This window comes from Mytilus trossulus, unplaced genomic scaffold (genome assembly GCF_036588685.1).
Source record: "Mytilus trossulus isolate FHL-02 unplaced genomic scaffold, PNRI_Mtr1.1.1.hap1 h1tg000158l__unscaffolded, whole genome shotgun sequence".
Taxonomy (NCBI): Eukaryota; Metazoa; Mollusca; class Bivalvia; order Mytilida; family Mytilidae; genus Mytilus; species Mytilus trossulus.
In genome coordinates this window covers 952,961-1,025,049 of record NW_026963304.1, presented here as the reverse complement: position 1 = coordinate 1,025,049, position 72,089 = coordinate 952,961, and the positions used below count along the sequence as shown (strand labels likewise).

Here is a 72,089-nt window from a genome sequence, read left to right as displayed (position 1 = left end):
TTAAACGTCTCATGATATTTGGACTTAGGTGGATCAAATGCCTTCGTTTGCAATTTTGTAAATGGGTTATATTTTATTCCGTTTTGAAATGCATTTACATGATTTTATATCCATAAATGGCAGTTAACATTTTATGAACCAAGAACAAAATTTGGACAACTAGTTTTCTATCTCCATGCTCTCGTACAAGTAATGTATCATGATCACTTGCCTAGCTAAAAGGCAAGTTGTTAAAAATGTCAATTTCGAACTTTCTCATGGTCTATCAACTTTGAACATTAACTTAGTATAAATCTTAAAATTTAGATGATTAGATCAATTTAAGGCGGACCAACAATGTTTGATATGCAGGTGTATTAGAATAAGCACATCTCATATTCATGGAGATCATTTAATTGGCCTTTGTTCCCACAGTCATGGTCTGTTAACTTTGAAAAATATGCGTATATTTTACATGTTAAACTTTGTGATTAGGTCAGTTTAAGATGAACCACAAATAAGTCAAAGATATTTGCAGTTATCTATACTATTAAACGAGAAGACCTCATTTTTGGCGTCGCTTCTCTTCCTTCCACAATAAATCAATCATCATGCCTCTGTATCCTATAGGTAACATGCATAGTCGCATTTGTCATCTATTCTTATGATTATTCAGACCGAGTTATTTTGGGAGAAAAACGACAAAAAAGAAGTCCGGATATGATTCCGTCATCAGACTGACTTTTAGTCATAGATAAGACTTTCTGTTTGAAACATGCACAAATACAACCAGTCGTATGATAGATAACACAAATGAAAAATATATAAGCCAATCAGGGCGTTCTCCATATCATGGTGTTTAGATCGCAAGAACCACAACTGCTATACCTCCTTAGAGAGGACAACTATTTTTCGCGTTTACCTACATGTACATTTTAAACTACGATTTTACCACTTTAATAAATAGAAACTCTCTGTATTCGGTCTACTGTTTTTTTTTTTTAAATATTTACTATTTAAGGGGTCATACCAATTGCATTTATATTAAAAAAAGTAAAACATGTGACACAAGTACAACCAATCGTAGAGCGTTCTCCATATCATGGTGTTTAGATCGCAAAAATTCTTTCTTAGAGAGGACAAATATTTTTCGCGTTTATCTGCATGTAAACTACGATTATATACTACTTTAATAAATACATATATATAGAGACTCTCTGTATTCTGTCAGGGAATTTATATGTTAGTATAGTCATCATATGTAGGGAGAATAGTTCCATTCTTGCTAGAGTACCATCAATTGAGGATCTTCAAATATGTGATGACAAAGGCATTTCCTCGCTAGACCATTTTGCAGTTCTTTGTGAACTTAATATCACGAAACCTCCAAAGCAAAGAAAGTCCGTGAATTTTCGGAAGTTCAAAGAAATAAACATTGAAAACATCGAAATGGATATAAACAATTCTCATCTCCTAAATGAGCAAAATACTTCGGTTGAACAGGTTGTTGCGTCATACGATTCGGTGCTTCGAACTGTCCTCGACAAGCATGCTCCAGAACAATCGAAAGTTATCACTCAGCGACCAAACACCGAGTGGTACACTGATGAGTTGCGATTTGCTAAGCGCGAACGCCGCAAAGCTGAGCGGCAAATGCGGAAAACAAAACTCGAAGTACATAAACAAATTTACAAAGAACATTGTTCCAGGACAATCAAACTGCTCTACAAATGCAAGACGGAATATTACTCAAATAAAATTTCTGAAGTTGGACATGATCAAAAGAAACTGCATAGGCTCACAAACGGTCTAATGGGAAACACAAACGATGTGGTTTTGCCATCGCATCAGAGTGAATTTGAATTATCAAATAGATTCGGAAATTTTTTCCTTGGAAAAATCGAAACAATAAGGACCAACCTTTACTTAGTGAATGAATCGTCTGCATATGAGAATGAAGAATTCAAATACGATTTAAAATTTGAAGGTCAACCACTCACCTTCTTTACACCTGCATCTGTACAGGAAGTACGTAAAATTATTTTGAAAGCTCCAACAAAATCATGCGAATTAGATCCACTTCCGACAAAGATATTAAAACCGTGTTTGAACAGTTTGGCTGCCGTCATCACCAAGATAGTGAACTTGTCACTCGAACAGTGTTGTGTACCACCATCTTTCAAGGAGGCAGTTGTTCGACCTCTCTTGAAAAAGGCCGGTCTAGACAAAGAGGTATTGAAGAATTATCGACCCGTCTCGAATCTTCCGTTTGTATCCAAGGTAGTTGAAAAGGTTGTTGAGACCCGCCTTGAAAACCATCATACGACAAACTCTCTTCACGACAATGTGCAATCAGCCTACCGTGCGTGTCATTCGACCGAGACAGCATTACTTCGTGTACATCATGACATCACCGTTGCACTTGATAACGACTGTTGTGCCGTTTTACTAATGCTAGACCTATCGGCCGCTTTCGATGTTATAGATCATCCTATTCTGATAAAGCGGATGGAATACTCATGTGGGATTACCGGTACAGCACTTAGTTGGTTGAAGTCGTATCTCAAAACTCGGACTCAACGAATCGCTATTGGTTCTGTTCTTTCAGATGAGATTCGTCTCCTTTTTGGTGTTCCTCAAGGATCGGTCTTGGGACCAAAACTTTATTGCATTTTTTCAAGACCAATTGGCGAAATATGTAAACGCCATAACATGAGTTATCACTGTTATGCAGACGACACACAAGTTTATCTCGTATTCAAGCCACTCGATAACTGGACGAACATATCAAAGCGACTTGAGGCTTGCGTAGCTGATATCAGCAAGTGGATGTGCTCGAACATGTTAAAATTAAACGAGGATAAAACGGAACTGATAGTATTTGCTCCAAAAAACCGAGTGAAGGAGCTTTCAAACATGAATCTCAACCTTGGTGGAAACATTGTTAGTGATGCTGAGTGCGTAAAAAACCTAGGCGTTTATTTTGAGAAAACTTTGACAATGGACAAACAAATTAGTGCTATTTCTAAATCATGTTTCAATCAGATCAGAAACATTGGACGAATTCGACCTTTTATTACCGAAGAAGCATGCAAAACCTTAGTATGCTCTCTTGTAACCTCCCGTTTAGATTATGGTAACGCATTACTGTATGGACTCCCAGCAACATCTATCCAAAGGTTACAACGAGTCCAAAACACAGCAGCTAGGGTCATTACAAGGAAGAGGAAGTACGACCACATAACACCAATCCTCAAGTCTCTCCATTGGCTGCCCGTAACATACCGATGCCAGTATAAACTTCTATTGTATGTGTTTAAGGCTTTGCACGAGGAGGCACCGGTCTACCTACAAGAACTCGTTCAAATATACAAACCAATGCGAGCACTTAGATCTAATAATTCCATGATTTTAACAACGCCACGTGTAAGAACTAAAACATATGGGGAAAGGAGATTCGACAAAGCAGCAGCCGTTCTGTGGAATGATTTACCAAGTGATCTACGAAACATTGATTGTGTGAACGTTTTTAAGAAAAAATTGAAAACTCATTTATTCAGTCATGCTTTTAATAGTTCTTAAAATATTTCTACATCATTGTAATTTTGAATTTTTAAGATATTACTTTATTTGAATTTTTAAGATATTACTTTATTTGAATTTTTAATTTAGTATACTTTTATTGGTTATTTTAGATTTGTTTTTTTTAAGCAAATATTTTGAAGTTTTAACTTACTTGTATTGGTACCGTTTCAATATCTCCTTAATTTTATCATGCCCATTTTATATAAATTTTATTGTTTTATCAATGCTATATTTTTCAAATCTTTTTGTTTTTAAAAGTTTTAAACATGGGCTTTTATATTTTATTGTTAATACTTATATATGTATATGGAAATATATTGTAAAGCGCTTAGGGTAATTTTAATATTATATAATGCGCTGTTATAAATACTGTATAATAATAATAAATAAATAATAGAAAGTCCCTGATTCTGTTTACTGTTTTCTTTGAAATGTTTACTATTTAAGGGGTCATGCCGCTTGCATACATATATTAAAAAAAATGACTTCATCTAAAACTACCTCGACCAAAAACTTTTACCTGAAGTGGGACAGACAGACGAGACGGACGGACGGACGACCGAACAAACGAAAACGAACGCACGGATGCACAGACTAGAAAACATAATGCCCATAATTGGGGCATAACAATTTATTGTTAAAAGGGAAAATAGTGATTTGGCAAAAATGAAAGTAAGGTAGATTTTAGAGGGAGGCAGGACCTTTTTCTGGGCGTCGGGATCAGGTGTTTTAAGCTCGGGATTTGGGGATTTATCATTACGAGATCTGGCATTTTTTTTTTCGATTTCAGGATATTCATTTCTTTAAATTCTGCATCTCAGGATTTCATGGTTTTAAGCCCGGGATTTCGGGATCAGGACCCCTCCGATCGACAACCCCTCAATTTAGCCTTAGTCGGTATTAGTCATTTATACATGATCAAATCCTACCATTGGCATGTTAATAAGGCTCTCCAAAAAAAGTACTGATGGATTGTCATTGAAGCATATTTTTTTAGACTAATAAGGGTATATATTTTACTTTTACCAAAAGAAGCATTGTTGCAAAGGAGGAGAATTGTGGTCGTAGACCAGAAACAACAATATAATTGAATTTAACAGAAAGGAAACAAATATCGGACTTTGGAAAAAGGGAAATACCTTTTATATGTAATTCTCCATACATAGTATCTTTTACAAAAAATCATCCTACAACAATTCACAAGCTGTATATGCCCGCGATTTCGCGGGTGTGTTCTAGTACATGTTATAATAGATATTTAGTTCTGTGGCGAAGTCAATAAGTTAATAAGTTAACGATACTTGTCAATTAGAATTTATTGCTTAATTTACAAGTTTCAAAGAGCGATTTAAATAATTCAAATAAATGTTTTTCACTAAGACACTGGCCGAGATATGACGAATTCTGGTGTGTTCGAATTGTGTCCGTGTCGTCCATTGAGAGATCTTATATAGTCCAGTGGTTCATACAAACGGTTCATAGCTGTAGGCCGGTTACGTAGTCATCTGGTTTTGATACGACCGCAAATTTTGAAAAAAAATTTCGTCGTATATTGCTATCACGTTGGCGTCGTCGTCTGCGTCGTCGTCGTTGTCGTCGTCGTCGTCGTCCGAAAACTTTTAGTTTTCACACTCTAACTTTAGTAAAAGTGAATAGAAATCTATGAAATTTTAACACAAGGTATATGACCATAAAAGGAAGGTTGGTATTGATTTTGGGAGTTTTGGTCCCAACATTTTAGGAAATAGGGGCCAAAAAGGGCCCAAATAAGCATTTTCTTGGTTTTCGCACTATAACTTTAGTTTAAGTTAATAGAAATGTATGAAATTTTGACACAAGGTTTATGACCACAAAAGAAAGGTTGGGATTGATTTTGGGAGTTTTGGTTTCAACAGTTTAGGAATTAGGGGCCAAAAAAGGGCTCAAATAAGCATTATTCTTGGTTTTCGCACAATAACTTTAGTTTAAGTAAATTGAAATCAATGAAATTTAAACACAATGTTTATGACCACAAAAGGAAGATTGGTATTGATTTTGGGAGTTAAGGTCCCAATAGTTTAGAAATTAGGGGCCAAAAGGGGACCCAAATAAGCATTTTTCTTGGTTTTCGCAACATAACTTTAGTTTAAGTAAATAGAAATCTATGAAATTTAAACACAAGGTTTATGACCATAAAAGGAAGGTTGGTATTGATTTTGGGAGTTTTGGTCCCAACAGTTTAGGAAAAAGGGGCCCAAAGGGTCCAAAATTAAACTTTGTTTGATTTCATCAAAATTGAATAATTGGGGTTCTTTGATATGCCGAATCTAACTGTGTATGTAGATTCTTAACTTTTGGTCATGTTTTCAAATTGGACTACATTAAGGTCCAAAGGGTCCAAAATTAAACTTAGTTTGATTTTGACAAAAAATGAATCGGTTGGGTTCTTTGATATGTTGAATCTAAAAATGTACTTAGATTCTTGATTATTGGCCCAGTTTTCAAGTTGGTCCAAATCTGGGTCCAAAATTAAACTTTATTTGATTTCATCATAAATTGAATAAATGGGGTTCTTTGATATGCCAAATCTAACTGTGTATGTAGATTCTTCATTTTTGGTCCCGTTTTCAAATTGGCCTACATTAAGGTCTAAAGGGTCCATAATTAAACTAAGTTTGATTTTAACAAAAATTAAATTCTTGGGCCTCTTTGATATGCTGAATCTAAACATGTCCTTAGATTTTTGATTATGGGCCCAGTTTTCAAGTTGGTCCAAATCAGGATCTAAAATTATTATATTAAGTATTGTGCAATAACAAGTCTTTTCAATTGCACAGTATTGTGCAATGGCAAGAAATATCTAATTTCACAATATTGTGGAATAGCAATTTTTTTTTGAATTAGAGTTATCTTTCTTTGTCCAGAATAGTAAGCAAGAAATATCTTATTGCAAGATTTTTTTTTAATTGGAGTTATCTTTCTTTGTCCAGAATCAACTTAAATCTTTGTTATATACAATATACAATGTATATTCACTTTTTACTACCAACTGATAAATTTAAATAATCTTTACCATTCAGTGATAACAAGCAGTTTTTTTACATCTTAATATTTTATGATGTGTTTAAATGAGTAGTTATTGTTGCAAACTCCATTAGAAAATTTTAATTGAGATTAGTTTTGGAATAAGGGAAAGGGGGATGTGATTAAAAAATTGGGTTCAATTTTTCTCATTTGAAATTTCATAAATAAAAAGAAAATTTCTTCAAACATTTTTTTCAGAGGATTAATATTCAACAGCATAGTGAATTGCTCTAAGAGAAAACAAAAATTTTAAGTTCATTAGAACACATTTATTCTGTGTCAGAAACCTATGCTGTGTCAACTATTTAATCACAATCCAAATTTAGAGCTGAATCCAGCTTGAATGTTGTGTCCATACTTGCCCCAACTGTTCAGGGTTCAACCTCTGCGGTCGTATAAAGCTATGCCCTGCGGAGCATTTGGTTGAGTAATATTAATCTGTGGTTAATTGTCAAACTATGCAATTAACCCCTGACGGATACATGTTATTTCACAGTAACCTTGGTCATTTATTGGCTTCAGGCTATATATATGTCTATAATATGCACACGGATTGTTATTAATGTCTAAAGGTTATATATTCGTTTCGGATTTGTCGTATAATAACTTCCTGATGATTAATGAATGGTACACAAAACAGATCGTTATTAAATGTCCAAAGCGTACATGATTGTCATTGAATTGTTTAATTCCTTTTTAATAAATTTCCTAATTAATACTCCTTGATAATTAATGAATGTTACCAATTGTGTAACATAATGTCTCCAATTCTTAGAGAACGAAAGTTCAATAAAATACGGAATTTTTCTTCCGGTAGGTTATTCTAATAGTTTATTGTAAGGTTTTCGGTAACCATCACCACATATCTAATTTATAAAGTTCTATAAGTCCAATATCATGATATAATAAGTTCATCACATTCTTCTAGTCCAATATCTGGATATATTTACACATAGTTCATGTTTTATTTCCAACACCCTCATAATAAGTTGTTCCTCAATACTGATTAGGAACGCAAATGTTTATACAAATTCTATTTACAAAGTTCAAAGAGTCATTTTGAAAATTATTTACACGGTTCGTCTTCCGCTAGTTGATTCGGTCGTCTACGTTGTAACAACAACAACAACAACAACAACAACAACAACAACAACAACAATACTTTATTTTAAGAGGGTTACACAGTTAGCTATATAACTAATCTTCCCTGAGGCCCTCGTAATGAAAAATCAAACAAAACACAAACATATACTAGTACATTGCATACATACATTAGCATAAAAAGTCAAGTGTGATAATAATGTTCAATACAACTTGATAAAATGTGATGAAAAAATAAACATGATGACATGATCAGTTTTTTATATTATTTATACAGCTAGGTTGATTTCAATAAATGATCTGTTATTTTGTATTTGAAAGAATTAATATTTGTAATATTTCTTAACGGTATTGGCAAATTATTCCACAAGAATGGTCCAGAATACATAAAAGATTTTTTGAATAATTCTGTTTTTGGTTTAGGGAGTATGAGGTTTACTTGAACAGCATTTCTCAAGGGGTACGGATTTCTGTCTGAAACATAATGAAACTTGTTAGTAAGATATGATGGGGCATCATTATTAATACACTTAAATGTCATCACTAACTTATGATATTTTATTCTCTGTTCAACTGTCATCCAGTTTAAGTGTTTGAATAAGGGTGCAGAAGGAGCGAATGGGTCTGTTTCTAGTATTAATCTAGCAGCCCTCTTTTGTAATTTTAATATCCTTTTTAAACCCTCACTGCTACAACTACTCCACACTATACAACAATAATCAATAAGTGGCAAGATATAACCATTATAGAATAATTTTCTGCAGTCTAGATTTAGAAATTTTGTAATCTTTAATAGTAGATATAGTCTAGATGATATTTTGAGCAGATCAAGTCAATTTGGGTTGTCCATGTGAGGGAAGGGTCAATTTTAATGCCTAAAAGACTTTCGCATGTGGAAGATTGTATCACTTGATTGTTAATAGTTAAACAACTCTCATTGTAATGTGGCATTGCTCTTTGCTTCGTTCCAATAATCATATATTTTGTTTTATTTTTATTGATGAACATATTGTTATCATTGCACCATGCCTCTACACCATGTAAATCTTCTTGTACCTTTGACTGAAGAGTTTGATAACAATTACCAGAAAGATGAAAGGTTGAATCATCGGCATATAAATCAGTGCAACAATTTTTCATATAAATAGGAAGGTCGTTGATGTATAATATAAACAGAAGGGGGCCTAATATGGAGTCTTGGGGAACACCATATGGTTTACAATCCAGTCCTTTTACGAAGTAGTCGACGTATCTAGCTCTGGGTACATCTTTCTCAAAAGACTGGTCGCATCGGTCTTCGGTCTTGTATCGTCTTTGAGTAATGGTGCAGAGGGAAGCTTCTCTCTGGAATCAGGTACTTCTGTCACAACCATTTGCGTTGTCACCATTTGGTACCCATCGTTCGTGGCATTAGAACCCGAACTCACACATTTCTTTTTGGCTAACCAAGATTTTTTTCTAAAAAACTTACAGTACAAAAATATAGCTATTCCAATAAATATCCCTACTAAAAATAATCAGTGGAATTCCACTGAAATCCCACATAAATCTCACTTGGGAATTCCACTGGTTCCCACTGGAATTCCACTGGACAATTTTGTCGGGATTTTTAGAAGATTCCAGTGGAATCTCAGTGATATTTTTAAAATCCCACTTGGATTCCAGTGGAATCTCAGTGATATATTTTCAAAAATCCCACTTGGATTCCAGTGGAATCTCAGTGATATTTTTAAAATCCCAGTGTGATTCTGGGCAATTTCCACTGAAATTTCAATGGGATCCCAATGAAATTTCAATAATTCCAGTGGGATTTTAATGCAAACCCAGAGAAATTTAAATGGATTCTTCAACACTATGTGTAGTGAAATTATTTTAAATTCCAGTGAAAACAGCAGATCAATCACGTTATTTTTTCATGTCTTAAATAGTTTATTGTCTTTTTTTTTGGAAATGCAAGTGAAGTGTATAGGTTATTCTTAACTTTGATTTGTATTGGTCTTTTATTTTACTCTAACATCATAGGCCCATATTTACATGTATGTCTTGCCATTTTTAAAATCTCAAATTTGATCCACAATCATGATAATTGAGTACATATGTACTAATTAAGTTTTAAAAGATAAAATTTTTTGCTTTTTTGGAAAAGATGTCTCTATATATATTAAATTATTACAATCATACTACAGATCTCCAATTTTGCGAAAACTAGCAACTATTGAATAATATTTTATTGAAGAGATTGTCTTAAAGATATATTAGTCATGTGTCATACTGTGACAATCCAATAGTAATTATGTATATGCAAAAAATGCATGGTCTTATAGTTATTTTCTTGATCCTACATGGTCACAATTTATTTGAAGGAAATGATAGTTTCATAATTTTCAAAAAGGTTGAAATACTTATTCATAATTTGTACTTACCAGAAGATTTAATCCAAAAAATAGGAAAACATCAATCTTCACAAATCCAATAGTCATGTCATCAAAAAAATACATCTTCACTTTTTAATATCAATAGAATATAACTTTGGCTCTTTTAAATTTTAGTCCACAACTCTACATCCATGGTAAAATTCATATTTTGGTCAAGATAAATAAGACATCTTTTCTTGTAATGGCTGCAAGTTCAAATTTTGAATCTGACCAGTGTTGGGGTTGTATCTATAGGGAGTTGTTTGATTCCTTGCAATGTTTTCCTAATCATAATATTAAATTACCTAAATCTTAAATATTTGATATATATAATAATAAATAAATGATATTTACCAACTTTTATCTATTATTTTTATATTTTGAACTGTAGAAATTTAAGAGAAATATACAAAGACATGTGGTCTCCTTCATTGGGCCCCATTGAGTGTGTACATATCATTTCCTGTCCATTTCACAGAGGCAAATTGAAAACAGATTGGCACATAACATTTCTATTACTAATTGATAAGAAAGAGACTGCTTGGAAATAATATTTGTGTATAATCATGATATAATACTTAACTAAATATAGAGATAGACTTAATATATAATTGTACTTGAAAATAAATAAATTTTAATTACCTGCAACTCCTTTGTTGAAAAATTCAAAATTAAATTGTCTTAAATACTGTTAGTGAAATAAGTATATATATTTTAGTCACTTTATACATGTTTAAATGTACATATATAAATAGCAACACATAACATTTTTCAGGTCCATCATCATTTAATTATCAGCTAAATTCATTGAAATTTTTTATAATGAAAATTCTACAAGTCCAACATCCCACTGGAATTATATATTTATAAAAGACACATGTCCAAATTCCAGTGGGATAATTAGGAATGACAAAGTACAAATTTCCAGTGGAAAATATAGAAATAATCCAGTGGAAATGCCACTGAGATACCATCGGGATAAACTTCCCATTGGGATTCCACTGACACTCCAAAACATTCCAGTGGGATTCCACTGGATTTTTTCCCCCACTGGGATTCAAGTGAATCCCAATGGTATCCCACTGGAATCCCAAGTACATTTTCAGTAGGGATCGCACCCAAACCCATGGATAACCCTACTCCCCAATTTGGAAATTCGAAATCATCTTCAATTTCCCTTAAATTTCTAAGTTTTTCAATCAAAGCGTTCATAGGAATTTGTTTAATCGCCTTTAGTTCTCTTGGTAGTTCAAGCTTTGTAAAATTTGGTAAAGCAGCATGAAAGGGTTCCCATAAACTTGTATTCAGTACTTGAAAGGTATTTAAGAACCTATCGAACGTTTTTTTCTGTTAAAAATGTACTTTCCATTTGATAAGTAGGTAATAAGGTCAAATGATCACTCGTAGCGGAACAAGTTCGCTTTAAGTTAATTATAGTGGTAGGAGGGTTAATTATCTGATCCGTCAACATGTTTGTATTGTCATCACATCTAATAGTGATTCTAAATTCATTAATGGTAGTAACTGCCCATATACTATCGGTCAAATAAGTTTTGTGTTTGGTCGTACCTTCACTGTACATCTCGTTTTCCAATTTTCTTTATTGGCAAATAAGGCTATGATACATAATTTACTTAAATTAACTGGATAAACTGGACTTTTAATTTCACAAAAATTAATTAAAGGATTGGAACACTTGTCAATTTCATTGTCATTTAGCAGCATATATTTAGTTTTTTCTTGGTTTGAGGCAATAACTTCTGCTTCTAATTCATACTGAGCAACCATATTATTTGAGTCAGATTGTTTATCAGTTATCTTAGTAGGAACAGGTAAGTTGTGAATCTTGTAAATGTCATAAGTTTCTCTTATATCTAGTAATGGTAACGTAATGATAATGATTATTTTGTTTTCGTCCAAAACTGTACTACAGGTTAAAAATTTGTAAAAATTCCAAATATCTTTTACCTCGTCACCAGGTATTTTTAATGTCACCGGTAATCGTCGTTTTATGTCAGTCAATAATACTCGTAAATTACCGGGTGAGATAAGACTGGGTGACATGTGTCCTAAGGACAACATGTTAAGTTGTAATTGCAGATGGTTTAAATAATCCCCTGCTATATTCAGGAGGTCCTTTATTTCACATATTATCATGTCCATATGCAAATAAGCTTGTAAATAACTCCCCATAACTTCAATTTGTTTTTCTATATCTGTGGCAAAAGTTTGTAGCCTACTTCCCAGTTCTTCAACACTTTCAATCAACTCATTACCCTTGTGTCTATTTTCAGAAACATGTGTTTGTGTAGTGTTCAAAATAGTTAACCCATCTTGAACAATATGACGAATTGCATCTTAATTTTGTGCCAAAGTTTTGATATTTCTTCTGATTTTTGACAGGTCGCTGTCTGAAACAGTACCAAAATAGAAAACTTAATGCCTTGCCTATAATAGGAAATAAGCTACGTTAAGTTCTAAACTTTGCCGTTTCGTCATAATATAAAGATTTGTAATCATTGAATTGGGAATGGAGATAATCTTTAGTCCGATTTAATCCTTCAACCTCCCTTTGTAAACTTAAGATAGTAGCCAAAATGTGTTTTTTTTTCTGGGGTGTAAAACTGGAAGTTGTGTGAACTTTTTGTATAGCTAAAAATGCTTTACCCAAATCTTGTTCTATTTTATTAAGAAATAATTCAAAAGGATCCAAGTCTATGACAAAAGTAATGAGCCAATTTGACCTTGTAGTTGCTATTTCCTTGATTTTCTGGAACATGATATTTTCCTTGACAATGAATTGGCTGGTTAAGCCAAAAAGAACAAGTGAGAACCACCACCACTTCATCACTGGTTTTCCCTAAAAATAATGATACACATATAAATTATCATAATATTTATTTATTTTTTTATTTTTATTGATTTGGCCTTTATTAATTCTGAAACTCATAAGACAGTCCTGAATAAAATGTTTTTTTGTTTTCTTTTATTGTCTCGAATTTGATTATTAAGTCGAAAATTCTTATCCTGTGCATTTTTCTTGCATTGTTCAAGATTGATTCTTGGTGGTAAACTCCAAAGCGATTGGATCGTTTTAACCATCCAATGGCTTTGAAATTCTCCACCGTCCATTTCTCCAGATGTTCCTGGTATGATAAGTTATGGATTTCTGCAAATTGTTTCCGGCGTCCAATTATTTCCACGAATTTTGTGGGTAAACCACAATAACTGTCGATAATAATCAGATCCGCCTGGTTTATAAGCTTCTGTATTGCGAAAAATTCTTTAAATAGAGGTTCCCTTCTCTCCTTTCTCTTTCGTACTAATATTTCTCTCCAATAATTGGTTTTAAAATATTTATATATTTCCCACGATACTGGAAACGGTAACCACGGTAATAATTCCCACATAGAAAAGGGTTCTAGCTGGGCATTATTTTCTTCATTGCACATAGAAAGGGGTTCTAGCTGGGCATAATTTTCTTCATTGTCTGCCATTCTGTAAAATGAGAATAAATACTTGTTTTATTACATATTTTATAAGTTTAGCAATTCTTAAATGATTTGCATCCTTCATACTACCTATAAAGCCAATTGATACCTACATAATACCAATTAAAGCCCTCACTAAGTTTTGTACATGTTCCTTAGATACTAATTCATTGTTTCATTAGCCCCAATATCAGTAGGTTTCTGATTATTTTTTATTTTAACACTATTCACAGACATGTTATCTTCAATGTCATAATTTTCAGATGTTACCGACGAAGAATGAGTGCTAGACATGTTATCATCAATGTCAGAGACTTCATAATCCGAAGGCGAATTTTCTACTTTTTCTTTAATGACTTGATCATCATTATCATCATTTTCTATTTGACTATCTTGTTCTGAAAAAAATGTCTTCCCCCTTAATTTTTTAGATAATTCCATTAATGGTATATCATCTTCTTCATCAGAATTTTCCCTTTCTTTTTTATATCTTTTTGCAATTTGATTTAACGGAATGTCTGAATCTATGCTTTCATCATCAGAGGAGTCTTCCGATTGTGACTCCATGGGAACTACATACGCAGCTTTACGTAATGTCCTACCTTGATTGTTGTTAGGAATTTCCCAATCTAACTTAGCCAAACGAATTTGTTCAGCATGAGCCTTTGTGGTTGTCCCATCTAACTGATTTTTTTAAATAAAACTAACAGGTGAAGTTTGTTCTATAATCCTATAGTACGGAGTCCATTTTTTTGAAAGTTTGCTTGCCCTTCTATGATTTTTATAAAAAACTGGGTTTCCTACCGCAAACTTTATATCTTTGCTATGTTTGTTTGCGTACTTAGCTTGTTTCTGCTTAGATTTTTTCATAGTTTTATGAACCAGCATAAATGATTTATGTTGTTGTTGTAAGGCAATTTTATGATATTCCTCCCCATTGTATTTTCTCCTAGGCTGTAAAATGTTATCTAAGGGTAAAACTGGATCCCTGTTATATAATGCATAAAAAGGTGAAAGTTGGGTGGACTCATTGATTTTGAATCTAATTGCTGCTAAAGCTTGGTTCAAGTATAAATCCCAAGTTGTGGAATGATCGTCTATTAATTTTGACAAAACATCATGTAATGTTCTATGAAATCTTTCTATTTTAGCATTACCCTGAGGGTGATAGAATGAAGTTTTAATATGCTTTATATTAAGTTCTTTACAAACTTCCTCCATAGCCTTAGAACAGTTTTCCCCTCCGTTATCACTTGTTAGAATTTGAATCCCAGAATGCCTTGAAGTAATTTCTTCAATCAAAAGATGTGCGACATTGTCAGTGCTTTTTGTTGCGACACTAAAAGCTTCTGGCCACCCTGAGTATAAATCGATAAATCCTATGTATTGGCTGCAGGGTATACATGTCTATAATATGCACACGGATTGTTATTAATGTCTAAAGGTTATATATTCGTTTCGGATTTGTCGTATAATAACTTCCTGATGATTAATGAATGGTACACAAAACAGATCGTTATTAAATGTCCAAAGCGTACATGATTGTCATCGAATTGTTTAATTCCTTTTTAATAAATTTCTAATTAATACTCCTTGATAATTAATGAATGTTACCAATTGTGTAACAGTTCCTGATACAGATTGCGGTATTGGTATGGCTCAGAACATTCAGAACCTTCAGTTCTTCATTCTAATACATGATCAAACATGATAGTTCCATGTAATAGCAATCACACGGAATAGCTGACTTATATAAACCCTGAAACCAAATTTCAGAAATCCATGTTATGTAATTCCTAAGAAAAAAGCGACGAAAATATAAATGGGACGGTCTGACGGACTGAAGATGACCCATGTGTAAAATGTGAACTTATATGTAGATCTTATTTTGCTGTTTACAGTTTATCCCCATCTATTATGATATTCAAGATACTAACCAAAACTTTAAAATTTCCATTACATTACCAATTCTAAGGTAGCAACCCAACAAAAGGTTGTCTGATGCGTCTTAAAATTTCAGTTCAGAATATCTTTACCTGATATACATTTGTATACATGTCAGATTTGCTCTCAATGCTTTAGTTTCAGAGATATAAGAGATAACACTGCATTTTACCCCAATGTTCTATCTTAGCCATGGCCGCCATCTTGCTAGATGCACAGGGTAATCGGATATTTTTTTTTACTACACACCTTGAGGATGATTGAGGCCAAGTTTGATTTCATTTGGCCTAGTAGTTTCAGAGGAGACATTTTTTTTGTAAAAGAAACAGTAGCTCACAGGCTGAGTACCGGTAAATGGAAACAGTTTTACAATGTCAAATTTAGGTAAAGGATAAACTTGATAAACAGCAAAATAAGATCTACAAATAAGTTCACATGACCAAAATGGTCAATTGAACCCTGAGACAATTTCAACCAACCTTGGCCAATATCATCATCAAGGCATCTAGTTAAAAATGTGTCAGATAAGCCTGCCTACCAACCAAAATGGCTGTCATTGCTAAAAATTGAACATAGGAATAAAAAGTTTTGTTTATTATTTTAACCGTTATAAATAGTGAAAATTTGAAAGGAAACATATGTTCAGAATAATGAGCTCTACCAATTGTCCATATAAATGTCTAATTATCTGTTAGACAAACTCTTATAGAAGTTATTGCCCATCAATGGCAAATGTTACGATTTTTTCCCCCATTTTTATACGCCTGTTTACGGGACTTTTTATGGTATACCGTTGTCCGTCTGTCCGTCCATCCGTCTTCAACATGTCGGATATAAACTCGAAAACACTTTAACCAATTTGCATAAAACTTTGATGAATTGTTCATATCCATTGACGTGAGCTCCCTTTAGTTTGTTTTTTTTTCATTAAAAAAAGATGGATTTTTCCAGTTTTCAGACAATAACTCAAGAATGCTCTCACCAACTTGCAAGAAATGTTGGTGAATTATTTATATCTATTGACATGAGCTCCCATTCAAGTTTTAGACATTTTAGATTTGATGTTTTCGAGTTACAGGGTTTTATTCATAAAATAGGGGGGATGTTCCAGTTTTGGACAATTACTCAAAAATGCTTTCAGCAGTTCTCATAAAAATTTGCTAAATTGTTTAAATCTATTTATGTAAGCTTCCTTTACAATTTTATAAATTTGAATTTTTATGTTTTCAAGTTTTGGGGTTTTATTCTTATCAAAGGGGTGATTTCCCAGTATTTGGACAATAACTCTAAAATGCTTTCAGTAATTCTCATTAAACTTTGATGTATATTTATATCTATTTCTAATATCTAATTTCTAATATGACATTGAGAAGTAATTGTACTTTATTCTCTGAAAATGCGACGGGCACATTATGTGCTAATAGCACACCTGTTTATTGCCTTTTATCATGAAAAACATGATATTTAGAGAGAGACCTTTTTCTGTAATGCCTCATTATGAAAGACAAATAAACTGTAAATCACAAAAATGATCAGCAAGGCAAGATCTACCCAAATAAACACTCTAAATCACAAAAATGATCAGCAAGGCAAGATCTAGACAAATAAACAATCTAAATCACAAAAATGATCAAGGCAAGAGATCTAGACAAATAAACACTATAAATCACAAAAATGATCAGCAAGGCAAGATCTAGACAAATAAACACTCTAAATCACAAAAAATGATCAGCAAGGCCAGATCTAGACAAATAAACACTCTTAATCACAAAAATGATCAGCAAGGCAAGATCTAGACAAATAAACACTCTAAATCACAAAAAATGATCAGCGAGGCAAGATTTAGACAAATAAACACTCTAAATCACAAAAATGATCAGCAAGGCAAGATCTAGACAAATAAACACTCTAAATCACAAAAATGATCAGCAAGGCAAGATCTATACAAAGAAACACTCTTAATCACATAAATGATCAGCAAGGCAAGATTTAGACAAATAAACACTCTAAATCACAAAAATGATCAGCAAGGCAAGATCTAGACAAATAAACACTCTAAATCACAAAAATGATCAGCAAGGTAAGATCTATACAAAGAAACACTCTTAATCACATAAATGATCAGCAAGGCAAGATCTAGACAAATAAACACTCTAAATCACAAAAAAGATCAGGAAGGCAAGATCTAGACAAATAAACACTCTAAATCACAAAAATGATCAGCAAGGCAAGTTCTAGACAAATAAACACTCTTAATCACAAAAATGATCAGCAAGGCAAGATCTAGACAAATAAACACTCTAAATCACAAAAATGATCAGCAAGGCAAGTTCTAGACAAATAAACACTCTTAATCACAAAAATGATCAGCAAGGCAAGATCTAGACAAACAAACACTCTAAATCACAAAAATGATCAGCAAGGCAAGTTCTAGACAAATAAACACTCTAAATCACAAAAATGATCAGCAAGGCAAGTTCTAGACAAATAAACACTCTAAATCACAAAAATGATCAGCAAGGCAAGTTCTAGACAAATAAACACTCTAAATCACAAAAATGATCAGCAAGGCAAGTTCTAGACAAATAAACACTCTAAATCACAAAAATGATCAGCAAGGCAAGATCTATTAATAAGTCCAATAACCTAACAGTCTAAAAGATCAGAAATACAAGATCAGAAATACAAGATCAACAAAATAGAGATTTTTGGTCTATTCTTGTCTTCAATGTTGGAGAGTGTCCTTTGTTTAATATGCGCATAGACCACGGTGAGCGACACAGTCTCTTGAGAGCATCTAGTTTAGTTATCCTCTTCTCTAGTTCAAACTCCTGGACACCATTTTATTATCTTTCATTATTTGGGTATCTATCTAGTAAAGATATATGTCTGATGACCCAGCTTGCCAACCAAGTTGCGCCTGACATGGCTACAAAAGAACATTATTTGGAAAACTGCTTTTAAAATAGAAAATCGACTTTGGCTCAAATGTTCAGAATATTATGCCTTCCACTGTTTTCTGCTTTTTGGTCGGATTGTAATCTCTATGACACATTACCAATTTGAATTTTCAATTGTATCTATCTATTGTTTATAACTGTCGACTGCTTATATAAGTTATTACCCTTAAAATATAAATTTGACCATTTTTTACCAGTTTTGCCAGTTTACATGATTAACTTAAAACTATAGGTTGCACTTTGTAAATACAGCTGTTTCTCAAAACACACCTCTTTTCAATGGGGAGATCTTGAATATTCATAACAAATTAATTTGTTTACATACTGGTTCCCAGTTATGATATCTGTGTTCCATCTCACACAGACATAACTTGGGAATGTAACCAGTAAATAAACACGTGCTTATTGTTTACATTGAAATCTGTGGTAATAGAATTAACGGTACAAATTTTCTTGCATTTCGACAATACATGTCTCTTCAGTGATGCTCGTGGCCAAAATAACCTTTCATTCGAGGTAGGGGTAGTTAAGAAAATTAGTGTTAGTTTAAACTCTGAAAAGTTCAGGGCATATAAACGTTGAAAATATGCCGCACAGCCCTATATTTTGACCTTTGGAAAAATTTGTGGTGCATATGAACTTTCAAAACATCATAGTAAACGTGGTACAGTTTTAGCCGTAGAAGGAGTTCCTATGGGACACTGCATTGTCAATATTTACAGAAATGCAACCTATATCACTGTATATAGGGTGGAAAAGGGGAACATTCAGAACTAAACAGAATTTGCTTTATTTCACAGATTTTAAAGAATTAACTCAAATATGAAGTTTTATAAATATTTAATGAAGATTGATAGAATCCTGGGCCTTACATATGATGACTCAGCATAAATTCACCGTTTACAGTATGCACAGTTTACGTAAAGTCCTCGAAACAAACTTAATTCATAATATTTAAATATTTGTTAGTTAAATTGTTAAGAAATGCTTATATTTACTCTTCGCAGTCATTTTAACTAATAGATCCTTACTGAATATTATTTATGTGTCCTTTTGAGAAACCAAAAGTAAGCCACAACACCTAAATCTGCTTTTTTCGTCACCACGGCATGATAAATACAAGCTAGAAAAACAAAAATATCTCAAGAAAACTTACAATAGTGTGTTCTATCTTGAAGATGTACTAAATATTCCAAATTGCTAGAAACAGCAGAATGATTTAGGAAATTTGAGGCTCCAGGGGCAAAAAACATAGAAAATTGCCTACCCCCATGGGTCATAAAACAAATAATTTAACTTGTAAAAGCTATGATTTTATGATTTTAAAGTTCTTGATATAGAAAACAATAACTATGCTTGGAAGTTATGCAAAAAATTAGATGTTAGCAGTCATCTGTACAACATTTTAAGTGGAATTATATCTCAGACTGGTATCTGTATACATACAACTGTTGCAAATATGGCTTTGTTTGAACACTTCTAGTATATATTTTAGGTAAATTGTGTCGTATATATAGTTACAGATGATACTGTTGTGACAAGAATTCTAAATTGACCATTTGAGGCAGAAAATGTGATCTTTAATTGACAAATAGGTATACAGTAAGATGTGGACTGGAGAAAGAGGCTGGATTGGATACTTTATATAATCTTGAATGTTGTAATGATTGACTGCTAAACATTACATTTATAGTATTCTGATATACTTTCAGTATGTTATCAAAACAGTTTTAAACAGGTTCTAGGCATTTTTATCAGAAAATATGCAAATAGGGTAAGCTGGCAATAATTAAAGTCTTGTTTTCAAATTCTTTAAAAAATATTGAAACAGGGGAGGGATATAAAATGTATAGTTAAGTTTTTGAGTATACGCAGTGATTTCTTTAAGACTATAATTCTGATAAATGAGTATTAATGTGAGAAAAACTGATTTTAGAGAGTTTTCTATTTAAATAAATGTCTGTATAGGTTGCACTTTGTAAATACAGCTGTTTCTCAAAACATGCCTCTTTTGGAGAGACCTTCAATATTCAAAGAACATTGATTTTGTTTACATACTGGTTCCCAGTTATGATATCTGTGTTCCATCTCACAGAGACATAACTTGTGAATGTTACCAGTAAATAAAAACGTGCATATTGTTTACATTGAAATCTGTGGTAACCTTTCATTCGAGGTAGGGGTAGTTCAGAAAATGACTGTTAGTTTATACTCTGAGAAGTTCAGGGCATATTAATGTTGAAAATATGCCGCACAGACCTAGATTTTGACCTTTGGAAAAAATTGTGGTGCATATGAACTTTCAATTCTAGGATGAGATTTTTTCAAAACTTCATTGTAAAAGTGTTACAGTTTTAGCCGTAAAAGGAGTTCCTATGGGACACTGCATTGTCAATATTTACAGAAATGCAACCTATAATAGATAGAAAGAAACCTAAAACAGCAACATGATCAGTAATACTAAAACAGCAACATGATCAGTAATACTAAAACAGCAACATGATCAGTAATACTAAAACAGCAACATGATCAGTAATACTAAAACATTAACATGATCAGTAATACTAAAACAGCAACATGATCAGTAATACTAAAACAGCAACATGATCAGTAATACTAAAACAGCAACATGATCAGTAATACTAAAACAGCAACATGATCAGTAATACTAAAACAGCAACATGATCAGTAATACAAGTTATACAAATAATTGAACAGTGTTGATATCTTAGTGAACTCCTTATTAGAGTCAGCGTAATTAAGTGTAATGACCATTTTTAGCATTTTCAGGTTTTGCTTAGCATATCCTAAAATATAAAATACAAAATTCCTAGCAAGACAAGATCTACAAATATGTCAACATGACCAAAATTGTTTACGACTATTTATTGAAGTAATTGCCCTTTAATGATGAATTGTTTGCACATTATTTGGTCTGTTTTTCTGAAAACTGTAAAAATAAAAACATACACTTTCGACCAGCAAGTACAAATCCACAAATAAGCTAGAATGGTCTTTCTGTCGACTATTTTCCTTTAACATACATATGTAATGATATCATTAACACAGTTTTGTCCATTATCTTAAAAATTCTAACATGTTAATATAAATAGAAATTAAAAAAAAAAAGTTCAGCAGGATATAATCCACACATTTGTCAAAATGATTTAAATTATCATCTAATTATTCATAGAGATATTCATCATTAATGACTATGTTTAATAAACAATGGCCATTGTTGAAGACCATGCCAGGTGGGGGAATCTAGTAAGGCATTTGGCATGACAATATGTATGATCCTTATCAAAAATTGCAAAAAACACAGCAGCTTGTACAAGTTGTTTCCATAAATGATCAAATGTGTTTCCCGCATTTTTAGCAGTTGTTTGCTGCTATTGTGAAATTAAATGAGATAGATATAAAATCTATTAGCCGGTTTCGAAGTAGATGCCCATAAATGAACTAATAGATACCAGGACTAATTAATACAAAAGACTCATCAGTGACGCTCAAATCAAAAATATTTGATATCCAAATAACACACGAAGTTGAAGAAGATTGAGGACCAAATATTCCTAAACGTTTTGCCAAATACAGCTAAGGTAATCTATTCCTGATGTAGATAAGCCTTAGTATTTAAAAAATTCTAAGTGTTGTTAACAGTTAAAATATCCGGGCATCCCAATGTATACAAGTTCACTATAGCGTGGTGAAAAAAAATAGCTTTTTGAAAATGCTAGATTTACTGGAGTTTTTTTCTTCTCACACACACAGATAAATAGATAATGTGTTGAACTTTTATTCCATCTTTCTATCAGAGGAAAAAGTTCATAGAAGATCAATAGGTAAAATATTGACGAAGAGCATTCATTGTGAAATATATACCATGATATTTTTTGTCCCGTATGTGGCATGCTGTTGTATGTTTTGATTTAAAAAGAAGAGGACCTTATGATAAATTTTAAAGACTATGAAGTTATTAAATGTTTTCAAAGAATTCAACTTTCATAGATCTTATTGTGCGAAAAGGGATTCTTTACTACAAGGATCCGCATCACAAGGTTTTTTTTTGGGTTTGGTAATTTACGGGAAAATTAATCTCACTTCGTACCTCGAAAATTTAACCACACACGTGAAAATGTCTCGGCTTCAAAACAAGCCATCATACATATCCAAGTTTACGATATAGATTGAGCCTCAGAAGAAAAAGTTACTATTACAGCATATGGAAAATCTATTGCGCATATTGACCAATTTGATGTCTTCATTATTCTGTTTTATGATTTCACCAATTTCGATATGAATACTGTAAACCGGGAAATTTTCGCACCGTCTTTATTTCGCGATTTACTAACACAATCCAAATTCATGCCATTTTGAATTCGCGATTTCCCAGTGGCCCATATAAATATTGTCATAAATGATTTGAAAAGTGATCAGCTTTACATATATCTTAAATCAAGAGATAAAATCAATCAGAAATCTTTTGTTTTCGGTTCATTAATGTTAAAGTAGATTATAAGTTTGTCATGTTTGCTTGTAGAAATACAGAAAAGTAGACCTTAATTAAGATTGAATCAAAATAAAATGCTCTCAGGATTAATGCTAATTAATCGATCTTTTGATCTGATTAATCTGTGTAGTAGATTCAACGAGATGATAATTTTATTACTGATTGACATGTATCATTAACATAATTGCAATGAGTATTGTTTACATAACAAAATCCGTTATGATTGCTTTCGTGTTTATGGTGAACTGTTTGCATTAAATTCATAACTTCTAACTTTGCTTTTTATTAAGAGATATAGTTATGATTTCAGTTATATATGTGTCGTCTATAAAATCAGTGTTATACAGTAGTCCTATATATATATATTCTATTCATATGTGTAGATATATGAAGATGTGGTATGAGTGTCAAAGAGGTAACTCTCCATCCAAGTCACAACTTGTAAAAGTAAATGTAATAAAAAGAGTTCCCTTGTTATTTTCGTGGTCGTTTTATTGTTTCTATTCTTACCGCGAAAATAGCTAAAATAAAACTACCGCGAAAATTTCCCTGTTTACAGTATGAAGGGCAAATCTTACCCTACTAGTATAGCTGTTTATTTTGTTATGTCGTGTGTGTCGTAATCCCCAAAAAACATTTCAAATTTAAATACAGTAAATGCAGGCACACCAAAGAATTGTTATATGAGTATACTTAATTGAATGGAGTAAAGTTGTGATATTCTTCTTAATAAAAAAAACTCTTCATGAACAAAAATCATTGCAGGCGATATTGTTCCAACTGAGATCAAATTAATGGCCGACAAAAGATCAATTGATTTGTACCTCAAACTACTTCAGTCAGGCTATGAATTTAAGAGAGATATACGTTTAGTAGTTGTTGGGAAAAAAGGTGCTGGAAAGACAACATTGATAAGAAGATTATTTGGTGAAGACATTACAGATGTTACCAGTACAAATGGAATAGAAATTCATAAAATTAAATGCAAAGCAATGTCTGATGATGGCATATGGAATAAACAAGAAGGTATGGTGTTGATACTTAAAAAAACATGGTGTGTCCTTATCTGGTACACTTATCATAATGGTCTGATGGTATAGTCTTTCATATATCTGTTGGTATCAAGTTCTGTAAAGTTTTCCTCACACATTTCCTCAGAAAGAATGTTCTTATATTTAACCAATATGAAGATTTTACTATGGTTTTTCTAAAAGATAATTAAAAGTATTTGCCACCGGGGCACTAAAGGCTCTATGTGAGCTGATGTCATCACTTAAAGTCCGTCTGTCATCTGTAGTCGTCATCTGTCGTTGTAAACTATTTGAAACATCTTCTCCTCTGAAACTACTGGACCAAAAAGCATCAAACTTAAACTGTATTTTCTTTAGGGTATCTAGTTTATAAAGTGTATCCCAAATGAACATGCATGCTTAAATGTTTAAAGGGAAAATATGACAAGGTACAAAACATTTAAATGGCATTTTTGAACCACTCACTACTATATATTCAAAATCAAAAATAATCATTGAACACAACCAAAAAATAACAGGTGAGCAATTCAGGCTCTGGATTTTCTTGTATTATGAAAAGAGTCGCTAAATGTTTCCAAAGTTTGCTGATATTGTTTATGAACAAAAAATTGTCGATAAAACAAAATCTATGTCGTGTTTTATCTACAGTTGCTTTCCTTCGGCTGTTGTCGTTTTGTTTTTTTACGAAACTGGTATCTTTCGCCATGTATAATGTGTTTTTGATACTTTTATCTTAAGAATTTTCTCATTTCTTTTTAGTATTTTACACAACATATTAGACAAAAACTAATATTTTTCTTTTCTAATCATAGAAAACTATGAGGATACTCAAACTCAAGCAAGACTTTTAAAACAGTACGTAGGAAAAATTCAGGACAAAAAACCAATTCAAAAACCGGTAGAGTCCCACATAGCCATTAAGGACAACACACCTGTCACATCTGTTGATGAATTAAAGAAATCAGAGACAGCATCCAAGCTAATAATAAAACCTCCAGAAGCAGCTGAACCTCAGTCAGAACCTCAAATAACTCCCCAACAGCCATCTGAACAAGCAGCAAAGGATTTCGAAACTATGCTATCCGCTAAGTCTAAAGTTGATGTAAATGACAAAGAGGAATATGCCACATTTTTGTTGTGGGATTTTGCAGGAGATGAGGAATTTTACCACACACATCAAACCTTTCTGTCCCAAGATGCAATGTATCTTGTTGTTACAAAACTCAATGAAGCTGATGATCATAATGCACAAGGTAAAATTTCATTAATAAACCAGTATGCTTAACAATGATACTTATTTCATTGATGTTAAAGTTTGTTCTCAAACAGACTGAATACATAATCCTTTCACTTATAACTTTATATTTTGTTGATTGTTCTAACATCTGCAAAATTGATTTTATGTATTTAAAGCTTTTATAATGTTTTCGAATTGGTTGATTGTAGTACATATATACAGTCCGCCAAAAGTTAAGCACCACCTACATATGAATTTTTAACTTCATGTATCGCAAAAAAACATTTATATTTGGTGTTAAGAATTGTTTATAACATACACTAAGAAAATGCATTACAACAAAGAAAATAAAACTCCGATAAACATGCCAAGCAACTTTTTATTAAAGGTCATCTGCCAGTTTTCGAATACATTGTTTCGCTGCCTTTAAATCTTCTTCCTACTGTCTCGCGTAAAGGTGAAATTTGACATTCATCAAGTCACTGTGACATATGGCAAGGCGTACATTATCTGTTGTTGAACATTGACAAACAATTGACATGTCAAATGGCAATAGGAGCACTGGAAGCATAGGTAACCATTTCGATGATATTCACACCATCATTGTCAGATTTTTACAACATCTTTTGACACAGGAACTGTATATGTTAAACCAAGGTCTGGAAGATTCCAACTAGCTACAGATCGTGATGTCAGACTGCTTATTGGACGTGCTTAAGCCAACTAATTTACTCCTGCCCCAAAGCTTAGATACCACTGGACTCAAGGTGGTTTCGTTAGAATATCGGTTTGTCGACTTCATAAAGGCTACCTACATATAAGAGTACGTCATGTTGTCGAGAGACCTGAACTAACTAACAGCCAGGCACCGTATACTTAGGTTTCATAAACGCTGGAACATGAGAAGCTAACCAAAAGACTGCAGAATACGAGTTAAATGGCTGGGAAAAAACTTCGTAGGACCAAAACATCATTTACCTGACAACTGCATGTCCATACGTTGCCAGTTATGTTACAGTATTAGGTTTCTTCTCATACTGTTGTTACGTGGGTCTGCATATTTTGAAGAGTAGCATGAACGGACAGACAAACAGGGATTTTGGTGCTTGAAAACATAGCAGTCCCCCGTTTTGATAATCCTCCACTTTCGTCAAGACCCTTGTACATATACGACAATACTAGACCACACAGGGCAAGGATTGCAACCAAGTACACAGAGCCAGAAACAGGTGATACTAAAAAGTATCTTTTGTCCTTCCATGTCTCCATATATAAACCCTCTCAAACATGTCTGGGAAGCTATTGGCAGAAATCTCGATTGCAGAGATCCATCTTTGCAAAATCTTAGCGATGTAAGAGGAGCAATTGTTGCTGAATTTATTTAATTTGCTCAACTTAAGTCCAGAAGGCTTGTACAGAGTGTGAGACGCCGAGTTATGGTTCTATACCGGAAGAAAGATGATTACACATCATATGGACTCAAATATTGACATAAAATTTCCCGAATATACCAAAGATTCTTTGTAGAGACTTTTATTGATATTGGATGACAAATACTGCTACATGAATATTTTCTATTTTTTTTTTAGGATAATGTGATTTTTTTAAGTAAAAAAAATCCATGCAATAGAAATAGGTGGTGTTTAACTTTTGGCAGACTGTATATTTTAAAAGAGAAAAATGTATGTTTGTCCTCCGTTTGAGACTTTTCTTCTATTTTAAAATGGACCTTTATTTTTCAAATGTAAAATACTGGATACTGTTTCAATCTTTGTTACAAGATGATATTTATTGTTTTAAAATGAAGGTGACGTGAGAAAATATTGTACACATTGTATTGTGCAAGTTTCTATGAAACAATATCTTGTCAAAAGGATGTCATATGAAACATTGGACCCTAGGAAAGTTGAACCCGGTGAAATTTTCATCATTGAAAATTTAACCCTGGGTCTAATCCTAGATTGAAAATTAAAAAGGATCAGTTTTCCAAAGCAGGAAATTGACCCCCTCCTTGGATATTTAAACCCCTGTATCATTTCCCCTGTATTATTAAAATGAATGTCAAATGTACATTGCGTTAAGCTTTTATACAATAGTGTTTACTGTATAGATCTGATAATTTGAAAATCTAAAGAGGGGTATAATTCTCTATATTAAAAGTGGGATAAATCTGACAGCTTGAATGAAAAAAAAAAGGTTTCTTTCACTGAAAACCCTAAAACTATCGTACAGTTATCAATCATTAACTTAGCATGAAATAAATTCAACTGCAATTCAAAATAAGAGTACAGAAAAGATCAATGGGGACTGTGTCAAAGAGACAACAACCCGACCATAGAAATTAGACAACAGCAGAAGTTCACCAATAGGTCTTCAATGCAGTGAGCGATTCTCGCACCCGGAGGCGTCCTTCAGATGGCCCCTAAATTAATACACATCGTACGTTTTTTCTGTTTTTCAAATATAAATTGAATACGTTCAAACAAATGTGATAATATCATTTAGTTTTAATATTGATCATATTAATATGTTTGTCTTAACCCTGGTTAACAACTTTGATTATAAACAACAGTATGCATTCCGAATTGAGTATCACATATCTGAAAGATCAGCGAATCAAGAATTGGATTTCCATTACTCTATTGTAGGTTGCATTTCTGTAAATATTGACAATACAATTTCCCATTGGATCTCCTTTTACGGCAAAAACTGTACCACTTTTACTATAAAGTTTTGGAAACAATCATATCCTAGAAGTGAAAATGTATATGCATCACATTTTTTTCAAAGGTCAAAATATAGGGATGTGCCGCATACTTTCAAAAAGAAACAAAAGATACCAAAGGGACAGTAAAACTCATAAATCTAAAATAAACTGACAATGCCATGGCTCAAAATGAAAAAGACAAACAGACAAACAATAGTACACTTTACACAACATAGAAAACTAAAGAATAAACAACACGAACCCCACCAAAAACTAGGGGTGATCTCAGGTGCTCCGGAAGGAATGTGTTCATGCCCTGAACTTCTCAGAATTTAAACTAACACTAATTGTCACTAACTATATCTACCGCGACTGTAAGGTTATCACAGATTTCAATATCAACAATATACACATTTTTATTTTCTGGTAACAGTCCTAAGTTATGTCTCTGTGATATGCAACACAGAGAGCAAAACTGGGAACAAGTATGTAAACAAAATTAATTTTCTATGAATATTCTAGATCTCCTTATAAGAGGGCTGGGGTGATTTGAGAAACAGCTGTGTTTACAAAGTGCAACCTATATGTAACAATCTATTCAAAAATACATGCATTTTAAATTCAAAATTTAACTTTAATAAATGGTGATCATTTATATTACTAGTAGTGAATAATGCATGTCTAACAGGGATCATATTATTGATTTCAAGATTTCCACTATCAGATAATGTCTAAACTTACTAAGAGTTTTGGTTAAGTTGTGTAATGGAATTATTGGAATTTCTTAATGTAAGGGACCGTATGAAAATTGTTTAACATGTTGAAATCCCAAATAAACATGCAAGATTGTCGTTAACATATAAAACTGTATTTCACTACATCCACAAAGTAAAACAATTGTGTCAAACAGATATAAAATAGTGCAAAATAAAGAATTAGTAAATTAAGTTGGTAAACAAAAGTTAAACTGCCTGATTCAGGTGTTAATATTTAGTTTTAGAAACTACCACTATTAAAGCATGAAAGCGTTTTATAATTTTTAAAGTATTCTGGTTGAAGTTTACAACTCAATGCCTTTAAAAAGATCATAATAGCAGAGCAGTATTCAAACAATACACAAATAAAATGTTTCATTAAATACCAATATACTTAAGGAGGCTCGCGGGTATAAGATTTTTAGAAAAAAAATAAACTTTTATTTTTCGTTTCAAATTTTACTAATTACATTTAGTAGTTGTTACTTTATCATAGGGTACAAAAATCATTCCAAAAAATCTTTTCGTGTTGGCCACAGATGACTTTTAAAATGTAGATATCATTGGAAAAGCTCCAAATTATCTCCCTTTGGAGCAAAAATGCCATTTTTTGGCATTAAAATTGAAATATCTTTTTTAAATCATCGGTGACCTATATTTTTTATTGTGGTTTTCGAATAAGCTTTACATAAAGTAAATTATTGTAAAATTTAAGCGATTTCTGTAAGTTCTTTTTTTATTTCGATATTACCGATTTTTCTCCTATTAGTTCAACAGAAAAAAAGAACATTAACAAAAATGTATGCTTCTTTCAAATGCAGATTGTGAGCGTAAATGAACGGTGACCCCATTTTTTTATTTCATTTTTCTATTAAGTATAAGATAAAGTTCATTTATAGAAAAATAAGGCGAAATCCTATATTAAATAAAAAATTTGATTTAGACCCGCGAGCCCCCTTAAGTACCGTCTGTTAACATCCTTGTATTGTGGTCTCATTTCCATTCCTAACATACATTATCTCAATTCACCAACATTCCAACTGACTCCATTTTCAGAAAACGAAATCTGTAACAAACATAAACTTTTAGCCACCGCTTTACAAGCAGAGCCAAATACAATGAAAGTTCCAACTATGTATTGGCTTCCGAAGCTACACAAAACCCCTTACAAATATAGATTTATTTCGTCTTCAAGCCATTGTTCAACTACTAAATTGTCTATTATTCTTACCAGCACACTTGGTACAATTAAAAACCTTATAATAAATTGTTCAAATAAGGCCTTCGAAAATAGTGGAATAAATTACTTTTGGAGTGTCAAGAACTCGTTGGAAGTACTTGATAAATTGCATGCTTATATTGGTGATTTTGAATCTGTTCAAAGTTTTGATTTTTCTACCCTGTATACCACATTGCCTCACATTCTCATTAAGAAAAAATTCACACATCTAATTAAATGGGCATTCAAAAAATCAGAATGTGAATATATATGTTCAAACTCTTTTAGGTCATTTTTTAGTAGCAATAAACAAAAAAACTATGTTAATTGGACATGCTTTGATACTATATATGCCCTTGAATTTTTACTAGATAACATTTTTGTTCGCTTTGGGGATTCCGTATATCGTCAGATTATCGGAATTCCAATGGGGACTAACTGTGCACCACTTATTGCGGACCTCTTTTTGTATTGTTACGAGTTACAATTTATGACAAAAATAAGCAAAGACCCATCAAAACAACATCTGATAAACAAATTTAATAATACTTTTAGATATTTGGATGATATTTTGGCTCTCAATAATGACGACTTCAGTATGTATATTAATGAAATTTATCCTGGTGAACTCACTTTAAATAAAGCTAATACTAACAATGACCACTGCCCTTTCCTCGATCTTGATATCTATATCACTAACGGAAAGCTGAATACTAAAATTTATGATAAAAGGGATGATTTTTCATTTCCTATCGTTAATTATCCGTTTTTAGATGGTGACGTTCCCTTGTCACCATCTTACGGTGTTTATATATCTCAACTTGTACGATTCGCTCGTGTATGTAACAATGTTTTAGATTTTAACGAGAGAAATTTATGTATTACTGAAAAATTATTACACCAGGGTTTTCGATATCACAAACTAGTCAAAACATTTACTAAATTTTATCATCGGTATAAAGACATCATTCGTAAATATAGCTCAACATGCAGACTTTTTATACGTTCAGGTATTTCACATCCAATTTTTTATGGAAATATTCTTTATAAAGCACAAAGGTGTCAGTATTCACCTCATAAACTTACAAAACCTTTGAATAGACTTATTAAGAAGGGTTATAATTACGATACTGTTGTCAAGTCATTAAAGATTGCATATTTTGGCGTTAATATTGAGTCACTGATAAGGTCTTTGCGTCGGAACTAAACACATTTATTCTAAAAACAGTTGTTGGCATGACACGGGTTATGTTCTTCTCATATATGTTATGATGGTATGATACTAAACCCCTTACGGGAAGGATTGTGCCTGATGTTCATATGATGAAATCATAATCTTTCAGTCAGTTTAATTGAAGTCTGGAGCTGGCATGTCAGTTAACTGCTAGTAGTCTGTTGTTATTTATGTATTATTGTCATTTTGTTTATTTTCTTTGGTTACATCTTCTGACATCAGACTCGGACTTTTCTTGAACTGAATTTTAATGTGCGTATTGTTATGCTTTTACTTTTCTACACTGGTTAGAGGTATAGGGGGAGGGTTGAGATCTCACAAACATGTTTAACCCCGCCGCTTTTTTGCGCCTGTCCCAAGTCAGGAGCCTCTGGCCTTTGTTAGTCTTGTATTATTTAAATTTTAGTTTCTTGTGTACAATTTGGAAATTAGTATGGCGTTCATTATCACTGAACTAGTATATATTTGTTTAGGGGCCAGCTGAAGGACGCCTCCGGGTGCGGGAATTTCTCGCTACATTGAAGACCTGTTGGTGACCTTCTGCTGTTGTGTTTTTTTTATTTTGGTCGGGTTGTTGTCTCTTTGACACATTCCCCATTTCCATTCTCAATTTTATCTTGTTATGTGAGCAATCCAGCTGCAAATATTAAATTAAAATAATTATATAAGTCAGGAATCTGATGTACAGTAGTTTTCGCTTGTTACATGTAATTTATACGTGTTTCTTGTTTCTCGTTTTTTTTTATATAGATTAGACCGTTGGTTTTCCCATTTGAATGGTTTTACACTTGTAATGTGGGGCCCTTTTTAGCGTGTTGTTCGGTGTGAGCCAAGGCTCCGTGTTGAAAGCCGTACATTGACTTACAATGGTTTACTTTATAAATTGTGATTTGTATTTTCTGAATCGATTTACAATTTGTATACAATTGATATCCTAAAACTTCCGTTGTCATAACTAGTAGGGACTTTTAATACATTATTATAAAAAACAGTTGTTCTTTGACTTTGTAGCCTTATTCAGACTATGGATTGACTCAATACATTGCTACAGTAGACTTGAAGAGAGAAAAAATACATCTGACAAGAAACCGTTGGGTGATAATGATCCACCAGTAGTTATTGTTGGCACATGGAAAGATGCTGTGACCTCGGAAACAGACACGGTATATCATGTTTACACATTGTAAAATATTTAAACACTGCTATTGTTTGTTCTTGTCTTCAAGGGATTACTTTATTATGTTCGAGTGGAATTACGTATATACCTATACAAGTTCTTTTTGTATTTTCTTACGGGTACAATAATACCTTTTGTATAAAGTGTGGAATTAATTTATTTAATGATTCGGTCCGACAACCAAGATGACTTACAGAATTGAAGGAAGAACAAAAAGGTGAAATGCAAGTTTTGCCTATAATTTTGAAAACCTATTTTAAAAAAATCTTACAGTGGTAAAATGTTCACAATGTAAAGCTTATCTGGGGCCGGTCGTTTAAATATGCTAACACTTCGTTAAAATTTAAAACATGGTTAATCCTGTTGTTCATCTCTACGTTAGATTTAACACAACGTTAAACTGTCGATAACTTATGTAAAATCTAACGCTGCTATTGACCAACGTTAAAAACTTAACGGAGCCTTTTAATTGATTAAATGGCTGCTCTGTTAATGGTACCTAGGCAAAGAAAAGAGAAAATCTTCAGAGGAATGGTTTCACATCTAAACAGTTTGACTGACAATGAAATGAGGATAAGATATAGGTTTGGAAGAGACTCTATAGCCTATATATGCAATATTGTGGGTGATAAATTAAGATCTACAGCAAAGGAAACTGCTCTAACAGTGGAGCAACACGTATGCATAGCCTTGAGGTTTTATGCCTCTGGGTCATTTTTACAAGTAATTGGAGATACAATGGGCTACGACAAAGCAACTGTATCTAGAGCAGTGAATGATGTTACCAATGCTTTACTTGATGTGAAAGACAACTTCATCCAGTGGCCAAAAGACATCAATTCTAAAAACAGGATGAAGTGTGGTTTCCACAGACAAATGGAAATGAACTTCCCAAATGTTTTGGAGTGCATTGATTGCACACACATCAACATACAAGGGCCATCAGAGGACGAGGCAGCTTTTGTTAACAGAAAGAGGTTCCATAGTGTGAACGTGCAGGCTGTGTGTGATTAAGAAGGTACTTATTTAATTTGTTTATATCCTCTTCGTCTGTTTAATTGTTTACCTTTATTATCTCCCTTAAACTTTCTCATCAGTAACTCTACAATTCGGCCCTCGATCTTATACGACCCAAATATTAAAAGTGATCGATCGACGATCGGGTCATTGTGTGCTATCTTTTCCAATAAGACCGCGCACCTGTCACTCCAAACAGTGTGGTTATTTGTGCCACTTATTTATATGTGCTATATCTAATCTGTACAATGTTGGCGAAGGAAGGCATAATATTACTGTTGTATTTTTTTCTGTACGGGATCGGGTGTACGTTATATTAAGCTCGAGATTTCAGGAATGACACCCTTTCGGGATTTTGGGAATGACCCTTTCTGGATCCGGGAATTCTTTTTTGAATTTCTGGATCTCGGGATTTGGGTTTTTAAGCACCTGTTGTAGGATTTCTGGATCCGGACCCCCCTCCCCATACTGAAGGAAACATATATATATTTTTCACTGAAACTGACGATTTTTAACATTCATAAATTATAAAATTATTAAATATACTAATAGTTTCAATCATCTGTATGCATTTTTTTAGGGTTTCAATGAGCCTCAATGAAAATTAGACTAGTTCTAGTTGAGTTACACTTTTTAATTTAAAAAAAAATATAGATTTACTGGAGTCCCGATACAGTTCCTATACCCCCTCTAATCAATCACAAGTAGCAATAGACTGAGTGACCTTTATTCAACCTGCAGTTAACTGTAACATTAATCAGTACTCTGCATAGAATTAAATTAGTTTAATATTTTTTCAGGGAAATTTACCAATATATCTGCTAACTGGCCAGGGTCAACCCATGATTCCCACATCTTCAACACATCAAACCTATGCCACTACCTGGAGACAAACAACAGAGGACTTGCAGACGGTTTGATACTAGGAGACAGCGGGTATGCATGTCGCCCTTTTCTCATGACACCATATCTAAATCCCAGAGAAAGACACCAGCAAAGATTTAATTTAGCACACTCCAGTACAAGATCCATTATTGAAAGGGCTTTTGGAATCTTAAAGAGAAGATTTCATGTTTTACACTCTGAGGTAAAAATAATTATAGAATACTTTAAAATATGATAACAAAAAAGTGATTTGATTGTCAATGACCAGAGACCAAATCACTTGGAAGTTAACACCGATAGGTAACTGTACAGCCTTCAACAATGAGATAATCCTATATAGTGATGCATAGCTAAAATGATTAATTTACCTCAGCAGTTTCATACAAAAAATGCCCAAAAAAACTTCAGCCATGAAGAAAAAAATATATTGAGTAAAAAGGGACACAAAAAAGAAACTAATTATAAAAAGGATACTAATTAGGGAGCTACGATTTATTGGTTGAGGGGGATGGCTAGTATGAAAAATGCCTTTTTATTTTCACACTTTCATAAATAAATTGTCATCCTGCCTCTTTTTTTAACTCGAAACTCTTGTCTTGACTTTTTTAAATTCATACAAGCCACACTATCCCCATCAAAATTAAATGTAGCTCTGTAAAACTAGAGACAATTGTTACAGATCGAGCCGCAGTTAATAGGGATTATATTCACCGTGTAGAACGCCACATGCGGGGTGTCAACTATGTTTGACACGGGGTGGCAATTTCGAAGCGAAGAAAAACTGTCAAAGTAAGTTCAAGTATCAAAATTTCTTTATTTACAATTTTTAGTACCATATAATGTACTGCACGGAAGGAACTGAAACACAATCTATTTCCTGCAAGCAAAGTCAGTCGTTTCTGAAACAGTTTTTTTTTTAATTGAAAGATAGCTTCCTGCCCATAATTATGAAATTATAAATTTCAGGTCAGAATGAAACCAGAAAAAGTCTGTCGAGTGTTTGGTGCTTGTGCTGTTCTACATAACATAGCTTCAACAAGGAATGAACCTTTGGAAGACTTTTGTGGTGTACATGTTCAGCAAGACCAACCAGTGCAAGTTCCGAATTTTGAAGGAGAACAGGATGGTAGACACATTAGAGAGCATATCGCAAGAGTTTTCTTAAACTGAAATACATGTTTAATACACAAGAGTCTTTATTTTTTCATCCAATATAAAATTGTGATAAATAATACAAGTTATGTTTTCTCAAAATACATGCATTCGAGATGTTTTCTACCTCAGGCATAGATTACCTTAGCTGTATTTGGCAAAACTTTTAGGAATTTTGGTCCTCAATGCTTTTCAACTTCGTACTTTATTTGGTCTTTTTACCTTTTTTGAATTCGAGCGTCACTGATGAGTCTTTAGTAGACGAAACGCGAGTCTGGCGTTTACTAAATTTGGTCCTGGTATCTATGATGAGCTTATTGGCACTACGAAGTGTCGGTCGTCACACTTTTTTAACACCATCTCATTGTCAACTGTAAACTGAATGACATTTTACCCCAAGGCTTAATTAAGGTATACATTTAAGGTCATTCTTTAGATTTTTTTCACTTTGTCGCAAAGTGGGTCTTCCATAGACTGTTGGGTGTGTAAATACGCCAGTTGGAAAGGGGATGCATAATCTGATTGCGTTGTATGGATATATAGTGTAACGCCATGCATATTACAAAATCCTGTGAGGGGTCTGATTATAGTTATTGTACTCTTTGTAAATTTGTTCTCATCATGAACATGCATGAAATATTTCCCACTGGATGTAAAGCAAACGATAAGAATGAATATAAACATACCAAATAAATGCATAGCCAGAATTAAAACAAGAGTACACACGCAGAAATATTAAGCCTTCTTTACTAATCATTGATATTGATCATTGATATTGTGTGGATAGTCCTTAATATCGAATAGAATAGAATAGAATATTTTTATTTCCCAAATTATAGGGCCCTTAAAGGGCATAAAATCAGACACAATTGATTTACATAATAAAGCTATATTACAACTGTCACATAAACTTAACATTACCCAAGAAAACTAAACATCGACGAATGAACCATGAAAACGAAGACAAAGTAAAATGACACCTGCCAGTCGTACATGTAAACCTTACAGTCCTTCCATACACCCAATGTACTAGAACTATTGCTGATAGTATCTGAGATATGGACTTGACCACCAAAACTTAACCTTGTTCACTGATTCATAAAATGAGTTCGAGGTCAAGTGAAAACTGTGTGGCAAACAATTGTTAATTGATAAGAAAAATAAATATTTTAATTCATTAAAAGTTGAGAAAATGTTAATGGTGTATTCTCCTTGTCTTGTTTCATTAATTCCAGCAACTCTATCTGGAGGTCTAGTTTCCTCATTTCTTTTGTCTGTTTTGCCATTTCACCCTTCAAATACAGTACCTGAAATAAAAATGATACATGCACATCCATATGAATATTTTAACATATATCTTTATATGTGTCTGTATACCTTAAAACTCTTGTGGAATTTACAGAAGTATGGCATGTGAGATTTCCAGATAAAGTGTATGACCTGTTGGACCTCTGCTTTGGCCAGCAGCTTGAAGACCAAATTATTTATATTAGAAGATTTTCATAAAAATGTTGATTAAGTGTACTTTGAGATCGATACACGGTCTCACATCATTGCCTATACCAGAGGTAGATCCTGAACTTTTTGTAAGCGGGTACTGACTGACCACAAAGGGGAGGGGATCGACCGGGTCCCTAGCCCCTTCGATCTGCATCTGTTCGATACAAACTAATCGATGGGGACCTAAAAAGTCAACTTTTTTTAGTGTTGATAATTGATTTTTATTTTTTCATTTTCCAGAGTAATGACAGTCTTGAAACTAACACCAAGCCATTCATTATAAGACAATAATACGTTAATCGTTTTTTTTTTTATTATTCTGGATTATTTATAAAATGAATGCAAATGTGAAATTTTACCTGAAGCCCATAAACATCATCAGCAGTTGCTTTCCTCTTCTTTGGATTTTCTGCTTTCTTTGCTGTTAGAGTCCCCAGCTCAACTACTGCAGCTGCTGGGCGTGGCACCTGAATATTTACAGCCGGTAGAAGCGGTAGTAGTGGTACTGGCTGAAGAATGGATTCAGATCCAGATTGGGAAAGTGGTTGGCTTGGAGGGGTATCAAACAGGTCCTGGGAATTACTTGCACTCTCCTCTGGCAATGCTGCTGAGTTGTCATCTAGAAAATATAATAAGGAGATTGTTATTTTTATGATTAGCATGATGATGAATAGACGTGCGTCTATTGTTAAATTTTCTTACTTACAGAGAGTTTTTTTTGTCAGACATTCTTTCTTTGCTTTCATTGACCTAGCCTGACAAACCATATGCATCAATGACAACCAAAACAAGACGGCTAGTAACAAAACTATATTAGAAGACAACCTTCTGTTCAATTGTAAGGCAGTATTGCACCATTTTAAATAATTTTCTAGCAAATCTATTGGGTATCGAATCTTTAGTCAATTATCATCAAGGATTAGAGGGCACCTGCCAATGCTGGATTTAAATTCGTAATCTTACTCGCTGTTAAAAAATTTGTTTACATAGCAATGTAAACATTTTTTTTTTTGACAGTGAGTCAGACTGCGAATTTAATGCCAATGCTGGATTTGAATTCGCAATCTCACTCGCTGTCAAAAAAAAATCTTTACATACCAATGTAAAGAATTTTTTGTTATGCGAATCCTTGATGATAATTTACTAAATGAAAATTGCTGGCCCATCTATATTTTACAGTGTTGAGATTACGTCCCCTTCGGTATATTTGACAAAATAAAAAGGACCTATTCCAGTCTTCTGTATATACATTTCTCACTGTATAACCCTCCCCCTTTCTATCCACATTTTTTTTCACTCATATCCCACCGAGTTTAACACCAACTATACTGAGTGCCAATGAAAACGCAACACTTAGTTTTTCAAAAATAAAATTGATATTAGAAATGATAATCTTTCAAAATAAATTGTTCCTGAAAATGAACAATTTTAACAATAGATCGATATCAAACAAAAATGTGTCATTGTCATTTTTCGGGCGCAATAGGTAAACGAAACATCCAATGCCGAATTATCAACTCACAGTCCTAACAAAAAATGTTACAACCCCATGGTTCAGCGTAATCTCGACAGCGTCGTTGAAATGATCATCCCGGACGTTTAATGTGATCCCGAGGATTGTTTTCCCACTTGTTTCGCAAAGCAAACTTAAGCTGACTTTAAGATATTGGTGGTGGTTTTCATCGTCTAAACAATGTCAAATATAATGCAAAATTTGCTCGATCGGACCAAAATCCGGCGATAAGCATGACTTTTGGCCAAGGCGAGTTCTAAATGTCTATGTAACCACCAATGACAGTTTTTGGTACATATCGAATGATTTTTGGTCTACAGAATTCGATGTTTACGCCAGACGGCCGTTTAGATGTAAGAGTGTGGTGCTCTTTAACAATTTCTGCGCAAATTGTGCTTTTCTGAAATTGCTCCAAAGGTTCTACCGTGATCACCATTGAACTCTCGTGACCTTTGGACAGCCACCAGAGTTGATATCGGATATGTTAAAGACCAAATGTATCGGTCTTGCTGAGCATTTCTTGTATTTTGTACCCCGGGATGTGGCTTATCATTAAATGATCCACTTTGGTTGAATTTGTGGATTATTTGGGTTATTGGAGAGGCTACAACTTCAGTCTTCTCGTAATTGTATGCTGTGAATAGCTTCATTTGATTATGCCCAAAACTGCATGTCGCAAATTGTCAGAAAGTCCTGGCATTTATTCAGATGTTTAGTGCAGTTTCTTAACAATTAGGGCCGGAAAATTCATGACATTAGCCAAGCTTTAAATGACAATATTGTGACAATGGTGCGTATGTTGAAAAGCGGTGAACTTGGTTTATTTCCGTTCAAAATAACCCTTACTTCACATTTGTTCCAAAAATCACTCAACCGTAAAGTTATCGATAATTGTCTTAAAAGTCATTTTCAACCAACTATACGAAGTTCTAATATAAATAAAATAAAAATTATAAGATTTTTATGGAAAACAAAAGTGTTGCGTTTTCATTGGCACTCAGTATATATATATTTATTTTCCAAATCTTGAACGACCAACAAAAGATGATTATGAAAATTGTTAAAATCTAGGCCTTTACGAGCATATGCCACGATCGAATTTAAGGTACGGGTTAGCCAGGGTCCAAGAAACATCGTCCTGTCGGCTACAAATCAAAGGGAAATAACAGCAAGGAGGTTCTTTCCGGATAAACGAAAATTTGAACTGAACATGTTTTGTTCCTAACTATCATTACAATATTGTCAAATGACAATATTTGAAATCATCCATCGCTAGAAAAATGTGTGTCATGAGGTAATAAGGCTCAAAAACAAATATGTTCATTAGCATGCTGAGCGTCTATCAAGGTTAATATTTAGGACGTAAATACTAGAATGGAGACGACATAAATAATTGACCAAATGAATTGATACTTATTATTGACTGAGTAAAACTGAATATAGCCGAATGCCAATTATATACCTAGCTTACACGTTATTAAAGATTAATAAATCAGCTAGATACCTGTCAAATTTTGATGACATGATACAAATAATCGGCGATTTTTTTTATGAACACAAAGTTTCATGAAATCGGAGAGAATAATTAATAGCATTTAAAGATTTGTTATTTTTATACGACCGCAAATTTTGAAAAAATTTTCGTCGTTTATTGCTATCACGTTGGCGTCGTCGTCGTCGTCGTCGTCGTCGTCGTCGTCCGAATACTTTTAGTTTTCGCACTCTAACTTTAGTAAAAGTGAATAGAAATCTATGAAATTTTAACACAAGGTTTATGACCATAAAAGGAAGGCTGGTATTGATTTTGGGAGTTTTGGTCCCAACATTTTAGGAATTAGGGGCCAAAAAGGGCCCAAATAAGCATTTTCTTGGTTTTCGCACTATAACTTTAGTTTAAGTTAATAAAAATCTATGAAATTTTGACACAAGGTTTATGACCACAAAAGAAAGGTTGGGATTGATTTTGGGAGTTTTGGTTTCAACAGTTTAGGAATTAGGGGCCAAAAAAGGGCCCAAATAAGCATTATTCTTGGTTTTCGCACAATAACTTTAGTTAAAGTTAATAGAAATCAATGAAATTTAAACACAATGTTTATGACCACAAAAGGAAGATTGGTATTGATTTTGGGAGTTTCGGTCCCAACAGTTTAGGAATTAGGGGCCAAAAAGGGACCCAAATAAGCATTTTTCTTGGTTTTCGCACCATAGCGTTAGTATAAGTAAATAGAAATCTATGAAATTCAAACACAAGGTTTATGACTATAAAAGGAAGGTTGGTATTGATTTTGGGAGTTTTGGTCCCAACAGTTAAGGAAAAAGGGGCCCAAAGGGTCCAAAATTAAACTTTGTTTGATTTCATCAAAATTGAATAATTGGGGTTCTTTAATATGCAGAATCAAACTGTGTATGTAGATTCTTAATTTTTGATCCTGTTTTCAAATTGGTCTACATTAAGGTCCAAAGGGTCCAAAATTAAACTTAGTTTGATTTTAACAAAAATTGAAACCTTGGGGTTCTTTGATATGCTGAATCTAAAAATGTACTTAGATTTTTTATTATTGGCCCAGTTTTCAAGTTGGCCCAAATCGAGGTCCAAAATTAAACATTGTTTGATTTCATCAAAAATTGAATAATTGGGGTTCTTTGATATGCCAAATCTAACTGTGTATGTAGATTCTTAATTTTTGGTCAAGTTTTAAAATTGGTCTAAATTAAAGTGCAAAGGGTCCAAAATTAAACTAAGTTTGATTTTAACAAAAATTAAATTCTTGGGCCTCTTTGATAAGCTGAATCTAAACATGTACTTAGATTTTTGATTATGGGCCCAGTTTTCAAGTTGGTCCAAATCAGGATCTAAAATTATTATATTAAGTATTGTGCAATAGCAAGTCTTTTCAATTGCACAGTATTGTGCAATGGCAAGAAATATCTAATTTCACAATATTGTGAAATAGCAAATTTTTTTTTAATTAAGAGTTATCTTTCTTTGTCCAGTATAGTAAGCAAGAAAAATCTGCAAGAATTTTTTTTAATTGGAGTTATCTTTCTTTGTCCAAAATCAACTTAAATCTTTGTTATATACAATATACAATGTATATTCACTTTTTACTACCAACTGATAAATTTAAATAATCTTTACCATTCAGTGATAACAAGCAGTTTTTTTACATCTTAATATTTAATGATGTATTTAAATGAGTAGTAATTGTTGCAAACTCCATTAGAATATTTTAATTGAAATTAGTTTTGGAATAAGGGAAAGGGGGATGTGAATAAAAAATTGGGTTCAATTTTTCTCATTTGAAATTTCATAAATAAAAAGAAAATTTCTTCAAACCATTTTTTTGAGAGGATTAATATTCAACAGCATAGTGAATTGCTCTAAGAGAAAACAAAAATTTTAAGTTCATTTGAATACATTCATTCTGTGTTAGAAACCTATGCTGTGTAAACTATTTAATCACAATCCAAATTAAGAGCGGAATCCAGCTTGAATGTTGTGTCCATACTTGCCCCAACCGTTCAGGGTTCAACCTCTGCGGTCGTATAAAGCTACGCCCTGCGGAGCATCTGGTTATATATTCACAAAAGAGTATAAATTAGTTACTGATACATACCAAGTACACTTTCAACTCCTTCAAGACCTTTGAAAGAAGCTGAGTCTTTTGTTCTTTCAATGGCCAGACTCAGTTTTTTTGGGCTGTGGACCACCACCAGTAGACCTCTGCTCTTTGTTACGGTTGTTAAAACCTTCTTAGCCTCCTTCTTGGTGTTAGCCCACTTGTCTTTGCAGTCTTTGGGAGACCTGTTGGCAACACCCAAAGCACTAACCAAGATGGAAATCCTGCTCCAGACAGCTGTCTTTCTGGAATTGATTATACCATCCCCAAACTTTTCATTAATAACTTTGTAATTCTTTTGCACTTGGTCTTGAATTACATTTACTTCTTCTTGGGTGAAGTTGGGTTTTCTGTCCCTTTGTGTTTTAGCAGAAGACTTGTCAGCCATGTTGAAGTAAATATTAACAAACCAATGCATTGTGGGTAAAGAAGATAATCTCTAAACTTTAGTTAAATATTTAACGAGTGGTTAAATTATTTAACGTCAACGTTAACTAACAACGGCGTTAAACCAAGTTGAACAACACCATTTTAACCATGGGTTAAGAAACGATACGTTAGAGTATTTAACGACACGTTAAATTTAACGCTTACGTTAAGTTAACGACAAGTTGAACAACCGGACCCTGTACGATAAAACTGTTAGAAGGCATATTGTTGAAGTTATTGTCCTTTGACGACCAATTTTTGTTATTTTAATTTTCTTTAATATTATTCCCATACTTGTAACAGATAAACAGAAACGTTTAAAATAGAAAGTAGGGTGAGATCATGGCAACATCAGTGGCGAATCTAGAAAGAGGGGGTCCACTGACTGCCTAGGGGGGGGGGAGCGATTCCGTCACGCTTCAGTGATTCCCTATATAACCAACAAATTTTTTTTCTGAAAAAGAGAGGGACCAGTGCATGCCCCCCTAAATCCACCTCGGAAACAGACACGGTATATCATGTTTACACATTGTAAAATATTTAGACACTGCTATTGTTTGTTCTTGTCTTTAAGGGATAACTTTATTATGTTCAAGTGGAATTACTAATATACCAATATAAGTTCTTTTTGTATTTTCTTACGGGTACATTATACATTTTGTATGAAGTGTGGAATTAATTTATTTAATGATCCGGTACGCCAACCAAGATGATTTACAGGGTTGAAGGAAGAACAAAAGGGTCAATAATGCAAGTTTTGCCTATAATTTTGAAAACCTATTTTAAAAAAATCTGACAGTGGTAAAATGTTCACAATGTAAAGCTCGTCTGTACGATAAAACTGTTAGACGGCATATTGTAGAAGTTCTTGTCCTTTGATGACCAATTTTTATTATTTTAATTTTCTTTACTGTGAGTTGACTATGGGTGTTACTGTTTACCTGTAGCTATTGTTCAACCAGATTTAAACATTGACAATACAATAGGGACATTTAAATTGACCAGTTGGTTTTGTAAGATTTAAATCTATCTTGATGCTACCTGTAAAAAAATGTATTCACCTAACCCAAAATTTCAGCATGCTTTTTTCCTGAAATTTTTCTTGACCTAGGATTATTCTATCAAAAAATTGAAAGGGTAGAACTATTTATGGTTTTCATTGTTTTAAATCCCCAGTATTGATAATATTTCTAAAATTTACCATAAAATCTGAATCAGTAAAATATTTTGTTAACTGCATATTAATATGTATGAAAATTAAAACTGTTTTTAAATAATAAATGATTCTTAAAATTTGTAACCCTCATACATAGTATAGTCCATTTGTCAGTGACACATGAAAGAGCTATCCAGGTGATTTCAGTTTCAATTTTCAGATGGATTATATGTTGTGCATTTCTTTATAATGTCCCTTCAAGATTTTCATTTTGGATTATGATATTTGCGGTGTTTTTCTTTGTAATTTATTATAAGAGGATTTTTGTGGAAAAAAAAACTGTGTTTACTGAAGGAAATTCAATTTTCAAAATATGGAATAAGTTATCAAAAAGGTTATAAAAAATCAAATTTGAATGCAAGAAGGAGAAATAATTTCAAGACATTCAATATAAATTTTGGGATATATTATAAGAGTGATTCACCTGTTTAAATGGAATATATATCATCAGAATTATCATGGAAATGAAACCAAACGTTAAATTCATAAAGTGGATATAGTCTAATGTAGTGATAAAGTGAAATGAAAAAGTAAAATATTCCTAAATATTCCTAATGTTGGGATAATATGAATGTGAAATTGGAAATAATCATTATAAAGTTCTGGATCTAATATTGTTTAATTGGAATATATACATGTATGACAAATGAAATAAAAACTCAATACTGTGGATATAATAAAATCAAGTGATATAGTGTAAATATATGAACAAACTTATCCAAAATATTTGTAAAGTGAGGATACTCATTTTAAATGTGATAATGGAAATAATCAAATATTACAAAATTCTGTACCTGTTTTTAGGGATATATATATCATGGGAAATTTAACGGAATATTGATATAGAGAGAAAATTAGTTATATAGTCAAAAGCATGAACAAATATTCGAAAACTTTCATCATGTTTATAAAATTAGAAAAATGTTATGAATTATTTCAGATAAAGAAAATGGAATACTGGATGAGATATAAAATATGTAGAGTAAATAAAATAGTTCATTCAAATATGATTTTGATATTTCAATATGAATATACATTAACAATTTGTACAAGGAACATGTCAAAAACAAATTATTTTGAGTTATTTCCTATTAAAAAGCCAAACAGATATTAAAAAGTTTTTTTTTTCAACAATATACAAAAAATCTAAGCACTCATAGTATTTGGCTATGAAAACATTAAGGAGGAAATGTAGTGAATTATATGACATGCAATTAAATTCCTTTATGGAAACATATAGTCTTGATCTGGTTTGCCTTCTTCTAAAATTTTGAATGACAGTAAAAAAAATTCTCTTTTTCTGTATAAATGTTGTGTTTTTTTGGCATTTGAACGATTAATTGTTTCAGGGAAAAATCTTTTTCCATAACAAAAAGACTAATAACAATGTTAATTTCTTTACCTGTTTTAGGATTCTCTAATAAAAAAAAAACATGAAAGGATTTTTTTTTTATCAAATTCACAACTGTTTAGTTAATATAAGAACATGAAATAAGTTTGTGTCTGTTATCAAATATAAGTGGTCATATTCTAGCATTATTCATACCATATAAACTAACTTAATTGAATGCAAATTATGTTATTCAACACAGATAAAAATTGGAGCCTTGATGCCATACAATTTTTTTTATAAGTTCTAAAAAACTATCTCAGTTCCAATACTACAACAGTAACAATTAAACAGGTGAAGTCATAGGATAAAAAATACTTCAGGAAAAAAGCATGCTGGTAGCATCAAGGTAGATTTAAATCTACCAAACCAACTGGTCAATTTATAACAGATAAACAGAAACGTTTAAAATATACAGCAGGGTGAGATCATGTCAACATCAGTGGCGAATCTAGAAATTTTCATAAGAGGGGGCCCCCTGACTGCCTAAGGGGGGGGGGGGTGCAAATCCGTCACGCTTCAGTGATTCCCAATATAACCAACCAAAATGTTTCTGAAAAAGCCCCACCCCCCTAAATCCGCCTCTGAACATGGCTGAAATCTACAGTTGACTTCTTACTTTAAAGACTATTAACCATCTTTATGTGTTTGTTAGTGCTTTATTATATTTGATTTTAACACCTAAAATATATATCAAAGAAATAGAATGCCCTTTTTGTACGTAATTATACAAATATTCGTGTTTACCCATATGTTATATCGTTTAACTGTCATTCTGTTAATCCTTGTGTATACGTGTTTTCTCAGCGTGTAGCAAATAAAGCAAATTCATAATAAAAAAGATATAATATGAAATGATGGACACTTGTATTATTTTTATAACATAGAGATGCAGCAACTGTTTTTCAATATTTGTTTAATGTTATATGTTTTGTTTTAAATTAGAAAAAAATTGAGATCGCATGCAGAGAAAACCTGTTAAAGTACACTAATGAACTGGCTGATGATGAACGTGGTCATGTGAGATGTGAATACTTCATTTCCAATAAGGACGATGAGCGCAGTGTATTCCAGCAGATACGACAAAACATTCTTAACTTAGCCAGAGGAATGAGAACATGGAACATGAAATATCCGTTAAAATTCATTCAACTGGAACAACTACTTCAAGAAAAGAAAAAAGAATTCCCAATCATTTCCTATCGTGAAATTAAGGCCATTTCAAGTGATACACTAATGCCTTTAAGTGAGGAAGAACTGATATTTTTTCTGGAATTTCACCATGAACTCCGATCTTTAGTTTATTTCGGGGATCTCCCAGATGATATTATTTTAGATACACAATGGCTGTCTGATGCTTTTAAATGTATTGTTACAGCAGAGAAATTCCAAGCTAGTACTAAGAATCAAAGAAAGTGGAATGAATTTTATAATACAGGGAAATTGAATAATGAGGTGTTAGAAGATATATTTAAAAAAGAGTCAACGATTTTGTACGATCACAAAGAATATATTCTGAAAGTAATGGAGAAATTTGATATCATTATACGTTCAAACAAATCAGAGGGTGCCAAAAAAATGCCTTACTACTATGTACCTTGCATGATTAAAGCAGAACCTGAGATTGATATTCATGAAATGTTTAATGTGACAAAAGATATTGGTAAAAGATCAACATGGATGTGTTTCAAATTTATATTTCTACCTCCACATCTTCATAATCATTTGATTGCTTCACTTAGCAGGAAATATAACATTACAGAGAGGGTTGTCACTGGACAGAAGGAAAGACAAATTGCTCTATTTAAAAGCACTGCTGTCTTTGAATTACAAGATGCAACAAAATATAGAAAATTACTTGTAATGACATATCCAAATATTATTCAGATTCAGGTTTGGGAATTTGGAGTAGACATTATAAAAGGCTTGTACAAATACATTGCCGACTTTGTGACAGAGGAATTAAACACCATTATGCATACAAGATTCAAAATGTCAAATGTAAAATTTGAGAAAACCTGGGAATGTGGACTTACTGAGCCAAAGAATGTGACAGGACCAAACAAATTCATGAAAGAGCCTATAACAGCATATCAATGTGATAAATGTCAAATTAAACACTTGTTCCTTGACGAATGGTCAAATCAACACAAACAGGCATTAACGGTAAGTGATTTTAAACACCTAATAGACACATTTGATTGCAAGTTTCTACATAGGAAATAACATTATATTGTCAACATTCTACAAATGTATATCGAAAAGGCAATATTTTGATTTAACTATTCCTATTGTAAGATTCGATAAAAAACCTTGAAATATTCAATTATAATGCGGATGTCTTAAAACGTTTAACTATCATCAATGACATTGATGGAAAAAAAAGTCATTGGAGATCCATCAGCAATGGAAAATATAAATTCTTTCTCAAAATTGACGCATACTCTTTTTTTGTTTGCTACCTGGTGAATAGGGCTATACAGTGTATTGTTACCAATTAGCATAGGTCGCTATTATAAATCTTTTCTATGATCCTCTACTTTATATCAAGATCTGACACCTTCTCTGCATGACAATTACTATATGACTCATGCAAGAGCAATTGTCCTTAGTTGATTACTTTCTTTTTTTCTCTACTTTATGTGTTTTAACCTGAAATCTTAAGCTGACAATTTTTGAATTATTTCAGTATTTAGAATTATTATCAAATACTATTACATGTATAATATATTAGCATATCGTATACAGCAAAAGGAATCCATAACAATTGGATAACATTAAAGGAGTTATAGCATTACACGACAGTGTTTTAATTATGTTCAAAAGACCTTCTCTTGTTAGCAATACAACATCTTTAAATTAATTCTATCGAAATCGAAATCTAGTTCAATGTTCCTGATATCACTGTGCATCTATCTTATATCTTCATTTCTTAGTTTGAAAATATTTATTTATAGTTGAATGGGAAACAAGTTTTGCAACTTATATTAAACCCTTTCCACTCGCATATCTTCCTTTCTTAGGATCTTTGAAAGTTCAAACAATTCTCTGCAGTGTGGAATTTCTTCATATTTTACCCATCCCTTCTCATGCACTTTTAATTTAAATTTACTCTTATTTTTGTCGAGCCTTTGACATTTGTCGCAAAATGGAGCCATAGTGATCCAAGCATTATGCTGTCCTGATCTGCCGCGTGCACAAATAGTCACTCTGTGGTTATTTTTTAATCACTATCTTGAACCATGTCAGATTTCTATGAAATTGTGACTAACTCTTGATTATGATCAGAAGATAGTATCTAGAAGTAAATTTTGTAAAACTAAATTCCTATGTATACGTATTTTACTAATGGATTGACTTCTCTGCTAGCTAAAACTGTATTCACTCTATGGTTGAAGTTTTAAACAAGTTATCCTGGATTTGTCATGTTTGTACCAAACGTGGACAGAGGCTTGTGTATGATCAAAACTAGTATCTAGAAGGAATCGTTTTACAAATTAATTTCCTGGTTTTCCGTTTATAACTTCCTTTTCTGTGTCCATTTGAGGACTAACAATTCGATTCATTTGTGTATATAATCTTGAAATACAATGTGCAGCAAATTAATAAGCAACCTAATTTTGACTTGAAATCGTCAATTTAACACTTCCCGTACGAAATTATAAGGTGTTTTATGCCTGGAAATAAGGCGTAAACCAGGCGTAAGTGGTAGTTAAGTGTCTAGATCCAAGCGTAAGGGAGCAGGAAACATACATTTGTAGTCCTTACGGGCGTATAAAAAAGCAGTAAACCTGGCGTAAATTGAAATAAGCCAGGTGTAAGTTTTCTTACGGGCGTAAAACTGTTGGTATGGCGTAAATAGAAATACCCATAATGCTTTGTTTAAAGGATCATGGGACATTTCTCAAAATTTGGCTCTTCGGTTTACGCCTGGTTGACGCCTGGACATGCATTTTGTAAACACTGCAATGCCGCCCGGATAAAGTATGATTTTTACGCCTGGTTTCCATGTCATATACGGGCATCACAGTTCGTATAGGTTAGGTTATTGGTGGTCTCTATCAGTTTTGTAAAAAATGTCTAGATGAATGGTTAGTGCTTCTAGTAAATTACAAGGCACTGTCATGCCTATCAATTATGTTTACATAATATATAGGGATTAATTTACACAGTATTTTTAGTATTGTTTCAATGCCTGGAGTGTCAATGATAGTGATTGAAAATTCAAACAGTGGACATTTTACATAATAGTGACATCTATTTGTATGCCATACCTAGGGGTATACTGGCATGTGTATGTGCGTCCGTTCGTTCGTTTGTGCATAGCTTGTTAGGTTCTAATGGCTGTCATACAGTTTTCACTTGACCTCAACATCATGTCATGAATCAGGTAACAAGATTAAGTTTTTGTGGTAGAGTACATATCTTAGATACTATGAGTAATAGTTCTACTATGTGGTGTATATAAGGAGTTGTATATGTTCAAATGGCAGCTGTCATCTTACCCTTCTTCGTTTTGTGCAGTGGATTAAGTTCAGTTTTTGTATTTAAGATTTTTTTACAATTCTGTATGCAATAGGTTACTTATATTTGGTGTATAGAAATATTTTACAATGAGTTTGGCAGCCTGACATTAAGCATTTTACCTTGACCTCATTTACTAATCAAGGTTTTGTGTTTTGGTCTATTTGTCTTAAATTACAAGCAAGTTGTCATCTATATTTGGTGTATGGAAGTGTTGTACAATGTTAGTCTGCACGTTTTTTTTACTTTGACCTCATTTGCAAGGTTCATTACTCAGTGTTAAGTTTTGTGTTTTGGTCTGTTTTTCTTGCATTACAAATAATAGGTCAACTACATCTGGCGTATGTAATTATTGTAATGTGTATATATCTGTCTGGCAGGTATCATCTGACCGCCACTGCATTTGTATGGTCTATTGAGCAATGTAAAGTTTCATTGGTAAGCTTGTTTATTAGATACTATCAGCAAAATGTCAACTATTTTATGTATTCGGAATGATTGTAAGGCGAACATATCTTTCTGACAGGGTTTATTTGACCTTGACCTCATTTTCATAGTTTATTGGTCAATAAAAAGTTTGCATGGTTTGATATATTTTTTTTATATTAAAAGCAATACGTCAACTATATTTAGTGTATGGAAGATAACATTTGGTGTATATGTATTTAAGGGTTAATGTATACGACCTTGACTTCATTTTCCTGAATCATGTAAAGTTAATGTGGTGCTTGTAGGAATATCAACAAAAAATCAATAGTCAGTAAAGGAGGCAATACATTTCGCATGTGCACTCTTGTTTCAAACTCTATAACGTATCCTTCATTTATTCTACAGGAACAAATACAGTTTGACCCTAGTGCAGCAGGTAAGGTTACATTTAACCTGGTATGCATTTGTTTTCCCTTTTGTGTCACCGAGGCAAAAACTACCTAATAGATTAAATACTCAAATTAGTTTCAATCACATTTAAAAAATAACAAGAAGCTATGAAATATATAATACATTTATATCTAAAGTTAAAATTATTAGTACAGGTCTCTATTCCAAAATAAGAACCTATCGAATACTGTAGAACCATAAATATCTAAGAAAAACATAATATAACATTACAAAATAACTAACGTTCTTGTATTATAGTTTTTCGTTTCTAATAAATCTACTAAATAGTTCCTACAAACTGCTGTATCTTTGTCATTTTCATTCCTGTTTATTTTGATGTTATTTATCTAAAAAATATGTTTCCATATATTTGAAAAAAAATTAATAAAAGTTTAGCAATTGCCAAAGCAATATTATTTAGTACAAAAGAAGGAGCAAATTATAGAAAATGCTAGAAATTAGAGATGGGTAAATAGTTATCAAAAGTACCAGGATTATAATTTTATACGCCAGACGCGCGTTTCGTCTACATAAGACTCATCAGTGACGCTCAGATCAAAATAGTTAAAAAAGCCAAATAAATGCAAAGTTGAAGAGCATTGAGGACCCAAAATTCCAAAAAGTTGTGCCAAATACGTAAACAAGTTATATATTAAAAGACGTTTTAACTGTTGATAACAGTTTTATAATGTGTCATTCATTTTTAGCTCACCTGACCCAAAAGGTCAAGTGAGCTTTTCTCCTCACTTTGGCGTACGTCGTCCTGCGTCCGTCGTCCGTAAACTTACAAAAATCTGAAACTACTGGGTCAACTTTAACCAAACTTAGCCTCAATCATCCTTGGAGTATCTAGTTTAAAAAATGTGTCCGATGACCTGGCCATCAAACCAAGATGGCCGCCATGGCAAAAAAAAACACAGGGGTAAAATGTATATTTTGGCTTATATCCTTATAACCAAAGCATTTAGAGCAAATCTGACGGGGAGTAAAATTGTTGATCAGGTTAAGAAACTGCCCTGAAATTTTCAGACAATCTGTTGTTGGATTGCTGCCCCTGAATTGGTCATTTAAAGAAAATTTTGCAGTTTTTGGTTATTATCTTGAATACTATCATAGATAGAGATAAACTGTATACAGCAATAATGTTCAGCAAAATAAGACCTACAATTAAGTCAACATGACTTCTTCTCTGAAACTACTGGGCCAAATGTAAACTAACTTGGCCACAATCATGTTTGTGGTATATAGTTTAAAAAAAATGTGTCCGATGACCCCACCTGTCAAATAAAATGGCCGACATGGCTAAAATTAGAACATAGTGGTAAAATGCAGTTTTTGCTTTATATCTTTGAAACTAAGACATTTAGGGCAAATCTTTCTAGATTTAAATGTCCATCAAAATAAGATCTATAACCTCACAAATGTTCAGATGAATCCTACAACCTGTTGTTGGGTTGCTGCCCTAAAATTGGTAATTTTAAGGAAATTTTGCAGTTTTTGGTTATTATCTTGAATACTATTATAGATAGAGATAAACTGTAAACAGCAATAATGTTAAGTATATTATCAGGCTTTTCCTAGCCAGCTCATTAGCTCTGCATATCATAAATGCACATACAGGGTCAACAAAACAAAATCTAGTCAACTTACTAAACCCGAAATTACATCATAGCAGAAGAAGGCCAATATCATTACCAATGCATGAAAGGCAAAATTTAACAACAGCACTGCTCATCATACTACTATCAGGTGACATTGAAACAAATCCAGGTCCAAAAACAGCAAATGTCTTTGCATGTGGTGTATGTAAAAGACCCGTTACATGGTCAACAGATAGAGGGAGTATGTTGCGATTGTTGCAGCATATGGCACCACCGCTCATGCACCAAACTGTGCACGACAGATTACGAACTTCTACAAAAGTCAAACGTGCAATGGATATGCTGCAAATGTGACAGCCTAAATGTATCCTCATTCACTTACCATGCATATGAGATTGATTGATTGTTTGATTGTTGGTTGCTTAACGTCCAGTGGCAAATATTTCATGCATATTCAGGACGAGAACAAGTTCACAATGAATACAATTGGTAGGTTGATATAACAGAGGCCATCTGGGATGATGGTCGGAGAAATTTGGACTGCCACCAGAAAAGGAGGGTATAGTGGATAGGGACAGACATTTTGCCTTGCAACAGGCCACCTACGGACCCCTCAAAGAGTTGTTGCAAGGGATCTTAACGTGCAAAGAGTGTGGCACTCTCTTTACACGAGGCATCGGATTTAACGTCCCCATCTGACCGGACGTGACTGCGAACTTGATACATCCCGCACAGCCAAACGGACGCCCCACTTCGGCAAGCAATTTACTGCCGGTCGGGAGAAGACCAAGTGACCATATTTCTATACCCCAGTCACCCTTGGGGAGCATACGAGATTGAAAACATAAGCTATTACGAACCTCTAACAACAGACCTCAGCTTTATGGACTCCTTTTCTTCATCATTTAGTCCACTTGTAACAAGCAGTCCAAAAGACAAATCAATAACCAAAAATCGGTCAGTTGTAAACAGTACAAGAAACAGCGTAAAGGACACAACATCACCACCCTTTAACCTCATCAATAAAAGAAACCTCAGAATCATGATGGTAAACTGCAGAAGCATCAAAGATAAAACCTCGGAATTCAGAACAACAATACAATACACAAAGCCAGATATTTTTTTGGCACAGAATCTTGGCTTAAAGGGGTAAAACCCGGAATTAATCCAACTAAAGATGCTATAAAATCAGCTGAAGTATTCCCTGATAATTACACATCATTCAGGAATGACCGGGGCACCTTAGAAAGAGGAGTATTCATCTAAGTCCACAACAACATGATTAGTACTGAACAACCACAGTACATAACAAAATGTGAAATTGAATGGGTAAAGCTCAAACTAAAAACAGCCCAAGACCTAATCATCGGCTCATTCAACATGCCTCATAGAAAAAAAGCCCAACTAGAAGAACTAGAAAAATCCCTGGAAAAAATCACAGAGGAGAACAAAAGCAGTAACATCATACTTGCAGGCGATTTCAACTGCCCAGACGTAATTTGGGACAACCTCACCATTAGGAAAGATGCTCAAGATCCAGAAGTTCAAAAACAGCTCGTAAACATCACAACCCAATTTGGCCTTACACAATTCCACGAAGAAACAACAAGGGAAAACAACCTACTGGACCTTGTATTCACAACAAACCCGTCACTTATGAAAACATCAACAAACATACCAGGTATTTCTAACCCTGCAATCATCATCACTGATACAGACATCAAACCTTTCTACTACAAATCTAATTCTCGGAAAGTCTACACCTGGGCAAGAGCCAACTGGGATGAAGTGAATAAAGATCTAGATTCACTTTTATCACAGATAAGTAACTGTATCCAAAACAACCAAAATGTCAACGAAGCATGGCTGATGTTCAAGAAACACCTATTTGCCAGCCTTGATAAAAACATACCATCAAAAATAGTCAAGTCCAACAACAGACTCCCATGGATAACACAAAAGATCAAAAAGATGCTGAAAAAAAAAACTTGTGTAACTAGGCCAAAAGAACAAAATAATGGACAAACTACCGCCATTTCCAAAAAACATGCAAAAGGGAAATAAGGAAAGCAGAAAACAATTATATTAACAACGCTATAATTGAAGGAATGAATAAGAACAACACAAAACCCTTCTGGTAGTATGTTAAGTCAAGGAAACAGGACAACATAAGTTGCACCACTAAAGAAACATGGACAGCTCATAAACGACAGTAAGGAGAAGGCGCAAATTCTACTGGAGCAATTTGCGTCCGTCTTCACAAAAGGAACAACTAAAACACTACCCAAAACAAACATCAGGGTAAAAGACTCTATACATCAAATAGCCATCAGATCAGAAGGAGTAAAAAAGCTGCTACAGAGAGTCAACCCATCCAAAATATCAGGTCTTGACAACATACCAAACAGAGTACTAAAACTATGCGCCGAACATCTGGCACCAATAATAACACTCATATTCCAGCTCTCACTAGACAGTGGTACACTACCAGAGGATTGGAGAAATTCAAACATCTCTAGCATATTTAAGAAGGGAGACCGACATGCGGCCGAAAACTACAGGCCAGTCTCATTGACACCAGTACCATGTAAACTACTTGAGCACATCATATGCCGTCATATACTTAAACATCTGGAAAAGCATAATGTATTAACATCACGACACCACGGCTTTAGATCTGGATATTTCTGTGAGACCCAACTTGCCATTACAATCCATGATATGCTACAATCCTACGATAAAGGAAACCAAGTAGATATTGCGATTCTGGATTTTTCAAAAGCGTTGGACACAGTACCTCATGATAGACTCTTGCACAACATAGACCAATTCCTAACCGAAAGAAAAGTCCAACTTGATGGAGAAAACTCAAGAAATGCTTCAGTTGAATCCGGAGTCCCCCCAAGGAACGGTACTAGGACCCATCCTCTTCCTGTGTCACATAAATGATCTCCCAGAGGCAGTAAACTCATCAGTACGACTATTTGCAGACGACTGTTTGCTCTACCGGGAAATCAAAAACCAAAATGACCATAACAAACTACAAGAGGATCTCAAATCACTAGAAAAACGGGCCGACGACTGGGGTATGCGCTTCAACGCCAAAAAATGTTTTATGCTTATCCTGAAAAGTAAAAGTAAGCGATTTTACAACCTTAACAACCACACGCTTGAACAAGTGTCATCCAACCCATACCTAGGACTCCAAATACAAGAAGATCTTAAATGGAAAGAACAAATAACAAATACATGTAACAAAGCCAGTTCTACCCTAGGATTCCTTAGAAGGAACCTACAACACTGTCCTAATGAATGCCGTAAAACAGCATATATAGCTCTCATACGATCAATTATGGAGTATGGATCAATTATTTGGGACCCATATACCCAAAAAGACAATGACAAACTAGAATCCATAAAAAAGAGAGGTGCTAGATTCATTACCAAAGACTACAAATCAAGAGAGGAAGGATGTATGACAAAAATGCTAAAAGAACTTAAGCTCCCGTCATTACAATCAAGACGCCAACAACAACGACTGATATTCTTTTTCAAAGTGGCTGAGGGGAAGACACCAGCGCTTCCTCCCGACGATTTAATCAAATTTCATAGACCAAAGAGACAAATCAAAGCAACAACATATAATAACTTTGTAACAAAAAAACATTATAGACCACCAAGTCCGTAACAACAAACGTGCGGTCATAGTTCCAACCAGTAAGACAGAACAATACAAGAACTCTTTTTGTGCGCACTGCAATAAACTGGAACCATCTGGAAGACTCAGTAGTGTGCGCCACACCGAGAAGTTTAAATCAGCAATCCTCAGCAAGCGTGACTAATTGTGCGCAGACCAACCCGTCACATAATAGCCGAAAGGAATCTGTGACGTACCCATCCTAATTTCACAAGTGGGAAATACAGATACAAAATACAGACAGATATTAAGATCTACAAATAAGTTAACATGACCAAAATAGTCAGTCAACCCCTTAAAGAGTTATTGACCTTTATAATCTATTTTAACAACTTTTTTCGTCATTATTTGTAACTTTTACAAACATCTTCTTCTCTGAAACTACTGGGCAAAATTTAAACTAACTTTGCCACAATCATAATTGTGGTATATAGTTTTAAAAATGTGTCTGATGACCCCACCTTCAAAATGACCTACCAAACAAAATGGCCGACATGGCTAAAATTAGAACATAGTGGTTAAATGCAGTTTTTGCTTTATATCTTTGACACGAAGACATTTAGGGCAAATCTTTCAAGATTTAAATGTCCATCAGAATATGATCTATCTGTCTATAGGTTGCTGCCCTAAAATTGGTAATTTTAAGGAAATTTTGCAGTTTTTGGTTATAATCTTGAATACTATTATAGATAGAGATCTAGATAAACTGTAAATAAATAATACTTTATTCCGAAAGCAATACAGCTTAAAGGATACAGCAATAATGTTCAGCAAAGTAAGATCTACAAATAAGTCAACATGACCAAAATTGTCAGAGTACTCCTTAAGGAGTTATTGTCCTTTATTGTCAATATTGAATAACTTTTCGTCATTTTTGTAACTTGTACAAAAATCTTCTTTTCTAAAAACTATGGGTTTAACCAAACTTGGCCACAATCATTACTAAGGGTATCTATTTTAAACAAAAAGTGTCTAATGACCCCGCCTACCAACCAAGATGGCCGACATCAGTAAATACAGTAACAGGTGAGCGACACAGGCTCTTGAAAGCCTCTAGTTGTATATAAATAAGGCCATTAGTTTTTCTCGTTTGAATATTTACATTGTCATTTCAGGGCATTAACTTTTATAGCTGACCATGCGGTATGGGCTTTGCTCATTATTGCAGGATGTACGGTGACCTATAGTCGTTTATTTCTGTGTCATTTTGGTCTCTTGTGGAGAGTTGTCTCATTGGCAATCGTACCACATCTTCTTTTTTTTATATGAACCCCATACATGTAGATTAGTTATTCATTGTTGATCGGTGGCCTCAGTAAAGATATAAATATCATGTACCAACTTCATCGATAGTTTATAATTGTATGATATGAAATTTGATTGGGGAATATTTGCCCTTTTGCTCAGATCAAATTTTTTTGTGGACTTCCAAATGTGAAATGTTTCTTTCATCAAAGTCTCTGCTGGATGGTTATCTCAATAGCAGTCTTCTTTGTTATACAAATCATGTAAGCATGCTGTTCATGTTATGTCAAAGAGAATTATATACACTTAATAAAAAAGGGAAGTTGAAACATTTATTTGAATACTCATTAATGCAAATATTATACACAACTAAACCTATACAATTACATTGAATATTCTCATTTTTTTGTCCTTAATGACAATTGGTGTTAAGCAATTTCCGTTGGATTTTACCGTTTTTACTTTTGCTTTTTGTTAATACCATGTCCACTTTCAGTGATGAGTTGAGCTCACACAAACGTCTTTAAACATGTCACATTCTTTATTTGACTTTCATAAGTCCGAAAACATGCACAATAACTCATCAAAAATAACGAAGTCATACATTAAAATGTACGCACACAATTAATCAGGTACACTCGAATGAATAAAATTGAAATATTAAATAAGCAACGAAGGTTAAATGCCTGGAGAGCCCAAAACTTCGAAAGGATTTATCAAATACACTCAATCAATATATTCCTCCGGAAGTAAATCTTATTATTAAGTTCTCCCTCTTGCTCAAAGTCTTGTAAACAAATAATTAATGAATGTGACCAAAACAATGATAATTCTATTGATGTCATACTTCATTTGGTTTTCTATCGATTTAGTTCAATCAAGTAGGAACCAAGACTTTGTATTCTTTCTTTTTTGAATTGTTTCATATCTTCTGAAATAAGTGAACTTTAAAGCATCCCATTTTGTTAATTACCGGCAAATAAGGCATTGCAATGACCTGCATTGTCATTTAGTCGATGAATATCTGTCTCATTAACACCTGTGACCACATTTTTTTTTTAATTTGTCTATTGTATATAATATTCATTTTTAAAGTGTTAATTTATACGATTGTAGATACCAAATCAGACTTCAGTAATATCTTAGATCAAATGATGACACAGTTAGTGATATCAGTGGACGACAGACGAAGAATTGAACAAAATGATGACCAGGAAAACACCATGCTAGATATAGTAATCAAAAGGGGAGAGCCCAATAAATCTGTTTGTATTGATATTCTAATGCAAAATAGTGGGTACAAAGATCTAGCACAAAAATTGAAGTCTGATTCATCAAGCTCAGTGCCACCATCCACTAAAACAGGTAAGATCTGTATGTGTCATCGTACATTAAAACATATAGATCCCTGGCCTCACGGTCAAAAAAATTTCGAGCATGACTTTTGTACTCAGACTTGAATATCAACCAATCAAATTGCTGGATTTCATGTTTCGAGCATGATTTTTGTGCTCCGAGCACTGAGCAAAGTTTTATGCCTACAAGGCCTTGTGTGCATATGACTCTTTTATCGAAATTAGAAATAGCTGTAATAAACCTAGCAACTGTACTATTATACAATACACAACAACTTGCAATGCATATCATGATTCGAAAGTCCATCACTCCGTATGATAACCTGTATGTCACTCCTACTGTTAGCACTTTGCCACCAGTATATCATATTTTGTTATTTCAACTGATTCTGTTAACAAACATATCAAGCCACTCACTATGGAGAGAGTAGTTATTCCAGCTGATTGAGTCAGTATCAAAAAATAAATTGCCTATTATTATTTTGGTCCACAATTTGTCTATATTTTATTTTTGTAAGAATATGTAATATTATAAAAAAAAAAACATCGTAAGTCTATGTTTAACATTTTGACATTGTTGGGATAGTTATTTATTTGTATAAATATTGGTGCATGCGTGTACATAATTGACATTTTGGCACTGATTAAACAGAATCTCATGGTGTGCTTGATCTTAAATATGTGATCCAGTCGCCTCAAAAGGACATTGAACAAATTGTAGAAAAATATAGCTAAGGTACCTTCAATTGTTTTTTGTTACGCTCATAACAATGCTAAAAGAAGGGGCAATATAGATAATTCATGAGTTAATAAATACTTTACAAAATTTGGTATTTTTCATTTCAAAAAATTAAATCAACTCGACGTTGTTTATGTGTACACTATTTGTTCATGGTACAATGCAATTTCTGAGGCATATTTACATTTTAAAAAAGTGTAATTGACAATTTTTTAGGTCTTACTGTTCCCTTATTGTATGGACAACAAATGTACAACATTAAAAGGGAATCATGTGCACTAATTAATAATAAGTGCTACTGCATCAAGAATGCTTCTAAGTCCACGTGCAATTTTTGTCCATCTGAAGAATTAAGCCTTTTTCAACCGATAGTTTGTTCTTACATTGTACTGTTATACCACTGTCCCAGGTTAGAGGGAGGGTTAGGATCCCGCTAACATGTAACCCCCCCCCCCCCCCAGTATTAATGTATGTGCCTGTCCAGTCAGGTCCCTGTAATTCAGTGGTAGTGGTTTTATATTTGTTGCATATTTGTTTTTCGTAAAAAAAATTATACAAATAAGGCGGTTACTTTTCTCGTTTGAATTGTTTTATATTGTCATATTGTGGCCTTTTATAGCTGACTATGCGGTATGAGCTTTGCTCATTGTTGAAGGCCGTACGGTGACTTATAGTTGTTTTTTTGTCATTTATGGATAGTTGTCTCATTGGCAATCATACCACATCTTCTTTTTTATACTTATTCCACCCTTTTCATTTGTATGGTTGGTTATTTTCTAGCAAGAACTGTTGTTCACAAAGACATCTTACTATTGAGTATTCCGCATTCTAAGACAGTAGAAAAGATTGGTTGACTGATAGACTTGTAGCTATAATCATAAAAAAAATCCTAGATAGGTCAGAACAATGAATAAAACTAGAGCACAAATAAATTGTTGATTAAAACTTTTTAATTACCATTAATATTTTCAATATTTCCGATTGTGATAGATTAATAGCTGATGATTTTGATTGTATTGAGTAAAATCACAAAATCACTGAAATCCGAGTTCAATCGAACAGTCACTGATCACATGGAAAAATCAAATGACAAAACACATCAAACGAATTGACAACAACTTTCGTTTTCCTGACTTGATACAGGTATTTTCAAATTTAGAAAATGGTGGATTGAACCTGGTTTTATAGCGCTAAACCTCTCACTTGTACGACAGTTTAATCAAATTCATATTGATAGAATAAAATGAATGAAAATTCACCAGTAGATTTCATCTGTATAAAATACAAAAATAATCAGGTTTATCAAAAATGAAACATAATTATTATTGAAACTGCTAAATGCTTTCTATGATGGCATATTACTTGAACTATATGACATGACATTTGTAAATGGTTTAAAATTATCATTGATTAAAAGAAACTTTTTTCATTATGCATTATCAGATAAATAATATTACAGCCGGTTTCAATGAGTATATAGCTTAAGGTTATATCTTTGGTTAGCTTGCTTGTTAGCTGAACCGTAAAGTCATTGTTAGGTAAGGTATTCTATCCTCTTTCGGAGTATCCAAGTTCTACAGACTGATGCTGTTAAATAAAAACAAGTTTGCTATAAAGCGCAAATGTTCCTCTCAAAAATTGATTGTTTAATTAATGTATTGATTTATCCTGGAAGCTATTGGTAAAGTAGTGAATGAAAAGACAGTACGAAAACATGTTACTGAATATTTTTATTAATAACACATTTATTATAGAACTACCAGATGTTCCAGATTATAAAATACAGTAAGAAGACATGTTACTCAATATTTTATTAATAACATATTATTACATTATTTTAGAACTACCAGATGTTCCAGATTATAAAATACGTCTACAGAAGAACTACTTAGCAATAATCAACACGTTAAAACACAACGACAAGTAGATGTACAACAACAGTGAAAGTGAAAGTACAGAGAAAGTGAAAGTACAAAGAAAGTGAAAGTACAGAGAAAAGATAGACACCTGTTTGTTAAGAAAAAGAACAAGTTGTTTAAATGATTTGTGTTTTATTCATCTCTACTTTCTTTCCATACTTTATTATTGTAATAACAGAAATCCTTTGGGTTGATAAGCGCCTTGGAAACCCTCACAGTTAAATAGAGGTTGCATGATAAATACTGAGACACAAGCACTTTAATCAAGTTATGTATAGTGAGATGTTTTAAAAAGATGGAATTTACTTAAAAATGTAGATAGTAATGTCAATGTTATTAAACTATTCAAATAAACAGTGTATATCAACTGAATATTTGTGTGGAGTAAAATTTATGAGAAATGGTTTGGAAAACTTTTTAAAGTGCATGCATGAAACGTTATTGTGCAAGCGACTACAGTTATCAATGCATTTATTTTTTTTATTATTGTGTTGATGTCTTTGTGATTATAATTTTTACCACTGGTTTGTGAATATTTTAGTATATTATGTAATATATATACATATTGTATAAAAACGCTGAATATTCCGATAAAGATTAAAAACGCTAAGGTACTTTAGCTTGTTAATTTATATAATACAATGAATGATTCTAGGAGAGAGGGTACAGTGAGGCATGGGAGGAAAAATAATATACCCCAGAGAACTGATTAAGGAAAGTGTTAGATTTGAATAAAAAGAAATGTCCCCTGAATACTGAAATTGAAATGATGTTCGTATGCGTTATGACCTGAAATTTCTTTTTTTTCAATGCAGGTCATAAACTGCGTTGACAAAAAAGGTTGACAGGTATATGATGTTATATTAGAGGAGTTCGGGGACATTTAATTGTAAGGTGATTTTTTCCCTCAACATCATTATTAACAAATGAAATTGATACTATAAGGGTATCCCATTGATTTGAGCTTTGATAAATGTGTGATCAGATCAAAGCCAATTATTTTTGTACAAAACAGCGTCAGCGTTTTTGGAATTTAGTTTCTTACAATTAAAGAGTGCATACATTACTTCCGTTTGACCTATGTATAGCTGTTTCTTACATCATGAAATTGTTCATTTCATTTAATGCACCTTTGTGAGACATTGTATTCCTTATCAATTCTTGTGGATTCTTATAAATTATATTTATAACTTTTGGACTAGTTTAAATCTCTGTTTATGTCTGAAATTTATTTTTAGTTACATACTTTTGATTATTTAACCCTGTATTCCTACATTGTCTATGTAAATTTTATAATTGTTTGTATATATTATGCACATTGTGAAGTATACATTTTCTGATGTCAGACACTCAAATCAATGAATGTGGTTTAGATAGTAGATGTTTTTTGTGTTCTGTTAAAGTGTCCCTTTTAAATTGTTATACGGTGATGACTGATGTGCCCTTATTTTGACTATTTTATTTATTGTGTCTGTTTATTTAACGCATTAATGTAAATATAACGGAATTTGATGAGATTGTCATTAAAGTGATAGGGTTAGCGCTATAGAACCAGGTTTAATCCACCATTAATGTTCTACATTTGAAAATGCCTGTACAAAGTCGGGAATATGACAGTTCTTGTTCATTCCTTTTTGATGCGTTTTGTTATTTGATTTTGCAATGTGATTATGACTTTCCGAATTGATTTTCCTCTAAGTTCAGTATTTTTGTGATTTTACTTTTCTTGTACCTTTGATTATTATACGGTTTTAGTCTATTGTATATAAGTTAAAATGTGATACGATTTCCATGCATATCTGATAAAAAAATAAAAAAACGTCATTCGTGTGTTGAGAGTCATTGTCATTTCCTTTCTTATGTTGAACGAGTGGTTGGAAACTATAATGCTATAATGCATGAATTATTCGGAAAATTGAATTTTCATAATTGATAATCAGCACTGCTGTCATGAGGTACCTACTGCACAACCATTACTTCTAGTTTATCTGAAGGATGTTTTATCAAGCATGTAATATCATCTGTAATATATATGAGTATTGCTATATTTACCAATAAAGATTTAAATCTGAAAGATGTTTTATCAATAGATATAGGAAGATGTGGTGTGAGTGCCAATGAGACAACTCTCCATTCAAATAACATTTTAAAAAGTAAACTATTATAGGTTAAAGTACGGCCTTCAACACGGAGCCTTGGCTCACACCGAACAACAAGCTATAAAGGGCCCCAAAATTACTAGTGTAAAACCATTCAAACGGGAAAACCAACGGTCTAATCTATATAAACAAAAATAGAAACGAGAAACACGTATATATTACATAAACACACGACAACTACTGTACATCAGATTCCTGACTTAGGACAGGTGCAAACATTTGCAGCGGGATTAAACGTTTTAATGGATCCAAACCTTCTCCCTTTTTCTGAAACAATAGCACAATAGCATAACATCACAACATAGAAAAACATACAATAAAATATCAATTGGCAGACTTAACTCAATCAGAAGACGTATGATTACACAATGAACGAATAAATTTGATCTGCGATATCTGAATACAAATGCACAGTAAATTAAATATTAGAGACAAACATTCATGACCAAAAAGCTAACAAACAAATTCAAGCACACTGAGAAATACTTAACCAATCAATGTTCACTTTAGAAAAAAACCCGTTTTTTTATAATCTTGAAGTTTATACAAATGTTGTAAGAATAAGTGAAAAATTGAAGATATTACAAATAATCAAAGCTGGTGTACAGACAAGATCCATATAAATAAAAAAAATAACAAAAAAGCATTATAAACAGTATCAACAGGTCGAATTAACAAGAAAATACGATTTAAGAGTACTCTCAGTTACTGACAGCTAGTTAAAAGCCAAAACCAATTAATAGTAAAAAATCATGCATCAGAGACTAAAATCGACTAAAACACATCACAGGGATTTAGTATTTTAACGTCATTAATAGTCAAAGAAGACATGACTTGTGCAATGCCAACAATAAATGTATCGACAGGTAGTAGTATAGTGAAGAGCGACTTCTATAGACATAAAAGTTAACGTGTCTGTGTCTCTATACATATCGCCTCAAAAGATAATGAAATTTAGTTATGTTTTAATTTGCTAATGACAAAATCAATATTAGTGCCAATGTGAACTATATTCAGAGATCTAATTACAATATTGGTACGATAACCCTTACTTATAATTTTGTTTAAAGGTTCGAATATCTGTAATATATATACATGGAAAAAAGTATTGCAACACCTTGATTTCTTAAAATTTGAAAAATCAGCCTCTTTTTTTTTTATGGAATATAATAAAATATGTGTATTATATTATTGAAACATGGTTCACGATAACATTGGCATTGAAACGAACAAAAAATTACAAAAAAAAAGATTTATATAACCACAATTTTAATAACAAAATGAAGTGTTTTTTGTACAAAAAAACGCATTTGACAAGTTTCACTGTAGTCGAACTTTACAATGTCAGACATTTCAAAATTAATCTTCAGATGACTCTTCACATCATGGTTGATCGTTATACGCCAAAGAATTAGTACTTTGTGCGCAGCCTCCATTCAAACGGATAACCGCATCTTAACGTCTTCTGATTCCTGCCATAAATCGATTAATTTGTTGCTAAGGTAGCAGCAACAATTTCTGATGAAGAAATTGTTCATTTCATGTTGTGTTTGAACTGGGGTGTCCTTTCGCTCACTTTCCGCCCAATAGTGTCCCATATAAGCTCAATATGGTTCAAAGCCGGGCTACGATCGGGCCAAGGAAGATGAACCAAATTCCATTTGAACATTGGATCTTCCTCCACGATGCTAATTTCTAACTTTGGCGAGCTCTGCACTACATTGGATACGGAAAACTGTAAGTCTGCTCGTTAGCAAAGGTCTCCGAAATGGTAGTATCGCACGGCAACCAGTAGCGATGAGTTGATATCGAACAGTTCTTGTTAAAAGGCTCTTGTATGGCCACCACTCTCATTTTAGGATTGTCTTGTATGCAATGGGTTTCCTTCTGACCAACCTTCATTATGCTTGATTTTCTCTAGCAAATGTTATAGGGGGTCTTCATTATTGTCTTTTACAGCGTTTATTGCATTTTTATTCGCAAAACGACTTTATTGGAATGGTGATGACCAACAATGCGTGCAGTTGTTACAGCGACATCCCTGCTTCTCTTATGCTAATAATCTGCCATCTCGCTGCAGTTAAGAATTGTCAAGGACCCATTATAAGGTGTCAATCACATAATTTTAAAAACTTGGTTGTTTAAAGTGCTGAAAACAATGAGGATCAAAACATCTTTTTTGCTGTTTACGGGTACAGTAGCTACATGTGCAGATAAAAACTTATCGAGTCGATATGTATTGATTAAACTCAGGTGATACTTAAATAATGTTTAACTAGTTCTATTTTACCAAATTATATCACAAAAAAAGAAGGAGTGTTTTTTTTAATTCAATTTCAATTTGGTGTTTTTTCCAGGTGCATATATGTAGGACTCGGAGGTGCGATGGTACTCCGAACTGCGATGGTTAGCACGCCGAAGTGCGATGGTCACTTTGTGACGCTAACTTGTTCATAGCTACGCTGAAGTGCGATGGTTGTTACGCTGAAGTGCGATGGTCCACACTAAAGTGCGACAGTTACATTTTAAAGATAAATAATTTAAAACAAATACGCTGGAGTGCAATGGTATGCCTGTAACAATGATTAGAAAGCTAAATATGTTTTTATATAAATACAAAACTGTAGGTTTTTCCGTTTGAATTGTTTAACAGGAGTTATTGCTGTTCTGAGTGAACCTATGCTCTGTGTTGAAGGCCGTATTTTAACTTGAAATGGTTTACTTTACACATTGCAGCTTGGATGGACAGTTATGTCACTCGCACTGATACCACATCTTCTTATATATTTAAACGTCTTCAATAAAATAAAGATTTTAGCAATGTGACTATAAGTAGGTAGAAAAGATAAAACAACTTCAATTTAAGTGCATAAATTCATGCAATATGCAATGAATGAATATTTAATACAGCAAATTAGGAAGAAATAAGTATTTCGATAAACAGTGGATTTTATTATTCTCAAGGTCTTTCACTGTGTACACTCTCCCTTTAGAATCATCCATCTGAATGTCCATTATTATACCCTTCTTCCAATACCCTGACAGAAATACATTTGTGCCTGCGCTAAGTGCTGAATTTGGTCTAAAATATATTGTGTCATTAATATTTGGATGAAATGTTTGCATTTCCATCACTTGGGACTTCCTAGGAAACAACTCAACAGGATACAAATCCCTATCCCATGCTGCTCTGTTCTGTTAAAAATAGTAACGGTACATGTATTAGTTTCAGTTCAATTTTAAAATAACTTGCAATGTATTACTTAAAACAAATAATGTTTTGCCTGACATTTTAACAACATATGTTTTATCTATTTTGTAGTTATCAATTGCTATTAAAAATGTACATTTGTATTTTATTTATTATGCTATATTCCAAATAAAATTAAAAAAAAAAACATATTAAACAAAAAAATGGCTCAAGCCTATCAATATTCGGTGTGATCCAAGGCTCCGTTTTAAAGGCCGGACATTGACCTATAATGTTTTACTTTTATAAATTATTATTAAGATGTAGAGTTGTCTCATTGGCAGTTACACCACATCTTCCTATATCTATATACATTATTCATTCTAATCTGTTCATTTATAATGTATGTAATGTTTGCATTTTGTGTGTAAACAGTATTATGTATGCTTCAACTCAATAGCTACACTGTATGTATAGTACACTATTTGAAACTTATCTTAAGTGTTTGCCTTATTTAACAGATTTAAAATAATACTTTATTTTATAAAATTACCTCAGTGTAAATATTGGAATCAGAATATCTCCGTTTGTTTGAATTGGTCTGCATTGCATTGGCTAAACATCTTTTAGCATAAATTTCCCGGTAATACGGGCTTACTTCAGTCTGAAAAAGGTTAAAAATTAAACTAATTCATATATTATTGCAATATAAATTTTATTGTTTTGTATTCTACCAAGTTTAATGTTAAATTAAAAAAAAAGCTGGAACTTAAAAACAATGTCTATAAATAAATTCACATTTATTTATTTCAAATTTTAAGAATTTATTCCCATTAAGATAATGTAACAAAAATGTGCCAGTCAAAAATAAGTAATCAAGTACCTGCATCATATCAGTGTTGCGAACCATCTGTGAGTCTGTAATGTCAACCAAAGGTGTTCCATGCACCATATCAGTGTTGCGAACCATCTGTGAGTTTCTAGTGTCAGCCAAAGGTGTTCCATGCATTATATCAGTGTTGCGAACCATCTGTGAGTTTCTAGTGTCAGCCAAAGGTGTTACATGCATCATATCAGTGTTGCGAACCATCTGTGGGTTTCTAATGTTTCATATGTAGGACTCGGAGGTGCGATGTTACTCCGAATCGCGATGGTCACGCTGAAGTGAGGTGGTCCATGCTGAAGTGTGATGGTTAACACGCCGAAGTGCAATGATCACATTGAGACGTTAACTTGTTGATAGATACGCTAAAGTGCGATGGACGTTACGCTGAAGTGCGATGGTCCACGCTGAAGTGCGATGGTTAGCACGCCGAAGTGCGATGGTCACTTTGTGACGTTAACTTGTTCATAGCTACGCTGAAGTGCGATGGTTGTTACGCTGAAGTGCGATGGTCCACGCTAAAGTGCGACAGTTACATTTTAAAGATAAATTATTTGAAACAAATACGCTGGAGTGCAATGGTATGCCTGTAACAATGATTAGAAAGCTAAATATGTTTTTATATAAAGACAAAACTGTAGGTTTTTCCGTTTGAATTGTTTAACACGAGTTATTGCTGTTCTGAGTGAACCTATGCTCTGTGTTGAAGGCCGTATTTTAACTTGAAATGGTTTACTTTACACATTGCAGCTTGGATGGACAGTTATGTCATTCGCACTCATACCACATCTTCTTATATATTTAAACGTCTTCAATAAAATAAAGATTTTAGCAATGTGACTATAAGTAGGTAGAAAAGATAAAACAACTTCAATTTAAGTGCATAAATTCATGCAATATGCAATGAATTAATATTTAAAACAGCAAATTAGGAAGAAATAAGTATTTCGATAAACAGTGGATTTTATTGTTCTCAAGGTCTTTCACTGTGTACACTCTCCCTTTAGAATCATCCATCTGAATGTCCATTATTATACCCTTCTTCCAATACCCTGACAGAAATACATTTGTGCCTGCGCTAAGTGCTGAATTTGGTCTAACATATATTGTGTCATTAATATTTGGATGAAATGTTTGCATTTCCATCACTTGGGACTTCCTAGGAAACAACTCAACAGGATACAAATCCCTATCCCATGCTGCTCTGTTCTGTTAAAAATAGTAACGGTACATGTATTAGTTTCAGTTCAATTTTAAAATAACTTGCAATGTACTACTTAAAACAAATAATGTTTTGCCTGACATTTTAACAACATATGTTTAATCTATTTTGTAGTTATCAATTGCTATTAAAAATGTACATTTGTATTTAATTTATTATGCTATATTCCAAATAAAATTTAAAAAAAAAACATATTAAACAAAAAAATGGCTCAAGCCTATCAATATTCGGTGTGATCCAAGGCTCCGTTTTAAAGGCCGGACATTGACCTATAATGTTTTACTTTTATAAATTATTATTAAGATGTAGAGTTGTCTCATTGGCAGTTACACCACATCTTCCTATATCTATATACATTATTCATTCTAATCTGTTCATTTATAATTTATGTAATGTTTGCATTTTGTGTGTAAACAGTATTATGTATGCTTCAACTCAATAGCTAAACTGTATGTATAGTACACTATTTGAAACTTATCTTAAGTGTTTGCCTTATTTATAAGACTTAAAATAATACTTTATTTTATAAAATTACCTCAGTGTAAATATTGGAATCAGAATATCTCCGTTTGTTTGAATTGGTCTGCATTGCATTGACTAAAAATCTTTTAGCATATATTTCCCGGTAATACGGGCTAACTTCAGTCTGAAAAAGGTAAAAAATTAAACTAATTCATATATTATTGCAATATAAATTTTATTGTTAAGTATTCTACCAAGTTTAATGTTAAATTAAAAAAAAAAGCTGGAACTTAAAAACAATGTCTATAAATAAATTCACATTTATTTATTTCAAATTTTAAGAATTTATTCCCATTAAGATAATGTAACAAAAATGTGCAAGTCCAAAATAAGTAATCAAGTACATGCATCATATCAGTGTTGCGAACCATCTGTGAGTTTGTAATGTCAACCAAAGGTGTTCCATGCACCATATCAGTGTTGCGAACCATCTGTGAGTTTCTAGTGTCAGCCAAAGGTGTTCCATGCATTATATCAGTGTTGCGAACCATCTGTGATTTTCTAGTGCCAGCCAAAGGTGTTACATGCATCATATCAGTGTTGCGAACCATCTGTGGGTTTCTAATGTCAGCCAAAGGTGTTCCATGCATCATATTAGTGCTGCGAACCATCTGTGAGTTTGTAGTGTCAGTCAAAGGTGTTCCATGCATCATATCAGTGTTGCGAACCATCTGTGAGTTTGTTGTGTCAGCCAAAGGTGTTCAATGCATCATATTAGTGTTGCGAACCATCAGTGAGTTTGAAGTGTCAGTCAAAGGTGTTCCATGCATCACATCAGTGTTGCGAACCATCTGTGAGTTTGTTGTGTCAGCCAAAGGTGTTCCATACATCATATCAGTGTTGCGAGCCATCTGTGAGTTTGTAGTGTCAGCCAAAGGTGTTCCATGCATCATATTAGTGTTGCGAACCATCTGTGAGTTTGAAGTGTCAGTCAAAGGTGTTCCATGCATCATATCAGTGTTGCGAACCATCTGTGAGTTTGTTGTGTCAGTCAAAGGTGTTCCATACATCATATCAGTGTTGCGAGCCATCTGTGAGTTTGTAGTGTCAGCCAAAGGTGTTCCATGCATCATATTAGTGTTGCGAACCATCTGTGAGTTTGAAGTGTCAGTCAAAGGTGTTCCATACATCATATCATTGTTGCGAGCCATCTGTGAGTTTGTAGTGTCAGTCAAAGGTGCTTCATTGTAAAGGTTACTTCTTTTTTCTACAGCGGCCTACATGAACATAGGTCTATAAATACTTAGTAAAAAATTATATATTATTAGATATTGAAATAGAAAATAAATTGTTTTAAGATGTTGCAACATACATGTATGTTAAATTAAACAATACTAATTAACGTTTTAAATTTAAATTAGAATGAGTAATTATTAAGGCACTTTAAATAGATAAACTAAAACCAAAAGGATATATAAAATGTTAAAAAAATCTTGCAATCTTTTCTAGTTTCTGTCTCCACAGATTTTCCATATACTCCTGATTTGACAATTGTCTCTCTTGTGAGGGCGCAATAGATAACTCGTTCATATGTGAACACTCTGGTACTGGTACAATGGATACTCCACCTGTATGCGCAGATTGTGGTGTAGTGCTTCTGTCCTTAACGTGTTCCTGTAGTAAATCATTTGTATAAATAGTAATAATTCTAAACGCTGTATTCCTATATAATTACTACTTTTATACATAAATATTCTTTTTGAAGAAATATTTCATTTTTTTTTCTTTTTAAATAAAAGTAATCATTGAACAAACAGTATAAAAGTATAAGATGATTAGCTTGTTTGCACCGTTTTGTAAAAAACAATCCTCAGTACAAGAGTTATATACATGTATTTCTCTTTAAAAACAGTTGTACTGTTACACTGTGACTGTCCGATGTTAAAGGTATGGTTGGGATCTCGCTGACATGTTTAACCCCGACACATTCTGTATGTACATGAATTTCTCAACACGACGGGTGCCACATGTGGAGCAGTATCTGTTTACTCTTCCGGAGCACCTGAGATCACTCCCAGTTTTTGCTAGGATTTATGTTGTTGTATGTGTACTATTATTTGGATTTATTTTCAGCCATGGCACTATCAGTTTAATTTTGATTTATGAGTTTAACTGCTCCTTTCGGATCTTTTGCCTCTCTTTCAGGCAGTTATTTTTCTCGTTTAAAAAGTTTTACATTTGTTTTTGAGAGGTCTTTTAAAGCTTACTATACGGTATGGGCTTTGCTCATTGTTTAAGGACGTACGGTGACCTATCATTAAAAGCTGTTTAAAATTGTTGTGCCATTTGGTCACTTGTGGAGAGTCTCATAGGAAATTATACATGTAACACATTGTCTCTTTTTTATAAAAGAAAAATATTTAAAACAGTTATTAAAAAACATACAGTTTGTTTTAAACTGTCAACACTAAAACTATGTTCCTCGTTTACTGTATCCTGTGATGTTTTTTTGTTCACTTCACCTTTTACTTCACCATATAATTCATGCTGTTCAGCTACTTTCTGAAGATCGAGCTGCTTTTGCTGAAAAACACACAAGTAAAAACATGAACTTTATATTCGAATTAAATTCGTGTATATACTTATTAAAAACGATTCAACATCATTCTAATTTCACCCTTAAAACAACATTTCGCTTTTAAAAGTCCTTTTTCTTTTACATCTTAAAGTTATTTTGATTTTGTTTATTAATATTGAAATACGGATTAACTATAAAAAGTATTTTTATAACTAAACATAATGCGTTTAAATTATATTGTAAAAACATATTAATGTTAGTTTTTATTATAACACCAGGTATGAAACATTGTTATAAGAGAAACAACAAAATAATTTACGTTTTAAAAGCTGTGATTGCAGTTGTTTACCAAATAAATCAATAATACAATAATACCTGACTATTTGCATTGACTACTGTATTTTCTAATGTTAATTCTTCCGTATCTTCATTATCTTCTACATCCAGGTGTGCACTATCCAAAAATGATTTTTCTTCTGATGTCAAATTGCATATTGATACCTA

The 72,089-nt window shown here is 33.0% G+C and overlaps 1 protein-coding gene and 1 pseudogene across 1 annotated transcript; both read left to right on the top strand.

The window, feature by feature from the left end:
• Positions 1-23,819: 23,819 nt before the first annotated feature.
• LOC134700492 (uncharacterized) lies at positions 23,820-61,491 on the top strand. The gene is made up of 7 exons (XM_063561880.1): positions 23,820-24,076; positions 24,894-25,334; positions 32,245-32,396; positions 46,078-47,298; positions 50,491-50,521; positions 58,195-58,443; positions 61,014-61,491. The coding sequence occupies exons 1-7, from the start codon at positions 23,845-23,847 to the stop codon at positions 61,097-61,099; spliced, it is 2,412 nt and encodes an 803-aa protein (XP_063417950.1). The 5' UTR covers positions 23,820-23,844; the 3' UTR covers positions 61,100-61,491.
• On the top strand, positions 32,888-35,482 carry LOC134700507 (putative nuclease HARBI1; annotated as a pseudogene).
• Positions 61,492-72,089: the final 10,598 nt, after the last annotated feature.

What these genes read in the sequence shown, in the direction of transcription:
- LOC134700492 (XM_063561880.1), top strand. Translation starts at nt 23,845, where the DNA reads ATGGCCGACAAAAGATCAATTGATTTGTACCTCAAACTACTTCAGTCA. An exon ending in TGACCTCGGAAACAGACACG is followed by an intron (nt 32,397 to 46,077) that starts GTATATCATGTT and finishes GTTTTAAATTAG; the next exon opens with AAAAAAATTGAGATCGCATG. An exon ending in GCCACCATCCACTAAAACAG is followed by an intron (nt 58,444 to 61,013) that starts GTAAGATCTGTA and finishes ACATTATTTTAG; the next exon opens with AACTACCAGATGTTCCAGAT.